At 43.4% G+C, this 71,144-nt stretch overlaps 5 protein-coding genes and 1 non-coding gene across 6 annotated transcripts; 2 read left to right on the plus strand and 4 right to left on the minus strand.

The window, feature by feature from the left end:
* Nucleotides 1–21,079: 21,079 nt before the first annotated feature.
* LOC124662778 lies at nucleotides 21,080–23,164 on the minus strand. The gene is made up of 3 exons (XM_047200574.1): nucleotides 22,424–23,164; nucleotides 21,843–22,011; nucleotides 21,080–21,756 (listed from the first exon to the last, which is right to left on the minus strand). Exons 1-3 carry the CDS (start codon nucleotides 23,162–23,164, stop codon nucleotides 21,290–21,292), a joined length of 1,377 nt encoding a protein of 458 aa, XP_047056530.1. The 3' UTR covers nucleotides 21,080–21,289.
* Nucleotides 23,165–29,862: 6,698 nt separating this feature from the next.
* LOC124661392 (protein ABHD11-like) lies at nucleotides 29,863–32,635 on the minus strand. The gene is made up of 5 exons (XM_047199249.1): nucleotides 32,305–32,635; nucleotides 31,874–32,112; nucleotides 31,316–31,428; nucleotides 30,404–30,544; nucleotides 29,863–30,261 (listed from the first exon to the last, which is right to left on the minus strand). Exons 1-5 carry the CDS (start codon nucleotides 32,582–32,584, stop codon nucleotides 30,003–30,005), a joined length of 1,032 nt encoding a protein of 343 aa, XP_047055205.1. The 5' UTR covers nucleotides 32,585–32,635; the 3' UTR covers nucleotides 29,863–30,002.
* A 69-nt stretch (nucleotides 32,636–32,704) lies between these two features.
* TRNAL-UAG lies at nucleotides 32,705–32,784 on the minus strand. Its single transcript has one exon. It is a non-coding gene; the product is annotated as a tRNA-Leu (tRNA).
* Nucleotides 32,785–32,929: 145 nt separating this feature from the next.
* Nucleotides 32,930–33,950, plus strand: LOC124660487. Its single transcript, XM_047198302.1, has 3 exons — nucleotides 32,930–33,267; nucleotides 33,436–33,489; nucleotides 33,581–33,950. Exons 1-3 carry the CDS (start codon nucleotides 32,992–32,994, stop codon nucleotides 33,812–33,814), a joined length of 564 nt encoding a protein of 187 aa, XP_047054258.1. The 5' UTR covers nucleotides 32,930–32,991; the 3' UTR covers nucleotides 33,815–33,950.
* Nucleotides 33,951–33,957: 7 nt separating this feature from the next.
* LOC124660488 (sorting nexin 1-like) lies at nucleotides 33,958–38,677 on the minus strand. The gene is made up of 11 exons (XM_047198303.1): nucleotides 38,572–38,677; nucleotides 38,321–38,461; nucleotides 37,391–37,526; nucleotides 37,113–37,246; nucleotides 36,201–36,272; nucleotides 35,899–36,058; nucleotides 35,472–35,605; nucleotides 35,299–35,367; nucleotides 35,109–35,188; nucleotides 34,513–34,573; nucleotides 33,958–34,421 (listed from the first exon to the last, which is right to left on the minus strand). The coding sequence occupies exons 1-11, from the start codon at nucleotides 38,581–38,583 to the stop codon at nucleotides 34,212–34,214; spliced, it is 1,209 nt and encodes a 402-aa protein (XP_047054259.1). The 5' UTR covers nucleotides 38,584–38,677; the 3' UTR covers nucleotides 33,958–34,211.
* Nucleotides 38,678–43,161: 4,484 nt separating this feature from the next.
* LOC124660222 (vegetative cell wall protein gp1-like) lies at nucleotides 43,162–44,026 on the plus strand. The gene has a single exon (XM_047198017.1). It carries the CDS (start codon nucleotides 43,274–43,276, stop codon nucleotides 43,892–43,894), a length of 621 nt encoding a protein of 206 aa, XP_047053973.1. The 5' UTR covers nucleotides 43,162–43,273; the 3' UTR covers nucleotides 43,895–44,026.
* Nucleotides 44,027–71,144: the final 27,118 nt, after the last annotated feature.

The following is a 71,144-nucleotide window of genomic DNA, read 5'->3' on the forward strand; positions in this document are numbered from 1 at the left end:
CAACGGGAGTGATATCCTGATCTAGACCAAAGCAAGACAATACCACACCAAGAAGGCATCAACCGTGATGCGTCTCGGACCAGACAGTCAATGTCTGCAAAAAAGAAAGCACATAAGGCCTCACAGGCGTAGCAGATGCAACAGCAGTAGAAGCAGAGGCCTAAAGAAATCTGGATTTGCACATGCCAGACCTGCTACCAACTTGCCTAAAACGACTGCCTCTCTAAATGCAAAATCTCTAAGAACGGGAACCACAGTACATTCTATAGACAGAACAAGTGTGTAAATAACTTTTCAATTAATTCCAAAATGACCAACACCTGATATTAAAATCATATAGCAAGTCAGTGTTGACACAAAGGAAACTTCTTCTAGTTCTGCAAATCCAATTTCAATATAAGATGGTCCCCTTTGTATTATGGAACTGAACCAATCTGAAATGAATGAACTCAAGAAAATATATAAAGTTTTACCCGTTATCGATAAGCCTAAACCATGATGGTCTCAATGAATCTCAATATAGTAGAAACTGGATAGTATTTTGTGATCATTCTGAAGAATCTTAGTAAACCATTAAATCAGGCAGCTTAATCATTCCTATATCGACTAACCGGAGTAAAAATAAGGGAAGATGTACAAAGCATGTACTTCTGCATTTTCACCTCCTTTGATTTTCTAACCATAGGATAAAACAGAGAAACCTACAACCAATAAGGCATTTTAAAAGTCCAGTACAAATAAACTGAAAGTGAGATTAGCAGGGGAAGATATATGTTCACAGCATACACATGCACATGTGAGTTTCAACATTCACTGATCTGACATGCAAGGTAACATAGAGGAAACCTCCAACCATGGAAAGCAAACAGTCGAAAGGAAACATACTTCCTCCTGCAGACAAATGTTAAAAGTCTTTTTCCAGCAAAATCACGGTGAATTCCACCAAAGAGTAGTTGCATTATACATGATGTATTACGTATACCTAGCAATTAGTGCAGGTGCTGAAATATATACAGAACATGATTGTCTCAATGAACCTTTCTCAAGCATGAAACTTCAAAATCTCTAAGTCAACTGTAAGTGTGAATGTATTTCAGTTAGTACATGCAAACAAGTATCTGAACCAAAGTTACAATTGGCATGAAGAATTCAAGGTAAAAAAATTAAATAAAGCAGCTTTATAATTCCTAAAATCTACTAAAAGTGGACCGAAAATTAGATAAATATGAATAAACTATGCACTTCTGTCCCTCTATTTTGCAGTGACCCAAGACAACATAAAAAATTTCAAATTGACAAACCGTGAGAGAGCATCAATAACCACATTCATTGGATTTCAGAAATAAATATCATGTACCAACACTCGATTAAGTATTCCCTTATTCATCTTCATTTCTTATCGGAGTATAATATCTGGCGTACATATTTTACTGTAAAAACTGACGCTTCCATATTTTTTTTGTAACCAGACATTGGAGGATTAGCACCATCTCTGTCGCGATGGGAAGAGGCGTTGCCATTGCCACCCTCCCATTGGGGAGGTGCAGGCAGCCCGCCGGGGGATGAAAAGTAGTCCAGCCTTCAACTCGTTGGTTGTAGTTCTACTTTAAATAGGAGTCTCAAAACTGAATAGATATGAATATCCCAGAACTATGACAACTATAAATATGCAAATTGCTGATTAAACATGCTAGTTCAATTCCTTGTAAAACATGCATGCCCTTCACAACAAACTTCATCAAATCCTTCCATGTTATGATTCACTGAAATATCCTAATGCATAACCGTGCCAAATCCTTAAAATTTACTGAAACATGGGGATGGATACTAACTTGGAAGCAACTCCTAAAACCCATGACAGTGGAATATGAGTGGAAAAATTCATTTGTCTTGTAGATTTACCAGTTAAGCAACTCCTAAAAACAAAACAAAACATGGCAGTAGATTTCCAGATGCATCAATCAACCAACGGAATAGGAGAAAATAATCAACCGCGGATCTTGCAGGTATGACCTTTGATGAGGCTGTGTCCGCCCTCGCGGATGGCGCGGGCCTGCTGTGGGTAGGTCTTGGAGGTGACAGAGTCTACTTTCGATCGAAGTGGTGCTGCTTCCAGCGACAGGCGGACGTCGACCCTGCGCAGCGTCGAACTCGTCGAAATCTAGATGGAGAGGGGGCCTTGGAAAAGAGAGGCGGAGGAGGAGCGGCTGCACCATTTTTCTAGTTTCCCTTGCCGGAGTCCGAGCTCCATGCCTCAGACCAACACAGTCGATGTCGTTTTCCACTGTGGGAGAGCCTTACCTCTCCAGATGGATCTCCTACCGTGCAGCCCCAAATGTTGGAGAGATCGGCACCGATCAGCAGCGGAGGAGGCCATAATCGCAGGCGGCAGAGGGATTTCATGAGCGAGAGAGAGGGGGAGGAGCGACTCGTGTGAGGGAGAGAGAGATGGGAGGAATGGCTGCTCTCTCCACGCCTCCACTGGGATATCGAGGGAACCGCCTTTGTGTGAATTGTCTAGAGACATTGCTCGGTCTGAGCCGCCTAACCGACGTAACCTACATAACCTGCGTACAGCACGACCAAGATATCCACCACGACCATAAGCGGACCAAAGATTATTTTGAAGCCTGGGCAAATAGTGTCAAACGGTGTTAAATAGTGTCAAACACGTATAATATACAGCTTTCGGGCCGGCCGGAAGCCCGGGCAGCCGCCCGGGCAACAGGGAGGGTAGGTCCGCCCCTAACCACGACCCTACTCTAGACCCCGCGAAAGCGACCCACCGATCATCCACAAGAGCTCAGAACATTAGGAGCTTAGAGCTCTTAGAAGATGCTCTTTGCCTGTATAGCTTTGAACTTTGATGTGACTTTTTAGTTAATAAAAACTTGTTTTGTTAGTGTGGTCCATGTTTATTTTTCCGCGGGTTTGTGAATAGTTTTCTAAATTGGAAAGAAGACGACGCAAGAGACTATTCGTGCGCTATTCTACTAGTACTAAATATTCGAAGGGACCTAACCCTGCCCCTCCTCCCCCGACCTAACCCTCCCCCGGGTGGCAGCGCCGCGCCACTCCGAGGAGCCCATCCTCACCGGCCTCCGGCCCCCTCCTGCCCCTCGCCGCCACTACCGGAGGTGTCGCCAAGCAAAGCCCGCGTGGCATGACGGTGGCGGGGGCTTCAGATGGTCGCGATCATGGGGGGTTAGGGGCAGCGCCCATAATCTCCTCTGGTGGTGGTGGTGCGCGGCGTCGGCGGTCGGAAGGCGACGCGGCGGCGGCGGTGGCATGGCCGGATCTTGGCCCTTGGGGCCTGGAGGCGGCTGGCTGCTGCGCCTTCTCCTCCGCGTGACGGGATGCTCCGTCCGCATCACATGGGAGCCGGGGCGGCGGCCCCGGGCATGGCGGCGGTGACCTCCTCCCCGTAGGTGGACAGCCTCGTTGGGATCTGGGGTGGGGGATCTTGGGATCCCACACAGATCTCCGGCGGTGAAGATCCAGTCGACGGCGAGTTTTGGGTGACGGGGCAGCCGGTGAAAACCGTGCTTCGCTCTCAGGCTTGGCGGATGATGGCAGCGTCGCTTGGCATCGTTACCTTGTCGAATGCATCATTTTTGCTTGTCTCATCGCTCCGACCCTGGTCATGGCGGGCGAAGGCGATGTTACGCGTCGTTGCCTTCTTGAAGGCATCGCCATCGCAACCTGCATCTACTCACTCGTGTCGCTCCGGGGGAAACTCTAGATCTGGGTCTCTCAGATCGGACGATGGCGGCGCTACCTGCGTCGTTCTACCTCTTGGGGTATCGTTTTTGGAGCAGCTGCTGAATGTTGGTGGATGTCGGTGGAGTGGTATTCATCTACCACATTGTTGGTGATGTGGGCATTGCCCTTTGGATAACTAGTATTGTAATACCTCTTACGGCCCAGCCAGGGGCCCATGAACACACTCGACGACCAGGTGGGCCGTAGCGTCGGTTCCGAAGAAGGTTTCTTGAAGCACAAGGCAAGAAGATGAAGAATACAAGGAAAGTTTAGATCTAAGGCTCTCTGTAACCTAGTCGTACCCAGACAGACCTCTTGAGACCTGGCCCCCAATATAACGGCCAGGAGAGGGGCTGCCGAGGACACACGCAATCATAGTAATCATAGCCACCGCAAGTCTAGGCCTAGGTCATTACAGAACTTAGTCTCACGACGAGATCATAGCCGAAACCTTCGGCACCCCATTGTAATTCGATATTTTCATAATCAAGATCAGACAGGCAGGACGTAAGGGTTTTACCTCATCGAGGGCCCCGAACCTGGGTAAATCGCTCTCCCCGCTTGTTTGATAACCGATGTCTTGTGTCAGCCTACATGATTCCATCTACCATAAGCCCCATACGGAGGGCGTTGCCGAGGAGTACCCTCGACAATTGACGCCGTCTGTGGGAACCCTGTTGGCACAAGACCCGGCATCGGCAAGTTCGATCATGTCATCAGCAGCTTCGTCAACACCGCCGGCATCTCCGCCAGCTTCTTCGTCTCCAAGCTCAGGGAACTCGATTCGATTCGGGTCCTTTGAGTTCACCCCACATAACGAATCGTCACGCTCTACCTTTTCGGATCTACAAGGAGGCTTAGGCTTGACGTTCGGAAGTGTCCACTATAACATCAATACGGAAGGGATCCTTCGACTGCCTGAGCTGTTCATCTCCAAATCAGCAAGGAAGTTGTCCTCACCAATCGCAGAATCGACCACGTCGTCGTCAATTGATCTATCGGCTGGTCTGACAGCGTCAACAGACTCTTACCCGTCACCCGCCCCTCGGTCGATATCATCTAAGTCGGTCGGATCCGATGACTCTGAGTCATCCGATATGACCTCATACTACTGCTTAAACTGTGATACGAGGCATGGATTGGGATCAAGCGACACCCCGTTCGTCTGCAGTGCCGGATATACGTCAGGAGAAGAAAGCATCGACAGCGCTGTTAGGACAGCCACTTGGAGGATGGCGCACCACCAGATCTATGCTATCCTCAATGCAGGAAGCACGGGGAACGGATGAGGAGAAGAAGGAGATCGCACTCCACACGCCAACAGGCGACACAACTCCGAGAATAGCGCCAGTAACAACGATAGCGATTATACTATCGCGGAGGAAGAGTGGGAAGTAGCTCGAGACGCCATAACCAACAACACGCTACTTCCCGCCGGAACTTCGGTTGGAACTCTTAATGCGTACCGGAGAATCTTGGAGAGGAATCTAGTACGGTTATCAAACGAGCAGGTCAATCTCAATCATCGCATACTCGCAACAGATCAATCTAGTGAGCGTCGAAGGGCCTCGCATGGAAGCGCCTCTCGAAGCAGTTACGGTGTAGGGAGGCATCGTTCAAGGTTATCTAGGCTCTCAGAGGATGATGCGAGGGAAATAACGTCAAACCTATCCAAGTCCTTCATGACCACAGACACTGCGGGTATGCTGAGGCCAAAGACCGTCGAAGGAGTAACGGCCAACCTCGCGGCATATTTAATCAACCAGCATCCAAAGGTCCAATGGCCCAAGCTCATCGGGGTGCCCTAGAAAGCCTCGCGGTCCTTGGAGATAAACTAGTTCCACGGAAAGAAAAATCTACGCTGCAAGCTAGCGGTTCAAAACACCGTTCGAGAGACGCTCGAGATGAAATTACTCAGAGCAGGATCAACTGAGATAGGCGACGGCGAGCAGCAAGGGAAGAATACGACAGTGATGATTCCGAGGAAAGCCAGGAGTATGACGGCGAGATGAAGGGAGCTGATTGTTAAGCTACAAGATTCGCGAGACAATGCCACCCAAAAGGTTCAAACGTACTAATACTGATGCCGCTAAATATGATGGGCAACAGGAGCCGAGGTCTTGGATAGACGATTATCTGCAGACTGTAATCTTACACAAGGGAAACCAAATAGCGGCAATGCAGTGCTTGCAGCTTTACCTGAAGGACTTGGCACGAGCCTGGTTGAGAGGCCTGCCGAAGGGATCCATCAAATCATGGGACGATCTGGTAGACGATTTTGTCAAAAAATTCCAGGCAACATATAAAAGGCCTGTTGGAATCGATGAATTACGTCATTGTCAGCAGAAGCCGAAGGAGTCGATGCGTACATACATCGGGAGGTTTACCAAACTCCTGAACGTTGCCGAAGACGTCTCTGTCGACAGAGCAATCGACGCCTTCAACGATGGTATTCGATGTGAATCTTAAATAGAGGAGCTTGGGCGTAAGAAGCCGAAGACCATAACCAAGTTAATGGAAATCGCCAATAGTTGGGCTGATGGCGAGGATAATGTATGAAAGCCTCGTCCACGCAGTGACGACGAAGACGAAGACCAACCGAGACATGATTCAGGAAGTTTAAGATACCACCGAAAGAGAAGAAATGAGCGCGGATATGTTGATACTAACATGGTAGCCGTAGGATATTCTGATCGCTGAGATGATCGGTACGATGATAGGCGGGATGATCGACATGACAGCAACCGCGGGAACCGTGGCAACTATAAATCACGACCCTCAAGGATCCCAGAACTCCCCTTTGCTGAGCAGCTGAACGCTCCCTGTTACCTACACACATATATCGATTCAAAAGATGACAAGAAGAAGTCGAGCCACCTTCTCAGGGACTGTCGATAGTTTATCGAGATGCAGAAGTTTATTCAACAGCAGCAGCAACCAAGTCAGCCACCACCACCACCACCACCTTAGCACCAAGTTCAGCAAGTGCGGCCTCATAACCCTAACGAGTCCTTCCCTCCACCACGAGGACAGATGAGCATGATCCACAAAACTGGTGTTTCGAGAAGGGAAATGAAGAAGTTGACTCAAGAAATCAACCTGGCGGAAATTACTAATGCAAATGTTCCAGAATATATCGATTGGTCATCTCAGAGTATCTTGTTCAGCAGAGCGGATCACCCGATGACAATCCCAAAGCCAGGGCATCCTGCCTTGGTAGTTGAGGCGCAAGTAGGAGGATACAATATGAGAAAAGTCTTCATGGATGGCGGAAGCGGCTTAAATTTGATATTCGCGAACACAGTCAAGAATATGGGAATTACATTGAGGATGTTGGAAGAATCTGACACATGTTTTCATGGCATCCTCCCCACTTTACCAGCGTACTCTCTTGGCAGAGTTTTCCTAAATGTTGTCTTTGGGAAGTCTGACAATTTCAGGAAGGAAAAGATAGTGTTCGAGGTAGTAGATTGGGAATCGCAGTACCACGCTATACTCAGGAGACCAGCTTATGCCAAGTTCATGGTTGTGCCACATTATGCGTATCTCAAGCTCAAGATACCAGGCAATAATGGAACCAACATCACAGTTTATGGAAGTTTTTCACGCTCAGATAACTGTGACCGTGAGTTTCATAGGATTGCTTCCAAGTTCGGAATAAAGCAAGAAGTTGTAGATTTCCCTTGTAAACAATTAGCACTTAAAGGTAAAGAGGATGAGAGCATCAAGAAATTGAAAAAGAAGCCTGAAAATCTCGGCATTTGGGCCTTCGGCAGCTGATAGCAAGGCCTCTGCCGATGACAGTAAAACTCTTGCGCTTGCTGCAAGCACTTCTGATGGAATCGTCGACGCCACCAAAGCCACCGGCTCTCTAGACAAGATCGAAGATAAGAAGAACCCTCCTCTTGGTTAAAGAAGATGGGCAGCATTATGCATATTTATTTTTCTTTCTTTCAATAAGGCTTTTCAAGCCACTTTGGTTTTAGATTACGATATTGATAAAGACTCAAGTTTTTTTTTATCTGAAGTATTGCAATAATTCGGGGCACCCGAACAAAGTTTATCGACAACCTTTTTTGTATACTACAGCGAACATTGGTTTACTCGAAATTTTACCCAAGATTGTCATCTAAAGCCTGTGAAATTACGAGTGCTACGAGACAAGATCAACGGGACTTTTACCCTCCGCTAGAAAAGCCTCGAAATTACACGTGTGCTGCAGATAGCAAGGGTAAGCACATATATACTTACAAAAAAATACCCATGACCGGTACTTTAAACTACAGAAGTACTTAGGAGCGACAGAGTCATTGGCATGCTTAGTTCCATCGACTCGCTCGGGGGCTGCCGCCAAAACATACATCGTCGGTTGAAAGCAAAGTTGCACTTACATCGGGTTTCGCAAACTCGCAACATGAGTTGATCACTCAAGAAATTTTCTGCCGACAAACATACATATACATCATAATACAGATGTAAAACGAGTAATTAAGATTTACTCTATTCATACTAACCCTTGCCAACGGCATTAGACATAATTACAAAAGGGAGGTACATATATACACCTTCCGACGAATCAGTTTAAATCCAAGCATCCGAACAATCGGATGCAGCAAGCACTTAAGTATTTACTTTATAGCAGGAGCATAAACGTTTCTCAGGACTATTCTTTTGGAGCCTCCACTTCTTCGATTGCCTTTGAATTATCTTCAAGTCTTTCAATTACTATGGTGGCAGGAATCTCTACCTTAGGGAACAGAGGTCCTACATCACCATCGGCGTTGGCAATGGCCATCAAGTTTGCGGAAGGATGTCTCAAAAGAACAAGGGCAAATGCAGCTTTAGCTCCAGCAATAAGTTGTGCATGAATCATGCCTCGGATCTTCTTGGTGTTACTGAACTTTGACATCAAAGTCAGCAAAGTAGGAGGGACCTCGTTCAAAGGAAACATTGTATTCCAGATTACCCTCAACCCAGTATAGCACTTGTCAAAAAATTGGTGCACCTGTTGCACCCGATCTTGAAACTTTGCGACAGTGGCGGCCTTTGATTGGTTTCTCCAAAAAACTTCATCAAAAGATGACAGATGAGTCAAGGCATTTACGCGCTCATGCACACGTTGGTTTTCCTCTGACAAGTTCAAGGCTATGACTACAAGAAATAATGAAAGAGGTGGCATTAGAAGAAAATACTTGGTGCTGCTCGAGAATTTAAGGAATAAGAAGATGCTTACAGTTTAAACTTTTTGTTGCTTTCTGCAACTCAGTAAGAGCATATCGTTCTACGTTGGTGGCTATTTCGCCCTTCTTATTTATAATGGAGGCCATAGCATGAATACCGCGCATATCCTTTTCCATCTGGGCAATTCGAGACTTCATACGTTGGAGGCGATCATTTTCAAAAGAGCCATCTGAAGGACCTTTGGTAAAGGAAGGAACATGAAACACCTGCAAAGATATATCATTGTGAATATGGTGGAATATGTGAGTATAAGTTAGAATCACTCCCATCGGGAGCATGCAATTAAAAATGTCGAAAGCATTACAGCAAGAGGGTATTGGCAACACTGCCAATACAGGATTCATTACAATAAAAAAAGGTCGAGTGCCAAGGAATTGTTTTAAGCAGACACGGTTACAATCCAACATAAAAAGAAGTCAAGGAGCTTGAGTCTGAGTTGACAAGCTTGGACCAGTAACTGATTTGTTCTATGAAACCAATTCAAGAAGCTGACGAGCACACTTGAGCGCTGAAGTTTTATGGACACGTAAGTCAATAAGTCGCCCATCATGTTCCTTTGGCAGCTCCTTCGACATTTTTTCAATATCGGCTTTGAAGCCATGACCCATCATAAGCTGAAAAGCTAGGAGAGCGTCGTAGGTGCGTGAAGTGCGTTTGAATACCTCAATAACTTCCTTCGTGTCGATAGCAAAAGCATCTGTTAGCTGCTCTAGAGTTTTTTTTTGATCGGCCTTGGGAAAAATCATCGAGTGCATCCTCAGCATGACTCATTTATTCTTCTAGAGAAGAGCCTGAATGAGTTTGTGAGATTCAAGGGTCGATGAAAAAGCATCGATAGGGGAGTTATCTTGAAGCTTCTCTAAGGAGTCAGCAGGGATATCGGCAGCTTCTGCAAAGAACGAAAAGGAAAGATTTGTCAGTTATAATCAAGTCAAGAGAGAAAAAATTAAAAAAGAGGTTGAGCTAATAGTAATTACTAAGCAGGGCCAAAATAGATTGGCGAAGAAGATTGTCCTTTTCATTCCTTCGAGCTTTGGCAGTGGCCTTCGAAGCTTCTTCATCCTTCAGTTTCTTCTTCAGCTGCTCAAGCTCTCCCTTCAGAGAATCAGCGTTCTGACGAGCTTTGGCAGCCATTTTGATTGCATTATCAAGCTTAGAGGAAGTTGAATCAATTTCCTCCTGAAGCCGAACCTTGTCAGCTTCGAGTGAGGTGAATTGAGAGGCGAAGGCCTCCAAAGAAGAAATGACTGATCGAATATCCTGGAGAAACGAATAGAAGTAGTTATTAATAGCAATGAGATTCTTCCCAAAGAAATTTATAGAAACTCAGAAGCTTTCAATAGAAGGTGTGTTAATAAGAAAACTTACAGGTTTTTCAGGAAGTGGAGAAGTTGTAACAGCAGTCGAAGGAAGCTCCTTCCCTTTAGAAAGGGAAGAAGCTGTCGAAACTTGAGTTGTAGGAATTGTTGCGGGAGCTGAAGCTTCAGAAGCTGCCAGAGCTGGCTTGCTAGAACTTGACTTGGCCTTCTTTGGAGGAGGCTCTATGAAGCCCTCATCACTGTAAACATATGAACCAGGCAAAATGAGAACATTAATACAAGAGAAAATCTTGAAGACTGGAGCAGTGGGAAACACTCACAGATCAAACAGATCGTCTTCATCGGCGAAACCGCCAGACGACCTCTTTGAAGGCAGCACATTCACCTTCTCCGCATCTGCATCAACAAAGGCAGCACGATCATCATCGTCGTCATGGATCGACCCCGTCGTATCACTTGTATCATCAGCAAGGGGTTTAGGATCTATGGAAAAAGCTTCGGGATTCATCGGATCATTCTCTTCATCTTCTGGATCTATATTTTCTTCAGCACGGGATTCTACAGGAATGGAAGAATTTCTTTCTTCAAGATTGTCATCCGACATATCTTCAAAATGTTTGGGAGCTATCAGGATCTGCCGAAAGAATTAAGTAAGAATAATGAAAAACATAAAGTTTGGAAGCAATAAGTTAACACAAATACAAAGGGGGAATTACCTCGTTCGGTGGATGGTCAGCATCAAAAGGCAATTGAAGAGATAGAAGCAGAATCGAGTCTTCCTGACTAAAATGAGTCAAGCGCCTAACTTCATCAAGCAGTTCTTTCTCGGATAGTTCAGCAACGTTCACTCTGGTCTTGTCCTTGGGGCCTGAATACAACCACATCGGGTGGGCCCTTGACATAATTGGCTGGACTCGATGTTTCAGGAAAACAGCTGACGAGGGATCACCTCGGCAATGCCTACGGATTGTAGACTAGGGTTTCGGGAGAGAGCGACGATGGAGATTCCGGGGACGAGATTAGGCACACGACGTACCCAGCTTCGGGTCCCCTCGGTGGAGGATCCCTACGTGCTGCTAGCAATCCAGTATATGAGCATAATATGTTTACATGGTGCCCTACGTGTTGTCTATATTCTGTCTATCTGTTGTCCTCCCTCTTTCGGGTGCCCTGGCTAGCTTTATATATGCAACCATCCTAGGGTTTTACAAGAGTCCTAGTCGACTACTTCTTCGGGTTGCCTTGTTGGGCCTTCTCCATATTGGGTCTCCTCCATATTGGGCCGAGCCTGGTATACTAATAATGGTTACCCGAAGGGTATGCCCATGTCGATAGCCCCGAGTTTATAAGGAAGTCGAAGACTTGCGTAGAAACTCCAAGCATAACCATCTTCGAAGTCGAAGAAATACAAGGCGAGGTCCATGTCGTAGATCATGTGTAGCGTAGATGATGTCGACGATTCTTGAAATTATCGGGTGCGCGGCAGCGCTCCCGATGGGAGTCTATGGGCAAGTGCTTGCACTTAGGCATAGACTCAAGTTGTACTACTCGATGAAGAACTTAACTATATTTCTGGAAGACTTGATGAAATCCATGTGCTCCCGATGGGAGTAGGCTCCACTCGAGTCGTAGAATCGAGTTGAGTCTACAAACCTTAATTGTCGTAGATGCTGTCGAAGTTATCTTTCTATCGGGTGCGCGACCAGCGCTCCCGATGGGAGTAGCCCCGAGGCTACAGCCAAGTGTTTGCACTTGGGTGTAGGCTCAACTTGCTTTTAATCGACACCACAATTTTTCCTCTTTCTTGTATTTTATCGGGAGAGTGAACAATACTCTCGATAAGAGTAGCCCCCGAGCCTATGAGCAGGTGCTTGCACCTAGGCATAGGCTCAAGTTGTACTACTCGATAAACAACTTGGCGCAGCCCCTCTTTTTATCGACTCCAGGCCGTTGCTATTTTTATTTGACATCCATATCTATATTGTACGGGGATAATGGTAATTGGGGCTAGTTCATCCGACGGATCAGGTACTAGTTAACTCGCTCTAGTGGCAATCCGCAAAAACCTACTTCAAGATCACGTCCCCGGACATGATCCGGGATACTCGGTGTTAACTCGACAGGTGCCGCTTAAGGTCTTACCATCCGTCGAGCCCCGGTCATGTTTTATCGGGTACCTAACGCGTCCGTTAGGATTTTCTTCACATCCGTTGATGTGGAAAAAAGTAGCAGAGCGCAGTCTTTGGCGATGCCACGCCACACAGGACGGACCCGGGGTCTTACCTTCGCAGAGTTTTGCGGCATTCAGAGATTATTCGCGACTTTGGCGCTCTGAGAATATTTTGTCAAGTTCCTTGTTCGGCTGATGCAATGACCCATTTTGTGGGTTCTTCTATATTTTTCTCGGGCGTGATGAGAAAGCCGAATATATTGGGTTCTTCTATATTGTCGTCAGGCACATCGCCGATGCTCTTGCTCGGAACAAATGACGAGTCAATGGACCCGAAGATTTGTCTATCCTCTTCTTTTTTCCCCTTTTTTTTTGGTTCCTCCTTGATGATAATTTCGTCGAGTTCCTCCTTCAGGAAAATTTCTCCGGGTCCTCTTTGAGGACAATTCTTCGGGTCCTCCTTGAAGATAATTCTTCGGGTCCTCCTTGAGGACAATTTCGTCGGCTTCTGTCCTTTGTTGAAGACAATTTCGTCGAGTTCTCCCTGTAGACAATTTCGTCGGGTTCTCTCTTATATACTTTGAAATTTGCTATCTCCTGCACAAATAAACAAACTTTTTCTATCTTTTCCTTGACTCTCTTTTTCGCATGCGGTGTTAGATGCTCGGATTCGATGATATGTAAAGTAAATTTATGCCGCACAGCCCCCGAGTGTCGTGTGCGGAAAAAGTAAATGATAATCAACCTTGTGTGAAATAAAAGAACACTTAGCTTTTTGGGCACGATGGAATCGATGCGCGATGAAGTCTTCGAGTGCAGAGAAGAAGTCTGACCGAAGTAGAAACCACCGAATAACGAAAATAGATGGCGCCAAATTGTTGCCGAAAAAAAAATAACCGAGCCCCCGAGCGCTGCTGGGGTGATGTCATGATTGTTGCTTAGACGCTGTGTTGCAGTCGTGACCCGGGGCAAAGTTGTTGCCGAGCCCCCGAGTGTTAGCCTTGATGTCGAAAGAAGTTGATGGAGTCGCGGCGTCATATTTGGTAAAGCCATTTAGGATGAAGCCATAGACAATAATATACGAAGATGAATCCCAGATGAAGTATTTGAGATGAATCCATATTGAAGATTATGCCATTAAATATAGAGCATATATTGAAGATTAATCCGTCGATATCATAGAGGATGAATCCATTGGCTCGAAGAATCCAGTAATAATCATAGAAGATGAATCCGCTGATATCATAGAAGATGAATCCATTGATCAGAAGAAAATAGTTCTAGTAATAACCATAGAAGATGAATCCATTGACCCGGAAACGCATCGGGTAATATTATATTAGGAGAAACCAATGATAACCCGAAGAAAACCAATCCATTAAGCCGAAGAAAATAAATCCACCGAGCCGAATAAGATAAATCCACTAAGTCAAAATAAATAAATCCACTAAGCCGAAGAAAATAATTCCACTGCGCCGGAGAAGATAATTCCACTGAGCCGGAGAAGATATATTTCGGAGAAGATAATTCCACTAAGCCGAAAAAAAGAAATCCACCAGTAACCGAGCATATTTGTGGTAACGAAGTAATGGCGCAACACCAAGTGTCGGGTGTTTTTGCTGTAATATTGTAACGGCACAGCCCCGAGTATTCGGGTGTGGTGAAAGTAAATGATAATTGACTCTCGAAAGAGGAACACTTAGCTCGGCTGCGACGAGGCCGATGTGGAGGCAGGTCGCATGGTAGACGCACTCGAAGTAGTTGCATGGCCAGAAAATGGGTGATGTAGCCGCGAGACGCCCGCGACTGATGAACACCCGAACATATCTAATCCGTGACAGGCGAGCCCAACAGCACGTGGCGGGTGTGCGACAGCGGGCGCGGTTGACCGAACATAGTAGTCAAAGCTTTGTTTCAATCTGCAATTGTAGAACACAAATTTGCACGCAAATAATAGTACGAGCCAAAAATATTTGGCGGAATAATTTTTACGAGTAATAATAAATTAGAAATATAGCACTTGATATTTTTGTATCGGATGGTAGTCCCTAATTATCTTGTGATATCTGCTCTAAAACCTCATGGTTGCTCGTTTAATATTGTCAGTTAGTTTCATAGAGAGTACAGATTGAAGCAACTCCTATTATGAAATAGTGACGCTAGTGGAGAAATCAAGAGATCCACATGATAATAATTATACGTATGTACGTGAGATAGTAATAAAAGTACTTAGCTTTGCTTTTTGGTTGAAATTGATCCTCAGATTTTGGAAAGTGCTCGTCAAACGTTCCAAGGAAAACCTAGTAGAGCTCACGGTGATTTGATGCACTGTTTTAGTCCTGCCGGCCTTGGACTTCCTAGATGTAGTGGACGTATGTCCTGGCCTCCGTGCCCGATTGGATCATCGAATTCCATGTTCAATCTGATCAGCTGCGTGATCACGTGTAATCGTCGGATACGCTTCTTCTCTGAATCCTTCCTGTAGATGTACGCACGAACACGCTGGTACCCAAACCGAGACGAACATCCTGATCTGCTGTATACCCAATCGCTGACGACAAATTGCACTTGAAGATGATGAAGTCGCCGCTTATCGATGAACTCGAAATTCGAACACCCGATCTCATCAGGCTATTGCTTGATCGATGATGAAACTGACGGATCCCGCCCGGATGACGAAATCCAGTCGTCGCAAATCCCCACAGACGGCGCCAATTGACGAGGGATCACCTCGGCAATGCCTACGGATTGTAGACTAGGGTTTCGGGAGAGAGCGACGATGGAGATTCCGGGGACGAGATTAGGCACACGACGTACCCAGCTTCGGGTCCCCTCGGTGGAGGATCCCTACGTGCTGCTAGCAATCCAGTTATATGAGCATAATATGTTTACATGGTGCCGCCATAGGCGGAGCTATGTTGTCTATATTCTGTCTATCTGTTGTCCTCCCTCTTTCGGGTGCCCTGGCTAGCTTTATATATGCAACCAGCCTAGGGTTTTACAAGAGTCCTAGTCGACTACTTCTTCGGGTTGCCTTGTTGGGCCTTCTCCATATTGGGTCTCCTCCATATTGGGCCGAGCCTGGTATACTAATAATGGGTACCCGAAGGGTATGCCCATGTCAACAGCGGCTATCTCGGTACCTATCATGGTTTGGCCATCGGATTCTTTGATTCGAAGAACTCTCTCAGATAATTTGTCGGCTGTTGGTTTCTCTTTGGGTGATAGAATGTTCTTCCAGGATCTCCTGGGCACGGCCTCGAGGACATCGGCAAATCGTGGTAGTTGCGTGTCGGCTGCTGATGAGTCTTTGATATAGAACCACTTCAACCTCCATCCTTGGACAGATTCCCTCATAGGAAAATTGAAGTAATTAACTTCTTTGCGGACAACGAATCCAACTCCGCCGGTGACGAAGGACCCGTTACTATAGTTGTATCTCTTCACAAAGAAGATCTTTTTCCATAAACCGAAATGAGGTTCGATGCCCAGGAAAGCCTCACATAAGGTGATAAAGATAGCGAGATGGAGGATCGAATTGGGGGTTAATTGCCACAATTGGATCTCATACACACGAAGGAGGTGCCGGAGGAATTCATGAGCAGGAAGGGAAAAACCACGATAAAGGAAAGACAAGAACAACACAGTAAAACCGGCAGGTGGATTGGGGCGTGAAGCCGCACCTGGGAGAATGACGTTTCCCTCGTCAGATGAGATTATGCCGAGCTCCGAGCCCTCTTCTCGTCACGTTTGGTGGTTGTGGAAGCCGGCCAATCACCAGGCGCAGGTCCAGCGATGGAGCTCTCCGGCGCGGGCGGCGCAGGAGCTGGGGCAGAGGTATCCGATGCACCCTTCCTCGGTGCATTTGGCGAAGCTTTAGTGGCGGCACCGCTAGCCGTAGCACTGGCGGCAAGAGTGAGATTCCTCTTCTTCACCATCGTGAGGGAGATCTGAAGGAGATCTAAAGAACGGCGGCGGCGGCGCAGAGGTTGTGAGTAAGAAGGATAAGCGAGGGAGACGGGTTGCGAGAAGAAAGGGTGGAAAGGGTAAAATTTACCCCCTACGGTTATAAACGAAAGGAAGTTTGGGATTAGGCGACCACGTGTCGTTGTTTCTAATTTATTAAAGGATCTTTTTCATCGCTGTGCGCGGAAACCGAGGAGACGACTTGGTAACTGCGCAAACACTGGTCACTCCCCAAACTGAACTGCGCAGAAGTAGGGCGGGCCCGCTAGGTCATGTCTTGTCAGTCAGATCGCAGTAGTGATTACGTCATCAATGATGTCACGAGAAGTATCGACTTCGCATGAAGCATCCGAAGGAAATTAAAAACTATCGAGTGGATCGGTTTGAGTCTACACACGTATGCAAGCATTCATGCCTAGACTCAGGGGGCTACTCCCATCGGGAGCGCTGGACGCGCACCCGATATAATTTGGTCTCGAAGACTTTCTGCACTAGTGATTGCATTAGAGGCATCCGAAGAAAACTGAAATATTTGAGTGGTTTGGACTGAGTCTGTACTCGGTTGCAAGCATCCGCGCCCAGACTCGGGGGCTACTCCCATCGGGAGTGCTGAATGCACACCCGATAAAAGTTATGGACTCGAAGATTTTTTGCGCAGCCTAGAATCATGCATGTGGACTTGATTCTGTGTAGGGTAACGTTATTTTGCCATCGACAGTTAACTGGTAAACCCGGGAACGTTACTCGATATCCTTTACATACTAAATCTTGCTTGAAAGAAATGAAGACCCGATGAAGGGAGATATATCGGATGACCATAATAGTGTGCGGAAAGTTTCGACAGAGGGAGTATTCGAGTAGAACAAGTTGAGTCTACGCACGGTTGCCAGCATCCATGTATAGACTCGGGGGGCTACTCCCATCGGGAGCGCTGGACGCCCACCCGATGAAGAAGATGCTACTATAACAAAAAAAAACCAAGATTTTCCTGGCAAAGACGAAGATTCAAACAGAAGACGCATTTTTAGTCCCTGCCCAAAGTTTCTTCGACCAGTCACTCGGGGGCTACTGATGTGGGCATTACCCTTCGGGTAACTAATATTGTACTACCTCTTACGGCCCAGCCAGGGGCCCATGAAGACACTCGACGACCACGTGGGCCGTAGCGTCGGTTCCGAAGAAGGTTTCTTGAAGCACAGGGCAAGAAGACGAAGAATACAAGGAACGTTTAGATCTAAGGCTCGCTGTAACCTAGTCGTACCCGGACAGACCTCTTGAGACCTGGCCCCCAATATAAGGGCCAGGAGAGGGGCTGCCGAGGGACACACGCAATCATAGTAATCATAGCCACCGCAAGTCTAGGGCTAGGTCATTACAGAACTTAATCTCTCAACGAGATCATATCCGAAACCTTCAGCACCCCATTGTAATTCGATATTTTCATAATCAAGATCACACAGGCAGGACGTAAGGGTTTTACCTCATCGAGGGCCCCAAACCTGGGTAAATCGCTCTCCCCGCTTGTTGATAACCGATGTCTCGTGTCAGTCTACAGAATTCCATCTACCCTAAACCCCATACGGAGGGCATTGCCGAGGAGTACCCTCAACAGTTGGCCCTGAGTCTCGGTGGCATGGTGCTACAGGGTATCGACGACGGATGCGGGATGATGCATGCGTGCAGGATGGTGGAGCCGTCTGACGTCATGGTGGCATCGACGGCAAGTCTTGCAAGGTTAATGCGATGATCTTTCTTGAAGTTGAGTCGAGGAAGACGGCGGTAGCAATTTTTGGGTTGTGTGCATTAGCGTGCGCTGAGCGTCTGCTTGACTGGATGTGCTTCTCACCTGCTATTGGACGGTTTGGGAAAATATTTAATTTTTTAGATGATGTGAGTTGGTGTATTGTCACCCCCTTCATCCAAACTGTAGGTTTAGTGAGGTGGCTTTGAGGCTGATCTTTTGTGAATAATCTAATAAAAAAAATCCGTGTGCATCCTTTGAATGCAGAAACTGAGATGATATTTCCCCGTTTTGAAAAAAAAGAGACTATTCGTGCAGAGCTCATCAGTTTTCTGTATGAGCTGCAGAATCTTTGCACACATGTAGACTGTTTTGTCATCCTTTGCAATATATTATTTCGTGCAGAGTATTAATTGTAACTCAGCAATGCAGACAACACTGAACAAATTGATCGTGTGTAACAATCATCGAATTCAATAAGTTCTCAAGAACTGCTAGATTACATGAACTTCGGATGAAAGGGTAGTACCGTAGTAGTAATGACAAAAAAAACTTACTGGTACCATAACACTCCGTAGATTCGAACTACACTACCGATTCCTACAGGGAAGAATTTTAGTAGTACTAACTAACTGGATATCACACTGATCGGCGAACTTAGAGCAGCATCATAGCCATCACCCCAGCGGCCGACAGTGCTGCAGCAGCCCCGGCGCCGGCGGGCAATACGCCAGCCGTGGCGCTGTAAGGAGTGTCCGTGGCGCTGGATGGAGTGTTGGTGTAAGACGACGTTGAGGCAGGATTGAATATCCATAGCGGGGGAATATAAATAAAATCCTTCTGCGTGATCACCCCACCTTCTCCAGGCCCGGTCGTGCCATCGTCGGACGACGGCGCCTTGGCCGGTATCCACTGCCCTGGGGGCGCCGTGGTAGGCGGTATGGACGGCGGCGGAGCGGATGAGTGTCCCAGGGGCGTCGTCCTGGACATTGACATAGGTGGCGCGGCTAGCAGAGCTACCACGAGAGTCAGGAAAACGAAGAGCCTTCTGTTGGAACCCATGAGACGAGATGCTGCAACCAAAGAGAGCAGAAGTAAAGAACAGATTGGTTATTTGGTTTGCTCTGATCGATGAAAAGATTGGATCACAGGGGCGTCAAATATATAGCAGGGGGCAACCGGCAAGCCTGGAGCGTATGTCCGAGTCGTACAGGGTATCCTGATCCTAACAGTAATAGGTTAGCCGCTCTTGAAATCTACTACAGCTCGTGCAATTTTCACAACTTCTCGCCGCCCAGGTTGTTCCCTTGGTGTAAAATCCGCTTCAAGGTGCCAAACAGCTCCTGCATCTTCTGCTTCATAATATTTGCATGAGCCTAGCAAGTCGTGTGTAAGAGAAATTGGAAGAATTCATAATATTTTGATAATAGTTAGTGATTAATAACTTTCAATATCTAATGCATCCATTGTCAGATTATTACAGAGTAGTGAATAGACTCTACAAGTTGGAAAAAAACAACCATGAAAAAACTGGTAGACAGTCAAACAAAACTCCAGTTTATAATCCAAAAATTTATATAAATGTTCTTACATAATGGTACACTAGAAATCTCCCTATTAAGATATTTGTTAGGACATATTCAATAGATATATCTAGCAAACTATTAAAGATATTTAAATATTAATGTGGATGCAAGAAAAGGTGCATACAATTTTTCAATATAGAGTAGGAATAAAATTGGTTTCTTTTAAAATATATTTGTTTAGCACAAGTAACTGTAATAATTAATGTAAATTGTAATAGAAATTGTAAAATAATATTAGAAACATTTGATATTTTATTAACTATGCTAATCGTGAAATGAGAAAGATATTAACACTGTAGTATAATAAAATAAGTTACACATGGTTATACAAGTGTATAGTAAATTGGTTTATTGAATTTTCCCCAGGTCCAAAATTTATTTGGACCGGCCCAGCAATAACCACATTTATTCCATTCCAAAATAGTTTCTACATTTTTTGTTGAAGGATTTGATGATGTCTTTGTTAACCTTGAGAGCAGTAAGTAGGTAGGTCAGTAAAAGGCCTCGTGGAGTTGATTCAGACTACCATTTTGGTCATCTAAATGAATCTAACTTGGCAGACACAATCATATTGGTTTCTTTGCCTAGGATATGTTGAACAACCACAAGTTTGAGCTGACCCAAGGAAAGGAGACCAAGGTATTTGATGGGAAGTTGATCTTGGAGTCTTGAAAGTCTTGTAAGATAAAGTCAAGGTCGAGGTCATGGCATCTAATGGGGTTATAGCATATTTGACATCTAATGTTGTGCCCGGGATACCAATGAGGAGAATGCCGGACGAGGTAGTGATAAAAAAACGAGCCACACAAGACCTTCAAATGTTCGGTCAACCGAGATGCGGCAAGAGGTCTAGGAGGAAATCCCATTGAATCCCATTGATGTCGAGTTCACTTAATAGTGCCTTAGATTTGTTGTAATGAAGTTTTCTACCGACTAGCGAACAAAGCTAAAGTTATCCTGGATACTTCTCCATTTTAGATGATTTTCTCCCTACATTGTGAACTAGGTTGATTGGTCTAAAGTCTCCAACACAATCGACACCATCTCTATTTGTATTTAAAGCCACATTGACCGAGTTGAGTATGTGGAAGTTATGAGCTTGACCCGAGGCAAAAGCATTTACGAATACCATGAAATTTGCCGAGATGATGTCCCAGCAAGAAGGCTCCCGTGCACGAAGATCGCTACCATATCATATCATGCTCTTTTACCCCCTCAAAATTTCAGACTTAGCTGATCGATGTTTTCTTATGTGAACTATCAATTTGTTAAATACATTACAAATTGCACTTGATTGTGCAACATCTAGCAATATTCATAGATCACCTCCATTGATCCCTTCGTGTAAAATCGGCTTCACCTCGTCAAACAATTCTTGCATCTGCTTCCTGGAATGAAGAGGAGAAGGGTACATGCACATGCCGCAAGCATGTACAGTACTAGTACATCACTAGTTGCACCTGAATGTCGGGGCATCAACGGCGCTCGCAGTACAACTTCATTTTCAAAACTTATCTCCGCCTGCGCTGCTCCCTTGTTGTAAAATCCGCTTCACCGTGTCAAACAGGTCCTGCATCTGCTTCCTGGAATGCAGGGGAGAAGGGTACATGCACGCGCAGTCCAACCGGCCATCCCTGATGGAGTCGAACACCCCGACCGACGGGCCGATGCCGTGCACGGTGGCGATGCAGGCATAGTCGTCAACGCCAGCCTTGCTCTGTAGATAAGAGAGGTCGTAGGTCACTGGCTCCTCGAACACGGAGACGAGCGCCGTGCGGAGCGCGGAGGCCGTTGTCAGCTGCGGGTTCTCGATGGCGCGGCACATGAGGAAGTTGAGGTCAGCAGTGTCGGTGAGGTGCTTGTTGCTGTTCTTGGCGTGGGTGTAGGAATCATGGCACCTCTTGGCTAGCTCCCACAGGCTTTCCTCGCCGTGTATCTTGTGGGTGTTGGTGATAGCAGAGTAGAAGAACCCTGCAACGGTTGAAAAGTGTCAGGCTCGAACTGCAGAATGATAGCAGTACTGACAAGTGCTTCTAGTCCTAGTTGGACTCACTCACCAACGTTGTGATCATCCAAAGGTGGTTCAAGAAACTGGCGGCAATTGATGAGGGTCGCAGTGGAGTAGGTCTCCTGCTGGCCGCTGTCCAGCTTCTTGGATTGCCGCGCAGCGAGCAGCGTCGCGGCAGCCATGGCCGAGCAAAGCTTCACCCCGTTCTCCTTGCACGCCTACATGACAATGTGCAAAGAATCAGTAACCCGTAGGTTCAATTTTAAGATCCAATTCGCCGGCTCAGTTTTTCGGAGATGCTCATAGGGGTAGGGTGTGTGTGCACGTTCATAGGGGTGAGTGTATGCGCGTGTACGTGAGCGTCCGCGTTTTAAAATGAAATGCAGTACCAATGTGCAACTTTGTAAAAGTGGATCGTAGTCAAGTTAGGGTTAGTCACTGTCTTGCTAACTGGGCAAGGACAGAGCGCCAATCTCTTTTATCGTTCGGTTCTGGTCCTCCTGTGTTTCTCCAGGAGCTAGAATTGGAGCGCCTTGTAACCCCTTTTGCTTAATAAAGATCTAGTTTTACTCGCAAAAAAAATGTGCAAAGAACCAGTAATGAAAAATAGCTGTGTGAAGGCAGACTCACATCGAGCAGCCGCGCCGTGTCGTCGCGGCCGAACGCGAGGCGCACCATCTGCGTGGACCTCGCCGTGCCGGTCTCGACGAACGGTAGCGTGGAGGTGCGGAGGCCGTTGATGGAGTAGCCCACCATGTCGACGCCACGCGCCCAGAACGGCTTCCACGCGTCCTTCTTGGGTATCCTGTCCTCCAGCCCCGCCTCGACCGCCGCCGCCTCCGGGTCTCCGGCACACGCCCCGCCCAGATGCGCGAGGAGCTCCCGCAGCAGCGCCGCCGACGCCGCGCGGTCGCACGCGGCCGTGTGGATCCGGACGAACAGCGCCGCGCCGCCCGCGGGCAGGTCGTAGAGCGCGGCGAAGAGCACCGGGGCGCCGTCGGGCTCGGCCGCCGCCCACGGGTTGCGGTTGAGCTCGCGCTCGAGGAGGGGATCGAAGTCGAGGGCGGAGGGCTGGGGCGTGAGCGCGAGCTGCGGCGCGGAGGATGGGGGGAAGGCGAGGGTAGGGCTGGAAGTGGAGGCCGCGCGGAGGTGGGCGCGGAGGACGGGGTGCGCGGTCTGGAGGGAGCGGACCGCCGCCTCGGCCGCGGTGGCGGCGCCGGCGCGGGGCGAGAGGCGCAGCGCGAGGAGCGTGGTGCCCGTGCCGCCTGGCACGGCGCGGCACCAGCTGTACTCCGTGCCGCCGACCGGGCGAGCGCTCCACGCCGCCGCGGCGGGCTCGGCCGTGCCGGCCTGCTCCTTCCCGGGATCCATGTCGACAGAGGGTGTGGCCGCTGCTGATGCAAATAGCGAGTTGGGGTTCGCCGGTTTGGATCGGTTTGATTTGGATCGGAGTCGGAGATGAGCAAATGTGTTGGGTTGGTGATTGGTCGGCGGTGTTGGCGCTTTGTCGTTGGCTGTGTCCGTGGGCAGAACCTGCCGTCCCCGTCTAGCACTGGTCAATGGTAATGACCGCGTGTCGAAGCCAGGGCGTTGTAGCTGCAACGACAGCAGCAGCTTGCCGGCAGGCCGGGTATTTCATCGCCGCGGTCGACAGGTACGAGTTTCTTGCGTTCAAACGCCGCAAGTTGAAGACGACACTGTTCGTCGGAGCACCACGTAACGGCTATGGAGACCAGGTGCCAAGTGCCGATGAAAATAAACCGACTTCTTTCAGGAGAAGATAAATCCGATTTAGTTGCCAAGCTAACAAATCAAATCCTGGCCTTGCCTCTTTTTTCCGATAAAAAGCGATTAAAGCTTACATCCCACATCTACATAGCTAAGATGAACGCGGAGTATTCCCTGTACCAATTATAGATTCAGATTTTGTGCACCTTGGTCACCCTCTTATTATTCCAGGGAAAGATAGAAATGCTACTTATAATTTTGTTCTAGATAAATTTAAATCCAAACTTTCAACTTATAAAGCGGATCAACTCTCTCATGCTGCTAGATTGGACATTAAATCCGTCTTCTCGTCTATCCCTGTCTACTACATGTCTAATATCCTCTTCACAAAAAAATTTATTGCATAACTCACAGGCATTATTAGGAACTTCTGGTCAACAGGTATCAGGCAAGATCCAAACTCGAAAAATTTGTGTCTAAGAGCTTGGAAAGACATATGCACGTCAAAAAAAGAAGGTGGGTTAGGAATTAGGAACTTGCAAGCCATGAAAGCTCTTATAGTGATGGCAGCTTGGAGATTAGCAGAACAACCAAACAACTTTCTCCACCTTGTTTTAAAATCAAAATATTTCCCTGACTCTTCTGTTTGGCGCCCAAATTCAAATGCTCCAAAATCAGCGTTCTGGGCCTCCATTCTCAAAATTCTTCCTATTCTCAAAGCCCATTCATTCTATCAGATCACAAGGGGCCAAATATCTGTCTGGAGCACTCCTTGGTGTGAAAGTTGGGCCCAAATTTATGACAATCTTATAATCCAGGCCGAAAACTACTATTATCCTAGCCAAGTTAAGGACTTATGGATACCTGGAGAGAAAATTTGGAACTCCCAACTTATTGACACTTTGTTTCAGGAACAAATGGCGGAAGAAATCAAAAACACTCATGTTATTACTACTCAGGAGGAAGATTGTCTTTGTTGGAAACTAACCCCTGCAGGTAAATGTAGGCACCAAAAGCGCCTACAAAGCATGTCTTGAGAGACTATATGAACAGGGGGAGCCGAAGCCAAGACAGGTCAGTAATTCTACCAAACAATTAGTTCAATCTATTTGGAAAAATAGCAACATAATACCCAGAATAAAAACCTTCGGTTGGAGAATCATAAGACAAGCCATTTCCTCGGGTGCCAGAGCGGGTAAGTACAGTAAACATATAAGCAAATTTTGTTGCAGATGCCATTTGGAAGAAACAGATCAGCATCTATTTTTCTTGTGTGCTTTTGCTAGAGTAGCTTGGTTTATGAACCCATGGCACTTAAGAGTTGACCAATTTGCTTCACCTTCTGATTCTATATCTCAGATTCTTATCACACTTCTAAATATGAATCATCCAAATGGTTCTATTGATAACATCCTTACTTTTATGTGGAGTCTATGGAAATCCAGAAATGATTGTCTCTTTAACAAAAATGATTCTACTCCTATCCAGATTTATCAAATGACAATAGCTATTAAAAAACCTGGAGCTTTTAGACATTGTGCAGGAATCGGAGAACAGGTTACAGATCAAGCTGAATGCTCAGGGAGATCAAGCCAGATAGGAAAATACAATCAGGACGGATTTACAGGTACAATGAAGCAAGATCTTCATGGATGCGGCATGGAAGAGAAGGAAGACACAAGATACTCAAGGAAACTACAAGACATGAATTTGAGTCTACTTTCAGTTTCCCAGACAAGGTCGAGAAGAAACACTCATGATTCAGGCCTCGAAAAAATACTCTTCTTCGCCATTGATTGCAGAAACTGTTGCACTTCTGTTTGCAACAAAAGTTGCTACCCAGGTCCAAGCACAAGGAGCTACATTTCTTACTGACAATTTAACTCTTGCAAGAGCAGCTTCAGCAATAACAGTTACAAATGATCAGGTACCTTGGGAGCTTAGGCAACAAATAGCTGACTATAAAAGAGCTTCAGAAGAGCTGCAGTCCAAGATCTATCACATAAAGAGAAATCTAAATGGAGTAGCCCATGATTGTGCTCAACGGGCAATTCAACGACCTATGTCTTTGCCTATCTTCACTTGTTTGAATTCAGCTCACAGATATATAGGCCATTGTCCCTTTGCTCTTTCTTTCCAAAACTTTGAATTCCAAGGATATGTACTTCTTGATGTACTTTGCTTATGAGTTGAATGAAAATGTGGCGCCCCCGGCGCCTTGCCTTGTTCAAAAAACTTTACCAAAAAAAGAGGAACACGGAGGAGGCGGGGAAGGCGAGGAGTACATACAAGTTATTTCCATGTTCCTTGTTCATTAGTTCTACTCGGTTAGCAAGAAGGGCATTTTCTTCATCAGAAACCTAGGGCATGTCATCCGTTCGAGACTCATCCATAGTGAAGCTGCCTCCTCCTAAGGCTCCAAACAAACATTTATAATAATTTATAATATATGATTTCGCTAAAGCCTGTAGATCAACAACAACAGATGAAAGTATAAGCTTCTCATTTTTTTATACTTCGGGACATATGGTGTGCCCATCTTCCAAGGTGTTTACGCGTAGCGCTTATTTTGTTATTCCATCTCTGGATGGTGAACTATCCCACAACTAGTTTGTCCCACACCTCTTTAACCATATTGTAAAAATAACCACAATGTAGTCATCAAAGTTCAAACTTGCATTGGAGTTTACTCTATAGTTTAGGCGATCCAGTGGGGAAGAGGAAAGGGGGCATGGTCCGACAAAGCCTCAATATATTAAGGGAATGTATGGTTACCAAAGGAAAATTAGATTCCCGTCAGGTATCCGTTAGTACATGGTCTAGCTTCTAGTATGTCGGCTCTAGAAGGCTATTCGCCGATGTGAATTATCATACAACCACTGAGAATTCTCTTAAATCTAAACTATCGATGTCATCATTGAATAAGAAAGCGCAATGAATGTCGAATCTACCTTTGGTTTTCTTGTGTTGGAATTTTTCCAAATTATGTTACCCACCTATGAGAATAGGATATATGTTACTCTTTGCCTGATTAACCAATTCACAACGACAAGATTCCATGTGAAGTTATCATTCTTGTTAAGGATATAGAGTTTAATGTGATACTCTTCATCCAAACTAGCTAACACATCCATGGAGCCCGTTCTAACAGCGAGTAGTATGCCCCTAGATCTTCCACGTGGTGGACGAGAAAACCAGGAGACGTAAGACCACCAGAGAGGCAGTTAAGAAGAATTACCTAGAATTCTCGTCTTCCAACTTATGAAATAGGCACATAATTCCAATTATGACACCGAACACGATCAACAAAGTGTAAATGTTTGGTCAAGTCCGGAAGACCTCTATTATTTAAAATCATGTCATTCATTGGTAACTAATGGGAGATCTGGATACTTTCGCCTTTTTTGGTGGCTTTTGATTCTTTTTTTTTTTTGTAGAGTAGGCTTTAGATTTTAGGCGAAGTGCTTTATGTTCGTATAAAGAACTAAGCCCTTTCTCATCTAAGGCCACCTCTCACACTTCACCAACTAGATAAGAGACGCTGGCCATCAACTATGGTACGTGCCTCCTCCTCCTCATCTAGTTGTGCGGTATCTGATTTACGCGAGAACTTTGGGCAACCGTTGAACTGTTGACCTCCATATGTATGAGAGTATTTGTTGACACATTAAGTTCATAATCATTGCTTCCGAAACTAATACCAACATTGCATAATTTAGAAGTCATAAGCGGTGTCGCATAACAAAGGAAATATTTGGATGGTGATGGTGTACCTGGACTATCGTGGTTGTGCACTTGCGTGTTGCCTTACGATTCATAGCTTTTGCCAACGAGTCCTCATTGATTGCGGTTGTGCCATCCTCGGCCACATAATGCCTTCCGATGGTCATGCCAGAGTCGCTATTGCCGACAATGATGGAACCGGTGAGACCACCGGAAGGGGGAGGGGGAGGTTGTGCAACAACTCCCTTTCTCCCTTCTAACCTGCCTCGCCGTAGAAAGATGGTGATAGCGGCATGCTCTCTTTCCCTCTCGCTGAGAACTGTTTGCATCCTTGGTGTTTTGAATTGTACTTGATAAATTTTAATTATAAATATGTTATGTGTCTTCCAAGTTAATGTCAAATGTCAAACCACAATGGAATCTTTCTACTTGATCTTTATACATTATGGCGGTACGGTTTCAATATCATGTTCTCATCTTAGTGAAAGAAAAGTATGTCATAGCATTACATGTTTCGGTTTCTCATCTTCTCATCTAATCAGGCTTAGTTTCCAGGTTGGAATTTCTAGCAAACAGATAGATTGCTAATTTTCTTTATCGCCACCCGTAGACAGCAATATTGTCTGGTATTTACCGCTTTTGACATAACTAGCAAGAAGGCTCTAGAAAATGGGAGGGCATCATATTTAGTGGTTTAAAAGTATTTGATAATAAAAAATGTTGTTTAGTGGTTTTTCACATTATTTCCCATAATGTGGTAATTACTGAATCAAAATTCTCTACAGCTATTGCAAATGCTACGGTAAACAAAATATCACATATGAAAGTAACATCTTCAGCAATTTTAATTTTTTGGGCAAAAGATTATTATCACATCTGTCTGAACACCCATGTGTTTGCTTTCAATGTGATAATATTGGATTAGTAAACCAAACATTAGTTTACTTATGATGTTAGATCAGTACGCAAGATTAGTTAACTTTGATAAATAAAATTGTTGGATTAAAAGGAAAATGGTGTCACAATAAATAGTGAAACTAATCTTGTTCTTGTAGTGCCCCAGATATGGTTGCGGATGTGGATATTCGACGGATACGGCAGCAGATATGGTATTGCTAATATCCTACAGATACAGATTATCCGACACTTTTAGCAGACAATCCGATGTTTCCAAAGAGGATAATCCAATAGAATTAGTCCAACACCAAATACCTAGACAATTCGGTTAGTCTATGGGTTCAATTATGCATGTTGTGTGAGCATGCAAGTTGCTTTGTTGTACAAACAAGTGTGCAACTCTGGATAGAGTGTTACACGTTTTCTCCTTACATTTTTACATAAAAGAATTATATTTCAAATTTGATGTGTGTATTTATTGAATATCCGCTTCCGATCAAAGTCCTCTCTGAATGCGCTACATATTTGGAATCCAATATAACCCGCATTCGAACCCGCATCGGATCATTATCTGCTCCGATCCAGATCCGCTAAAAAAATATGATAAAGGATATGAAAATAGCAATATTCAATCTGATCCATTTAAACCCCTATTAAGTATAGTTATGGACACTAGAGACGAGAAGGACTCCACAATCGATGTTGCGGAGGAGCATTTGAGAGTTTTTCTTTTCTGATTGTGTCAGGACAATCCGCTCCTCGTGACGCTACATTATGTATTTTTATGTGGTTGTGTACTTAGAGAAATAATGGAGTGAATAGTTCGATAGTCTTGGCGACGCGCGTGATGATCATCACTTGTGTGCGTTGTTCCCTTCGTGTAAACGCAGGGTAGATTATATGCAATCTGCATCCTTAGCATCGCTTGCAGTGCTCCCTTCGACCAAGATTCGCTTCACCTCGTCAAATATCTCTTGTATCTGCTTCATCGAAGGGCAGTGCAAGAAATTCTCTGGAGGCTCCAACCTCCAGGTTGTATGCGTGACAAATGTCCACTTTCACCTGAAATTTAGACTTCGCTTTGTCACAGCAAAAAATCTCCTGCTTTTGCTTCATTGAAGCAAAAAAATAGTTCGACTAAAAACATAAAAATAGTATAGGGCAGTACTTCAACGTTTTGTATGAAAAACCAGACAGTATAGGACAGTAATATCAAAACCATTCTCTTACCAAGCTCTCGCCAGATATAGAGATTACAGAATAAGAAAGAAAATTAAAGAAGATGGACAATGCCCTTTGCAACGATGCAGCAACTTTCTTATTTTTCGTAATCTCACTCAGAATTCTTGGTTTTGTACCTATTTGGTCAAGCAACTCTGCAAAAATATTGCCCAGCAAACACATGACAACAACAAAAACAATTTGGCAACTACACTTTATGATAATGTTCATGCAAAATGAAAAACAGATCTGGAATTTCAGAAAGCAAGTGGTTCCTAGTGGCCTAGCTTTCGTTGTCATTTTGGCTGCCCGTTGTAAGGGTTTGGACAAAGTATTTTATCCATGGAATTTCAGAAAGGAAGTGGAAATTCATAGCATTTTCATATCAGAAAAACTGTAATTTAGCAATAAATTGCACATGTCATTCTATGTCTAAATACTGTAAAGAATAGTGACATGAAGAATATTAATTTCATAAATAAGAAGAGAGTCTACAATCATAAAATAAAATCACTTTTTATTAACAGATAGCACAAAATGCCCCCAGCCAATCACAAAAAAGAGTGCACAAATCTGTTATCCTTTGTTGGTCAAAAGCAAGAAGAAACTATCATAAAGGCTGCAGTTGATAGTCAACATGTCAATTTTGAACGGTGGAGAGGAAGTTAGGCACCATAATCTCGAGTAACCCCTTGGGGTTGTCAACGTGAACCCAATGGCCGGAGTTGGGGAGAACGTGGAGTGACACTTTCCCAGCATCAGGATTGCCGCCTCTCCTTGACAATGCTTTTAGTCTCTGCACATCATCAGCATGCCATCTATCACTCTGCTCTGCTTGTACAATTGAAATCTCCAGACCCTTTGGTGGGTTCTCCAGCAGTCCCCAGTAGCTTCTTTCTCTGAAAATTAACAATAATTTAAACTCAGTTTGCATACAGAAGAACGTTGATTATTGGATGATACAGGGTTACACAGCATCGAATTCACCAATTGAAGATACCAAGATAGGCAAAGAGGAAGTGAAATAAACTGAACCTTTACCTATATGAAGTAAACATGTCTGTGGCGGCCTGAAGATCAAAACCCCAGGTCACATGCTCATTGTCCTTCTTCAAGTTGCTACCAATCCATTCTGAGAGTGATTTGGAAAATCCAAGGTTGACCATGTGGTCAACAACCCACCTGACAGCAAACATGTATTATCATTAAGGGTCTGAAGAAAAGTGAACCATTAGTAGTTTGCCTTCAAAGGGCCAAATATTTGCTTTCTCAAGGACTCAACACTAAGTTTGCTTGCATGATTGCACTTCTAGTGGAAGGTCATCATTGGACAGGGCAGGCCTCAACCACTCATAGTAAGAGGACTGTGCTTCCTGCTCACCATTGCAGATTTAACAGGAGAGGTTTCAATATCTTGTGTTTGGATATTAAAAATGCAAGGTGCATGTAAGTTTATTTTGGTGCTTTGGGAGCCACATATAATATTCCGAAAATAGCTATACCATAGATCTAGCATCAAAGATTTGCATCGAAGATTTTGCTTCCATGCACACATATTACCATAGATCTAGCAAAATTTTGCATCCATGCAAACCCTTCAGGTGCATGAGTACACACTATAGCCTAGAGTTAACTATGTCCTGGTTTTAGAAGACATATTAACTAGAATCATCACTATAACTGATTATCCTTTACACCTGTTATGTTATTCCATATGCCAATGGTGTTATCAGTCGTCATACACAACACCATTTGCACATGAATCTTCTCTGTGTGATGGGCTGCTACGTATATCTTTGTCCAAGTGATGTACGCACTAAATTTGCTGAAGCCATGGCTCAATGCCCACTAATCCATAAAATGAACAGATTGGATCATACACTTCAAAATTATGTATCAAATGAATTAGGTAGTAGATAAATATATCTCGGCAGGGAACGGACGAGATAGTACTTGCGTGATGGAAGCGATGAAGGAAGACTTGCTAGTGTCTGCAAAACCCGTTCAACTTCACCATCACTGTTATCTGTTTTTACTTCTGCAGGGACAGAATCAAGCACCCAGAGCTGTTCTGCATCAAAGGAAGTCACATAACAGAGTTATACATGTCCTTAATCCCCTTGACCCAGTAATGCGCAGTAAGCAGCAGACATGAAAGATATAAAAAGTCATGAGCTAAAAGGATAGCAAGGAATTAACTACCATGTACTGGAATAAAGAAATTATAATTCTGTCAGGATAAACCGCGATAAATTGTCCGATTTTGCACTGAGATGCTAAATTAGAATCCATAGTACGAAACTCAAAGTGACACATACGCAACTACATGACTGTTTCCACGCCACCCTTTTTTCTCACATCACCTTCTGATTTTTGATGCCTATATAAACAAACATTTGTATGATGAAGATTCTCTCCGGCTATTTTAACTTGCAAAATCAAACCAATCTATGCAGACGAACTTAGCATGTTAAAATCAATCCCATGAAAACTAAATATGACTCACTGCACCTGTTTGGGAAGAGCAGCGGATCCACCGTAGTCCCCACGGGAACAACTCTCCGCAAAATCCAGCGCAACCTTTCCACCCATGGAGTGACCCACGACAACATCCGGCCATGCCCAGCCCCGAGCCTTCACCAAATCGGCGAGATCCTTCGCTGCAGTCGACATAGTATGGGGCGGGGACAACCCTTTGATCCTGGCTGAGTTCCCATGGTTCCTCAGATCCACAAGAACCATCCTCCACTCTGCAAACACACACATACAAGCACCAAATTCAGCTCTCTGAACAACTATGTGCGATGTAAGCAAACGCCGAACTATATCAAATGCGAGCACATTGACGACTCTCCCTTGCCGATCCTGTACCACAACGATTAGTAGCAGTGCTGAATTAAGAGATATGTGCATTTAAATAAGGGGTGTTTTGCGGATGTTACCATCGGAGGGGGAGCGGTCGCGGAGCTGGGAGGCGAGGGAGCGGGAGAAGGTTCGCCAGTTGCGGCCGGAGCCCAGGAGGCCGTGGAGGACGAAGGCGGTGGCGGTGGACGGCTTCTCGGGGGAGAGCTGGATCTCGTCGAAGGCGAGGGTTTCGGTCTGATGGGCGGCATCCGAGTGGACGGAGGAGGAGAGGAGGGAGCGCCAGGGAGACCAGGCGGCGGAGGAGGAGAGGAGGCGCGAGCGGAGCGAGGACGTCGACGCTCGGAGAGACGCCGCCATGGCCGATCGCTCCGCGGAAGTTCTTCCCAAGGCCGCGGGCGATGCCGTGGTAATTGCTGCCGATGATTCTAGAGAGAAAAAGAAGAACTAAAAAGGAGAGAAAAATGAGCAAAAAAAGTATGACAGCTGTGGGATTTGAACCCACGCCCTTTCGGACCAGAGCCTAAATCTGGCGCCTTAGACCACTCGGCCAAACTGTCTTTGTTGTACTCTGTAGATACAGAAATTTATATAGGAAAAGAGTCTCTGCACGGAACGGCGAGAAGAGGCCGACCATCCAAAATTTTGTCTGGGCGGTATCAGCTTGTCCATTCATTTCTCATCCCCACAGGTTGATCGGGTGCACTCATTAACCGTCAGGCCTGAATCTCCATTCTGCCTTACCTTCGACCTGCAGAACCCAAAGAATGGCGGCTGCAGCTGCAAGGCAGCTGTTGGTCCACAGGATCAGTTCAGGGACGCTTCCAAAGCACACGCTCAACAGCCATGGCCTCTCTGCTTCCCAGTGCTGGAACAAGGCCGAGAAGCTCCCCCATTTCAGAGCAAGGCTGGCCATCAAACCACCACACGCCGTGCCGGGGAAGGGCGGCATTGTGCCGGCCGACGACGATGGGATCAGCCTCGGCACGGTGAAGCTGCCTGGCAACATCGACGTCGCTAGGTTCGAGTCCTTGTTGTTTCAGGTTAGTATAAAAGCTTTCCTTGAGTATAATATTCTACCTTCTTTCTTGGTTTATTTGTTTAGGTGAATCTGTTCGTGAATGTAATTATACACACCGAAGTACATAAATACAACATAAACTGATTCGTTAGCTTAACTGATGTCTATTTCGATTCTGTCTGTTTGACAGTGGGGGAACAGCCTCTGCCAGGGCGCAATGTTGCCACTACCGGTGCCTATAAAGGTAAGGCAAACTGACCAGCTGAGAGCTGAGTGCATGGTTTGTTAATGCTTCAAAGGTTTCTTCAGCTGATACATTCATCGTGTGCAAATAGGTGGACAAGGTGGAGGGTGGTATCAGGCTAGGATTCATTGGAATCGACGACGGTGCGACATCGCTCCTGGCCTACATCGATTGCCTGGTGTCTCCGGCGCCTGACGGCTCCGGGTTGGTGTTCCAAGCAATTAGGAACGGTGCTATGAAGAACATGGAACCACCTGGAGAGCCTAGGATCATGAGGAGCCTCCTCCAGGCACTTCAAACGTCTATTCGGCTGTCGCAAGTTTGACAGTGAACAAGGAACATGATGCATCAGCCTTTGCCATTATATGTTGACACGACTTGTAAACCCTTTATCCTAGGTCGTTTCATGTACTCTGCTCAAATGAACATATAAATTCCAATATAGAAAGTAACAGTAAGCAGATCCACTGTCCACAATTTTTCTCTTTATTCACGATACTTCTCGAGGGATTCCAGTAGTTACAATAACTGGTCGAAAATTTTAGTTACAGAGTACACACTCACACAGTATTGAAAGATGTCAATATAACAACTGGAGCATTTTCAACCAACACTTTTAAGTACACAGGAATCACTGTCAATTTGGACTGGAAAAAAAAATCAGCCTAAAACTCACAAGGGCCAACCACTATCTCAGACACAATGAGCTAATGCAGTTTCATTTATGACGTCGAACAAGCTTCTAGCTTTGGGAGGACGCTGCGCCATGCGTCAGCGATATCTTTAGCTAACTTCGCCTGACCTTTGGCGAATTCGTGGAATGCAAGTCCAATATCAGCCGTCTTCTGCTCCTGGAATCGTGCAAGCTCGTCATTCATTACACTAACTATGTGCTCGTACCTCTTCGTAGCCTCCTCACTGGCTGCTTTCAACTGCATTTGTTCACAACAAAACACTGGTCAAAACAATTATTCATACACAATTTCTGCTCCCTTGAAATAGTTCCTTAAAATGAACACTTGCCTCACTGAACTCAACTTCCGATTCGGAGAACTTCTCAGGGTTCATGAACTTCAACTTTTCACTGCAGTAAAAAGAGGATTAGAAACTTTCCAGGTAATAGTATGGAATAAACATGAGATCAACATTACAAGGATCTTAGACCTTGTGTTATGCTAAGAGATCAGGGATTTATTATTTAATCATCGAATCTTGAAACTGAGATACTGCCCCAATTTTATAACTCCGGTCCGATACATAATAAGTGTCGGGGTTTTTGTTCAAATTTGAACTAAAACCCCGACACTTATTATGGATCGGGGGGAGTAGTTATTATCCTGAATGGTTAAGGCACTCCCGAGGACATTTTTCTTAAATTATTACACTTTGTCACTGAGAATGAAATAGGTATATGCAACACATGCAAGTTAAGCTATTTATACTTCCTCTCCTGGCCCAAGTCAAAGTGCTGCCTGACTAATTTGAACTATAACCCTGACACTCAATACGGATCAGAGGGAGTAGTCATTATCATGAATGGTGAAGGCACTCCTAAGGAAATTTTTCTTAAATTATTACACTTTGTCACTGAGCATGAAATAGGTATATGCAACACATACAGGTTAAGCTCTTTATACTTCCTCTCCTGGTCCAAGTCAAAGTGCTGCCTGAAAGCATTGGCTCGATCAAGCATAGTCGCCTGTCATGACCATGACAAAATAAGTCATGAACTCAGTTTAACGTTAACTCTTCAACATTATATGTAATTCTTCATTTACATTTTATGCATGGGAAGTGAAAGAAACTCACCTTTATTGACTGCACAGCGCGCACATAATCTTTCAAAGGTTCTTCAAAGTTAAAGAGAAGGTTGTCTGCCTATAGCAATAGCATATCAACGTCATTAGATAATAGAAGCACTAAAATGGATGGAGATATGGTATTTAATACAAAGTGCTATTGTCATCGCTCTATTTTTTTACCTCTCTTTGAAGCTTTATTGACAACATCTCTGACTTTGAACCAACTTCAGAAAACACCTTTTCCAAGGAATCGCCTTCACAGGCGCCTAAAAGCTTGATCGCCTTCCCAAAGTCCGCCAAAGATTGCCCAAGTTCTAATAAATGAGAATAAGAACGGTGTAACTGGTCTTGCAATCCAGTTAAACGTTTTCATAACAAAGAGCAAGTTCAGATATTCTTAATGGCCCCTGAACGCTGTCTTGTGCTTTATGATATCATGAACCAGGTCAACTAATTACTGTCTTTTTGGCAAGCTAGGATAGGAATGGAGGCTGCCAATTTTACAGGATAACTAATTGTGAACGAACATACAAAATTTACTGTCAATCTACATCAGGCCCGTGACAAAGAAATTGGTCACCATGAAATTTAGGATCAAGAAATTTACCTCTGTGTCTTTTCACAAGGCGATATGCTTGTTTCTGGGCCTCTGCTAGATGATTTTCTAGCTCAAATATGTAATGTTTAAGCTTCTCATATTCAGGAGTAGATTCTTCCACAGGCTTTTCTTTTCCCAAAACAACATCACTGACTTTTGATTGTACATCCTAGAAAAATGATTACCAGTTATTAATCAGAGAATGAAAAAAACAATATTCGTGGGGGTCATGACACTTTACTGTAATCTTATTAAAGGCAGTATCCACATAATATCAAAAATGTCTTACTCAGAAAAGAAGAAACAGTTACCTTAAACATCTGTAAGAAATCTCCTGGCTTTTTAAACATACCAGACTCATAAGACCTTGCTCTATCCATTTTCTGGTTCATGCACATGAAAAATAAAACATATATTAGCTGAAAGAATGCGTCCACAGTAGGGAATAAGAAACTCATTAGTTAACATAACCAATATATATCAGCCATGGAATGATGGACATAGAAAGTTCCAATAGATCATGAAAGGTAAGCCGTGTGATGCACAGATTGCAAAATACACACTTGGCACTCAAAGTAATAGTCTTGACACAAATGATGGGATGCTACACCTGGAATTTCTTGCGGATCTTTTCAATTATACAGTGGAATTACACTTCTTTTATTTCGATCTCATGAAAATTTCCTTGTGCAATTAAACAATGATCACACTGCAAATCACTGATGCAGCATGAAACATGTAAAAGTAAGTTGGCCCAAGCGGTTACTTGACTATTAACAGCTACCCAAAAGAACAATATGATAGAGCTAATCATTCATATGTCACAAAGTATCTTTACATAGATGTGAACACTCAAAAAAAATTAATAACTTATTTAAAATAAAATAAATATACATATTAGACTGCTCATAGTGGGAGTAACATAGCTAGTAAAATCACACATCTCAATGTATTTTGGTGACATGGCATTCTAATAAATGAAGAAAGAGAGTGAGGTGGTAACTAGCTATGTTACCATAACATCACACACCTCAAGGTAAGATGAGTCTACAACATAATAAATGATACAATGCATGACACCACATATAAGTTACTACCCACTATGAAGGTAGTAACCTATACTAGTAACATGTCATATGTTACTAGTCTAAGTTACTCCCCACTATGACCAGCCTTATTAGTTAACAAGGAATGGTAGCACTCTAGTTATGCAAAGCCTTTACCTCTTCGTCTGCCTGCAAAAATGTCCTCAAATCTTCACTTTGCTTAAGTTCAGGGTGTGAAGCTGTTCTGTTGACGAATAGGTCCAGAGCTTGGCGCCTCAATTCAATGAACTCTTTGCTAAACCGGAATTTCTCTAAGGGCAAAGAAAAATAACAATAGCTCAGTACGCAACAGAACAAAATACTGGCACCGCCATTTAGTGATTCAGATGTTTTTTTCTGCTCTATGGGGAATATATGGAATAAGTTGTTCACAGAGCTATAATTTTGCATATTACCAACAGCATTCTTTTCTGGAAGGGGAGGTATAAAGATGCCTTTGAACTTCTCAGCTAGCCGATCATGTAACCACTCAAAGTCACTATAGCGCCGGATAACAATTTTCTCTCCTCCCTCGAATTCAGGTAGATTAGTCTACAGAGATAAATATTACGAAATTAGTAAATCAATAGCAGCAGAACCATCATATAGCCCAAAAAGGAATAAGAATATGACTTCTCAAAGCAGTAAATGTGATACAGCTACTAATAGCACTCCACGACAAAAAAAAAATAGAACGGAAAGTAAGACGAACGTTGGAGGTCAATTCAATAAACTACACAAATTGTACTTAGTCAGGCATAGGTGCGAGCAATATGTGCCAGAGGTGCTTCCTCGTAGAATCATATTTCATCGCGGAAGGGCAGCCTTTCCTTTTTAGGGGAAGAAGAAATTCTCTTGTTCGTAGTGGAATATATACATTCTCAGCAGATCTTAAACTCAACGTATTCTGTGTGATCCAGTGGTCACCATCTTCAAATTGCCCTGATGCTCCACAGCTCCTCTCTACTACTATTTCGCGCCAGCTTTCAAAATAGTTAAATGCTCTGCGGTTTTCTTTCCCCGGCTCGTACTTAGCTCTAATAATCACGGAAATATGTGTTAACAGCTTCCTACTCAAAGGCCATAAGATTTTGCACATCGCTGGGTTCATTTATTACAGAACTGCTACTAATTTAGTGCCGGATCTATGCCAAGAAATCGGAACCCATAAATTGAGTTCCACTGTTCACTGGCACCTAAAATTGCTCTAACATTTGGCATCACCAAACGGACATAAGCACGTAATCAACTCGACCGGTGCCACATTAAGACCTAATGAATCTAGACTAAATCCAAGTAACGGACCGACAGTTTGGGTACTTGGAGCAGAGAACGAGTCAGATGACCTTGGTGATGACGCGGTAGGAGATGTAGGACTGGACGCCGGTGCCCATCTTGACGGGATCCGTGACGGAGATCGACAGGTACGGCGCCCCAGCCGCCGCCGCCGCCGCGGGCGACCGCGGGCTCTGCGACTGGCTCCTCTCCTGCGGGAGAGCGCATAGGTAGATTCAGTGAAAAATTTACCAATTCAGAGCGCGAGTGGTCGGTAGCTCTGCGGGAGAGAAGCGGCGGAGGGGGTGGGCGATGGGATTACCGCGGAGATCATGGCGAGCTTCCCGGCGAGGTCTCGACTACCTGGTGCGGGTGCGGCACGGCGAAGCTACCGGAACAAGAGGAGGGCGACTTGGGAAGAAAACGAAGAGGATTCCTATTTTTTTTTCTTCTTGGTTTTCCCGTGGGCGCTTTTTGTTATTGGATTGTGTGTTAGTTACGGGATTGCAGGTGGCACGTTATTGGATCTGGGCCGTAAGCAAATACGGAGTACGTTTTAACCCAACGTCGGCCGGTTGGCCCAGCTTTACAAGTTTTAAAGTACTTGCTCTACTATATTAAAAAAAAGCGGTAGTTTTTTCTAGTAGGAAAATGCTCCTTGCAACAAATGGAAAAGTCTTACTGGCCACGTCTTTTTTGATCTAGTGTTAAGATGTTATAATGTTCTGATATTTTACCAGCTTATTCTAAATCTATTTTAGTTGAGTTTGATATAATTTTTGGTTATAATAGGTGTCACATCCATGTTAATTCATAATTCATGTAGCTGCAATTGCATACTTTTCCCGGGGCAAAGTTTAGCTTAAGTAATGTGAAATTTTAACTTACCTCTAATATTTACAAAAAAATATTAGTCAATGCTACTTTTCTAAGCTAAATGCCACTTGTTATTATGCTCTCTCCTGCAGTGCCCTAATGCAGTGCATGCAAACTTTGAACACCTCTTTCTGGTTCCATCATCAAACCTTTCTCCATATTATTGAGCGTGCTTATTATTGTCGAGCGCTTAGGAGATCTTAATTTACTAGGGTAATTTTACTCAGATGTCACTTTTCCTTTGCATGTCGATTTTTCAGATATTTTTGTTCTTATTTCATTGGTATCTTGTTGCATTCCCAATACTCTCCATTGTGCAAGTTGCCTAATGTTTAATCTCTAAATCTAAGCTATCTTCTAGAGTCTTAGTGGCTTGTCGAATTTGTTTACATGGGAATGTGACAACCGCAGAAATTGGAAGTCACCCATGTTAAATCAAAAAAAAAAATGTAATGGTTGTTCGGTTGGACCGTAGAGAAAAAAATGATATCCAAGCATTGTATGATACCATAATTGTCAAGTAAAAATAATATCTAGGAGACTGGAGCTATGAAATAATATTTCTAAAGGTGTGTCTAATTCTTATTCGAATAATTCTCGGTATGCCACCAAATGTCACTTGCAGCCCACGTTACAACTCATGACTAGCACAAATCATAAATCAGTATAACGGTTCAATGCATTTCTCCTAGTTATATGACTAGCATGCATCAACCCATTTGTAACTAGTTAAATATCAATTGCAAACTCATGAATCAGGAATCGCTCCTATAATATGGTTGTTCAGTTAGGCCATAGAGAAAAACATGAAAAGTTTATTAAAGTTTCATGTATTTTCTATAGTTTTTACATAAACAAACAAAAATATATGAGATTGGAGTGAAAAATATATTTTATGTGCAATCAAACTAGAATATAAAAACTTCTTCTAAATAATAGACCACCCACTCTTTGAATCAAAAGTTCCAAATATTTTCCCGCAAAACAAAAATTTATCCAAATCTTCGTATCAATACCAAAAATATATATTCACCTTTGTTTCATTTAATATATAAATTGCACTTGCAGCTTGAATTTTCAACTTTATATTTTGGGAAATTGATCTCATAGCCTTCTAAGGCTAAGTTGTTAGTTTTAGGATATTAATTTACGAAAATACCAAGTAGCCAAAATGTAAACCGAAATCATAGTTTTCAAAACTAAACCGGTTCAATGGATCGACCGAAAAAACCTAAACCAACAATATTATTGGTTTTCAAGAGGCAATAGTCCGACAACATAATAAAATTGGGAAAAAAGATATCCCGAGGGGAATCAAACTCGCGACCTCCGGCTAGGGAAAAATAGCACCACATTCTTTTTAACGGGAGCGACCTCGCAGGGCCTGGAAACTTGTATTACTCAAGCGGTCAGTAGATGGGACTTCAAACTTACAACCAGGACCCTAAGTTTTTTCACAAAAACACGATCAGGTCCTAGGTTGCCGTCGTCGATCTGAGACCGCCAGCACCGGGCACCGTCAACGCCGCCGGGGAACATGCCACTTGGGGCGTCACTAGGTAGCCTCCCAGTGTGGGGTCGAAGAAGATCCTCTCGCGGAGGATCCGAGGAAGAACAAAGCTTCCCCGAGTGGAGCGGCTCCGCTAGCCAAAAGTAGCTCCGGCGTTACCTCGCCGACGCTGATTGACTCCACCAAGAGCAGTTTCCTACGCACTCACGCGCACGCTGCCTCCCTGCGAAGCTTCAAAACGAGGAGCCTGGGGTTCGTCAACTTCCTCCTGTCCATCTCCACGACCACGAGGAGGAAGGGTAGAAACCCAAATATCCATGCACTTCCGGGCTCCGCCTTCGAGCTTTATTGGAGAGGGAGCAGAAGAGGCTCCGCTCCTCGCCTTTGGCTTCGACCGCCAAAGCGCCGCAAGCAACATCACCCCCGTCGTCGACCACCAGGAGCAGCTCGCCATCTCCTGCCGACTGAACCCTCGCGGCATAACACCAAACTGGCACATAGGCACAAAACTACTACCACTAGGATAATATACAGAGGGGTGGCCTCCCCTCCCCCACCATCGCTAGTCGGCAGAGCCGCCGGGAAGGGGAAGGAGAGGAGCCGGGGAGAGGAGGATGACTCTCAAGAGAAGGGAGGGGAGAGAAAGAAAAAGGGGAAGAGTGGGAAGGTTGTTTCAGCTGCTAAAGTTGGTTTTAAATAGCACCACATATAATACCCAATATCACTTGAACTTACAATGTTTTGTACTTACATACATAAATATCTTCTATATATACCTTTTGATCATTTTATTCCAAAATTTGCTTAAACTATAATTAAAACTAATGTTTTTTTAGAACCAACCTGAGATTTGGTGGTTAGGAAGATAGTTGTACCACCAGCCCATCATAGTTCAAATCGTAGATTTGACATTGGTATGTCTAATAAAGATGAATTGTTTTTTAGTGGGGGGCGACGTTTCCGTCGATAACGAGTTACATGTGGTGATTTCATCAATTTCAAGATTCAATTCGCCGGCGGAGCCTTTCAAAGATAATTATAGGAATATGGTATACTAGCATAATACCCGTGCGTTGCTACGGGTAGACAAGCATTGAGCCAATATTTTTAAGAAAACAATTACATTTTTTATTATTGAACCAAAATAATCATCAGAAACACGTCTTTTTGTTCTTCCAAATTAAAACATGCTCACGTGAAATTGCTTCATCGGGCTCTTTCATGTTCATGTGTTACTAAAATGTTTGTAATTTGTTGCCTTTTCTCTGCAATCACCATATCTTAATTTTGTACTGCCAACACCTTGAGACGTGACTGAATATTTGGTTCCTTACAAACAGACATGTCCATAGACGGAAGTGACCACGTGAATTTTTCCGATCGAGAGACTATTTGCTAGTTTTCTCCTTTACTGGGAAACAGTCACATCGGTCTTACTTGAACATAAATATTATAACAAATCCTTCTGTACATAAAATAAACTAAAAAGTAGTAATCCGTTCCAATTTTTTTACGTGACCATATACTATATCTAATCCAGTGTACTCATGAGTCGCTCCAATTAACTTTGGCAGAAGGGAGTACATTTTCTTTTGGACAAAGTTGCAACAACTTAGGCAAAAGAATTAGAAATTTTCAACATGAATATTCTGACAAGTTCTTCTATACATGAAATAAACTTGAAAATAGTATTCCAGCTTCCTAAAAAAGCTGCTCAACTTTTTTTATATATAAATGTATGTACACACTAAAACTATATCTAGATATATCTATGTACGAATGTATGTACACAGTAAAACTATGTCTAGATATATATAAATATACTTGAGCGGCTTTTTTTTTGGAACACAGGGTGTATAACAATTTATTTGAACAATTGCATGAGCCATCGTGTTTTTTTCTCTCGTCCTTTTCTTCATTTATCCTTTCCTTTTTTGCATTTTCTTTTTCATGTACAAAGTCACCACGTTCTCGTGTAGAGGTAGCTCAAACCTGAGTCACAGGAGATTCCTTTTACGGGAGTGATGGGAGCAGGCCAAGTTAGAATTGTACTCGGTTTCTTTGGTATCTCCTGGCCCGCAAGGCAGTCTGATCAGCCCAGCGGTAGACCGTACACAGATCGTGTATGACCAACCTCCACGTGCGTTCCTTCCTTCATCGTGTATCTGATTTAATAGTAATAGTAAACAATACGTGGGCCTGACTCTAGAGGTATTAGCGTCTGAGCCTCACTCTGGCTCTAGAGGTATTAGCGATTAGCGACGAGGTCAGCAACGTACGTACCAACGGATTTGGATTTAATAGTAAAGAAGATGTACGTACGGTTATAAAGGTGAGTGTATACAAATGTAGAATATATTTATCGCCATCAATCAGATGAACCGGTGATCCAACCACCAAACCAGTGAACTGATTGCCTCACCGGTTCACTCAGCGGGCCGATTTTTAAACTGTGCCCGGAATCCCTTCCACTGATGTACAGTACAACACCTTTGCCCCTGTTCTTCCCCAAAGGGCAGAGTCCAACAAAGCCGTGGACCCAAGTCCGCATCGGCACGCATCCCTTGTTTACTGCGCTGCCGGATCGCCGCCTCACACCTCACCTCTGACGTCTGCCGTCACCCGCCAATCCGGCGCCATGGACCGTGCGCGCAACAGGAGCTCGCCCAGCTCCGACCGCTTCCTCGGCTCCTTCCTCCCTCCCGCGCCCGCCGGCGACCAGCCCGCCTTCGAGCTCGACGAGGACGACCTCTTCGCCTCGGGGGTCGCGTCCCCCGAGCGGACACAGCCGCCGCCGCCGCGCCGGCCCCTCCTCCTCTCCTCCATCCGCGGCGCAAACCCTAGTCCCCGCCCCCGCCGCCCGCCGGGGGGCATCCTCGAGGCCCTCCCCGAGCGCCTCGCCCCTCTCTCCCCGCCCCCGTCCACCTCCTCGTCCCCCGCGACGGCCCTTCCCCGCATGATCCCCACCGCTCCCCGCCCGGCGCCGACGCCGGCGATGTACATGCCGCAGTCCGCGCCGGTGAACGTGCCGGCGGCGCGGCTGCGGCGACCTCCGGTGGAGGCCTTCGCGAGTGAGCCGGACGAGGACGACGATGACGAGGAGATGCTGCCGCCCCACGAGATGGTGGCGCGCTCGCGGGCGCGGGAGTCGCCCATGACCACGTTCTCGGTTCTGGAGGGCGCCGGACGCACCCTCAAGGGGAGGGACCTCCGCCAGGTACGCAATGCCGTGTGGCGGAAGACTGGCCTGCTCGATTGATCCGTTGTTGCTGCGTTCGGCAACAGCCTTGTGATTGAGTTTGTATACTTGAAATTGTTTTGTACATTATGTGTGATCAGGTGTTTATTTTAGCTACGCCTGTAGAAATGTTTGCTGTATTGCTCATCATCATTATTTATAAACTCCCTATTTGAGCTGCCAAGTAAGTGACATTGAACTATTTGATATGAATTAAGATGATTGTGTTCTTATGGATCCTTACTGATGCGGGTTAACATCAGATTATGTAAACTTTGGGCATTTCTGAGATAATGTGAGTTGGATTACTTTGTACTGCAGCTATGTAGCTGGATCCTTTACTTGAGCTCATTACCTAATGCAGTTTATTCTTTCGGTGAAGAAGATGGTTTGCATTTCTTTTAGCCGGTGTGATTCCGCAAATGTTGATTGCTTTGACCTCATCTTGGGAAATTCTACTTAGATTTAGCAATTGCTGTTAAAACCATTCGGTCATGCTTGGTCTCGTCGCCATATTTAAGCTGGCACATGGGATGTGGCAATAGATCATGGGTGCATAATTGTTCAGGGCATTATTGTTCAAGGGTTCTTAATTTTACTGCAGTTGATTGTGATGTTCAGGGTTTGAGTTAAATATGTTATGCCTGCTGCTCAGCCAATGGCTGATGCTCAGAGTGTTCATTTTGATGTTTACATGTATATTATGTTATTTTGGGAAGTCTATGGCTTATAATCATAAATCTAGAGTACGCAGATACTAGACTTGGGTCAGATACGATCAAGCAGTCGGCTAACTTTAATCTAATCCCAGGTTTTAAAAAATGTTCAGAATATACTTGTTCTGCGTATGCCAGATCGCCATATCTGCAGGTGGAATTCAGATTCCGAATTTCCCAAAAGAAAGCAATGGCTAGCTGTTGAAACTGTTCAATCAATCAGAAACTATACCGTAATGGAGCTCCATGACCTCCTACTTGTTTGAAGAAAAAGGAGGAACACTTGTCGCCCTTTCCAGCTATTTGAGCCAGGGATTGGTTAAGAATATATCTGAATAGAAAACTAATGGTTTTTTTTTTGCGAAACACACTACAATCGAAGATGCTCACACATACGCGCACACACTCACCCCTATGAACGCACATATGCACATTCTACCCCTATGAGCACCTCCAAGAGACTGTGTCGAAGAACTGATTTGACGGGTCTTGAGATTGACGAAGTTACCACAGGCGTATCGCTGTCCACGGGAACGTCACCTCCCACTGAAGAATATTTCAGCTTTATGAGACACCAAACCGTTAAATCTGGGTTTTGAATTCTGGTGGGCTGGGGTGCCACTGCCCTGGTTGGTTCTAAAAAAAAAAACTAACGGCGTTGGGGACCGTCTAACCCCACTGTGTTGACCAACAGGCAAAGTCCCTGATCTCTTGCACCAATCTTTGTTTCAATATTCTGTACTGCATCAGTCATAAGGTTCATAAGTATTCTATATTTCCGTTCCATTGAACTTCAACAAGAAGATAAAAATGTGGCGGGGCTCACCTCTGCGACTCGTGGTGAAATGGGTTCGATTGTGCATACAGTCTGATCATATTGGCTGGGTGCGCGCAGCCAGGGGATGGTTTTCATCGTGAGAACAGATTGATGGTGCTTCAGTGGAGCTTCTGTTCAGTTTTAGAGTCTGAGTGCCCATGCGACGATGATGCTAACGACGATTTCACAAGGATATCCATCGACTGATGTCAGTGCGAGAAAGAAGAAACACACCTACTTACTGTAGTTGTATCTTTGGGCCCTCTCTGTACTGCAGGAATTTTATAGGATTTATTCATATGGTTGTGCTTGAATCAAAGGAACAGTGGTGCTACATTTAATCCCTGTGAATTGGATTCATATGCCTAAATTCTATAGAATTTCAACATCCACTCTGACCTCTTTTTAAGATTCAGGGTTAAAGCATTTTCATTGTTTTTCCTATGTTGCATCCAAACGATTATTCTTGCAGATTTTCTGTATTTTGCAATCATCTAGCATCTTGCACCGGCAAACTTGTATGATTGTTGTGTTTTTCTTATTCCTACGTTTTCTCAATCATGTCATCTAAAGAGGTTCTTACCGGTTGCAAAGAATGCCTCCATCTCCTGTCCCCTCTGAGTAAATCAACTTGATCACAGTGATGAAACGGCCCTTCTCCCCGAACCCATCCCATCAATCTGCCATCTCCCTTTCCCTTTCCCCTCCTTCGTTCTTCCCTATTCTGGCGTACCTTGGTTCCTCGTCTTGTTTTATTTTGTTTTCGTGGTTGCCGTTGTCTCCTCCTCATCGAGGGAGTGGTGGTGCAGGCTAAGCTGCAAGCCATAGGAAGGTGGTGGGTTGCTTGTGTCCCGTATCTCAAACGGTAGTAGTAGCACCGATCTTTGTGGTGCCACAGATTACTTGCCAAAATAGGGAAGGTAGGAGCGCTATGAAACTGGGTTCAGTCAAGAATTTTCTTTGATTGGTGTAAACATTGTTCGGTTGGCATCCTAGTTATCCACAATGTATTTATTTTACTGAACTGAAGTTGTTTACCTTTGTTTTCTTATTTGTGAATACGATTTTTTCAAATATCATTCTTACTTGTGCACTTAAAAAAAGAATTCCTCTGGTTTCATAATATTTTCTGGAGGTTGAACTTGGAAGACTAAAAAAAAAGATACACTACTAATATGCTCCAAAAGAAAAAAGATACACTACTGATACGTGCATTGATAGGATGGGCTGCTAGCTTCCTGGAGAAAGCGATTTTCTGGAACTTAGATAATGCGAAACCCGATTAAACTTAGTCTGGCAGTAAGTTACATAGTTGTCCCGATCCTAAGTTACACTGTGCGGGTGAATTTCCTTTTTTACTATTCATCTGAAACTTGCCATTTTCCTTTAAGATACATACTTTTGAATTTGACTATAAAAAAATGGCATGCACATACATAGGTGTGTCCTCTACATGCAAAAAAACTATTCGGAATTTTTAGAGCACTAGTAATACGAATTTTATTCCGCTGTAGTAACTTGGGTACTCCAGAACCCAGGTGGCACTGCGTATTTTTGGCTTCTTGGATCTATGTTATCTTCCTCTAGAAAAACACTCTCTTGGAAGTGGATTTTGCAGAGGTCCTTAGTGTATTCAAATAACCTCCTCTTTGACTCTTCGAAGCAGGTCCCTCTTCAAAGAAGCGCTTAATGGATTTTGCAGAATTGTAAAAGTCCACTAAGGACATCTTTGAATCGTATACTTTTATATTGATTCTTTGTAGAGTTCTAATGTTTAGTTTTTTTTCCTATGGATTACCTTTGGATCAAATAAATGGTGCCGCCCAAAATTTTATTGATTGGATTCCTATATCTCAATCCCATAGGAATCTGAACATCCACTCCAACCACTTTTGGAGACACAGATTGCATAGGATTGGGACACTTCTCACTAATTTTTCAGGTGTTCTATCCGAACGACTATTATGTGTTTTGCAAATTTTTTTTTTACTTGCAAACCTATCAAATCCCTATGTTTTTTTCCTATTTCTATATTTCTCAACCATGCGGTCCAAAAAATCCTAAAGTAGATGTGGAGCACTGCTCTCACTAACTCTCTCTTAGGAAGGGAAAATAAGGTGAAGATTGTGGCTCGGTCCATGGTTGTGGAGAATCCTCGGTGGAAGTGAAGGCACTGACATCATGGTGGTGTTGTCGCAGCATTTTTGCCATTAGTACCATATGTGGCGAAAGAGAGCATCACACACCTATAGGCAGAAGGAAATCGAGAGACACATTGGTAAATCTCCCATGAGGTGGGGGGGGGGGGGGGCAACAAAGACGTTTCTTTTCCAAAATATACTTGTAGAACTTTTTGACTCTTGGTTATGAAGATATTCTCTTGTTGAAAATGATTGCCAAAAATATTGTTCTATGATTACTCCCTTCAAAAACGATATGCCTTACGCATTTAAATGCGTCCCTAATAACGAAGCCAATGTCGAAGTAGGATGATGTAACCAATGTTATGTGTAAGCATAAATTGTAATTGTGTGTTGATTGCATAATATAATGAATATTACGATGTAGAGTGTGTAAAAAAGAAGGGATCCATCATTTCTAAACGGAAGAAAGACAATACACATAGTTGTGAAATCAGTAAATAAAAATATAGAATTTTTTTTAACTTTTGACAGACAGTACGTAAGAAAGACAATGCGCTTATTTATATTGAACTTTTTTACTTTTTCATAACTCATTATATTCCCTCAACATATGATATGAAATTGTTATTGTACCTACATTAACCACATAATGAAGTTGTTGAATTTGAAGATACAATATTTTAAATTGACTATATAATTATAATGCCCACAAAGATAAATACTTTCACTAAATTTATCCAAATGTCACTTATTTGCTCTTTGACCGGCGGTCCCTTCAAAACCTTTTCGTAAACAAAATTTATCCAAAGTTAAAATCAAAACAAAGCTTTCATGTTTCATGGTATGGTTTTTTTTCAATTTAGATGTATTGTATGTATATATATATGTGTGTGTGTGTGTGTATGTGTATAAGCTAGTGTCCCTAAATATCTTGGTAGAGATATCAGAACAAGATAGTGCAAAAAAATCTTAGTAGAGGCCTAGAAAACACACGGTTGCCTTTTATAGGTGTAAGTAAATAGAACATTCTAGAGTATACAATGGTGTCCATGACTATGAGGGGATTGTCTACAAAATGCTACTCCCTCCAATCCACAATAAGTGTCGTGCTTTTCATTTTTGAACAAGTACCACGACACTTATTATGGATAGGAGGAAGTAGCATTTTTCATTTATCCCTTCATGGTAGAACAATCATTTCGCGTTGCATGCCTAGGTCTTCAAATAGCTTTGGTCCGCTTAAATCACATCCGACGTCTCCAAAAATAATTTGTGATCTTATTTTTAATATGCATAGGTATGCTTGTAATTTTTAAAATATTGTTTATTACGTTACATATATGCAGGAGAATTTATGTTTCAAGTTTTTGTTTGTTTTATCTGTAGCCTCCAAAATAAGGTGCAATCAAATACCAAAAATAATACAGGTTGCAACCCTCGCCATAAATCGCAAAAAATATCAACTTGTGTAATTTCATACATTATCCCTTTGATTTGTTAAAATATCATGTCAATTACCATTTGTCCAAGGAAACTGAAGGTTAATGAGATTGTGCATGATGAGCACTGGAAATAGAAAGCAAGGTTATCATAAGTTGTTAATTTTGTTATAACGATAGGCCAAACATGTACTTAATTAGTTACATCAAGCGACCTAGTGTGTAACAAACCTTTGATGGATGATTTTGACCTTATTGTTGAGTAATAAAGATCTCATCTTTTATTTTTCTTGGGCCTTATTTTTCATCCTAACGGTATGACTTTACTAATTATAAGCAAAGATGTTACACATGAATCAAAGAAACCACAAATAGCTAGGAATGTTATGTTTATCTTGGAATTTTGGAGGAGTGCACCATGTATATAACTTGCCATATATGTGGAATTTGAAGACCCCCCTAGAATTAATGTGTTTATGTGCTTGTTCTCACAAAACAAATTTTTGATTAGATATAATGTAAGGAAAAGAGGAATGCCAAATGTCAAGAATGTGATTCGTGTAAATAATGGAAACAATAAATCATCTATTTTTTACTGCATTGTTGCTAGACTGTTCTGGGATGATGTTTTTGCAGTTTCTGATGTACTCATTACTGGCTTTGAATCTTTAGCCTCTAAGTGGTTATGTAACAAACATTTTAAGCACTTAAATGTTGTTACGGCAATCCCATGGGGTGTGCGGAATAGTAGGAACATCATTTTTTAATAGAGTTTTTAGCTTGGTAGACATAAAGCAGGTGTGTCACCTCATTCTGTACCTAAGTAACCAAAGATACTCATCAAGGATTTAGAGGACGGAAAACTAAGTCAGTTGTTGGAAAGATGATCTAGATGCTCAAACCCTCTCCGCGATGGCAGACCAATGTGTAATTGCTTCGGCTGAAATCACCTCTTGCAAGACAACTGACGAAGGAGCAACTAATGGAGGTAAAAGTGGAACACAAGAAATCTTCTTTTACTTCCATTTAAAAAAAAGGTATTGAAGCCTACTAGGAACCGGCAAAAAATAAGAGGGTGAAAACTAAGATGGTGATATCTTTCGCAGGCCTTGCCGAAGTTATAGTGTGTAAGTAGTTACTGCCTCTCATCGTTAGCTTTCTAAAAAAGGCGTGTTAAATTTGGAAAACTAGAGATCTTGCATGAAAACTGTTGCCAACAAGTTTGAGCACTAATCACCTCACAATAATCCACAGTTGCCAGAAACACAACAGCAGAGCCGGCGTCTTTTTGTAGTTTTAGAGTCAATGGATTCTTGATGCACACATAACTGGCCAGTTCCTAACCACTAATAAAGTGTAATTGAAGACAACTAGCTGACATCCAGATCTGCAGAAGAATGTTGCAGAGTGATTCACACTAAAACTACGGACCCGTTGTTGAAACATGTCCCTACTAACGAAGCTAGAGTCGAGGTAGGATGGTGTATTTGTCCATCGCCACAATCGTTGTTGTCTCCTGATTGCATAATGTGATGACTATTTTTAGGAGATTGCGTCCAAATGAATAGTTAACAGAACCACTACGAAAAATGGATCCATAATTTCTATAAGGAAAGAAAACAATACAGTTCAGAAATCTGTAATAAAAAATTAGAAAATATAATTTATTGCTTATTTATACTGAACTTTTTTACTTTTTCATAACTCATTCCCTAAACATATGATCTTAAATCGTTATTTTATCTGCGTTAACCACATAACATAGTTGTCAGATATGAAGATACAATATTTTTATTAAGTATACAATTATAATGTCCACAAAGGTTATTATACTTGAATTAAATTGAGCCATAATTTGGGAGGAAAATGATTTCACTTGTTTCCTTTTTGACAGACAGTTCCTTCAAAACCATTCGGTAAACAAATTTTCTCCATAATAGAGAATAGTTAAAATCAGATCAAAGCGCTCATGTTTCATTATATGGTTTTTTCCATTTATATGTATTATATGTATGTAAATATCTTGGTAGATAGATCATAACTATATAGTGGGTCAAAAATCTTGGTAGAGGCCTCAAAGTTACATGATTTTATTTTATAGGTGTAAGAAAATAGAAAATTCTAGAGTATACAATGTTGTCCATGAGGGGATTTCCTACAAAATACTAGAATTTCTCATTTTATCCATTGATGGTTCAACAATCAGCTCGCATTGCATGTGTAGGTCTTCAAATAGTTTTGGTCTGCTCAAATCACATCAAACGTGTCCAAAATATATCCTTGGTTTAATTTGTACTCTGCATTGTTATGCTTATACTTTGTAAAATATCATCCCTTATGTTAGATATATAGGAAAATTTCCGCTTCAAGTTTTTGTTCCTTTGATCTGCAGCGTCCAAGAGAATGTGCTATTTAATCCCAAAAATAACATCAGGTTGCAACCCTCTCCATAACCCCCCCCCCCCCCCCCCTAAAAAAATCCAACTAATACAGGTTTATATATTAGCCCTTTGATTTGTGAAGCCATCATGTCAATTACCATTTGTCCAAGGAAATTGAAGTTTAGTGAGATTGTGCAACATGAGCTCAGGAATTAGAACTGGATAGGAGAGAGAGGTTCTCATAAGTTAGCAAATTTTGTTAGAACGACAGGACAAACTGTTGTTTAGTTACATCAAGCCACCCAATGTGTAACTCAATTTTTGATGGCCGATTTTAACCATAATGTTCAGTAATAAAGCACCCACCTTTTGTATTGCTCGGGCCTTATTTTTCAGCCCGTCGGGTTGACTTTGCTAATTATAAGAAAAGATGTTACATGGATCAAATAAACCACACATAGCTATTAATGTTAGGTTTATCGGGGAATTTTAGACGAGTGCATGCAACTTGAACACTTGCCAACTAGAATTAAGGTTTTTTTGTGGTTGTTCCCACAAAACAAAACTATGAGTAGAGATAATTTGAGAAAAATAGGAATGCTAAAAACCTCTAGAATGCGGTTTGTGTAGAGGATTGAAACAATAAATTATCAGCTTTTTACTGCATTGTTGCCCGACTGTTCTGAATGATATAATAGCTCCATCTGGATCACCTATTGGAAGACAACCGCCGAAGGGCGAAGGAGCAACTCGTGGAGGCCGTGTCGCTTTGGCTTATCCGAAGGATGTGAAGAGCACAGAAAATCGTCGTGCATGACAACTGCGGGCGGCATATCAGAGGACTAATCATCCCGGAATAATCAGCAGCTGCCTGCCAGAAACGCAGCTGCGGAGCCGGCTTCGCTCTCTAGTTTCAGAGTCCAAGTGGCCAGCTATGTGAGGTGGACCTATTGCAGAAGAATACGTGCGGAGCGACTCGCACTGAAGCAGTGGATGTGTTGTTTTCATGGAACTCTTCGTGGCTGGCCTGGTTTTCCTGCGATTTTCTCGCGCGACGCTAGTCAGAAACAGAGAACCTCATCGGACAAAGTGCAAATTGATCAAATAGCTGAGAGAGAGAGACGGTGGCGTAGAGACAGTGTCCAGCTGATGCATCGGCACAGTCGAGTCAAGCTCCCACGAATGAACGGGTGCACAAGCCCCGCTGGCGCTGCATATACGCGCGCCGTACGTACGCGTGATGTCGGACCCTTCCTGCGTCTCGATCGTACCTTTCTTGATTCGATTCGATCGGGTGACTTTGGTATCAGAGCTTGCCTGGAAATACGAGCTGATGATTAACCTTCTTAGAGCATCTCCAGGAGCTCATCCAAATTTGGTCCTCTATATCTCTATATAGAGAATCATCTATAAAGATTCCTTTTTATATGTCCCTAGTTTTCAAGCAGATCATCCATAACCAGGACATCTATATTCTCTCTTCTATATTTTAATACTATCCTATAACTACCATTTAACAGATTTCTTGACCTCACCTCCGCCTCCTCCATCGGCACCGGCAGGGCGCCCTCCCTCGCCATCCTCCTCTCACCACGGCCACGCCCCCAACTCTCCTCCGCGGCGGCGCCCCCGACCACAAATCCGTCCGCCCCGCCCCCATGCCCTCCGCCGGCCCCTGCTTCCTCCCAGCACGGCGCCCGACGGCGGCTCCCTCCCATGCCCTCCGGCTCTCTCCTCGTCGCCTGCAGCTTCCGATTCGCGCGGTAGGCGAGCGGAATCGCGCGGGAGGCGCGCGGGCGAGGGAGCAATGATCCTGGCTTGGTCACTGATACGTCTCCGACGTATCGATAATTTCTTATGTTCCATGCCACATTATTGATGATATCTACATGTTTTATGCATACTTTATGTCATATTTATGCGTTTTCGAAACTAACCTATTGACGAGATGCCGAAGTGCCGTTCCGTTTTCTCGCCGTTTTTGGTTTCGTAAATCCTAGTAAGGAAATATTCTCGGAATTGGACGAAATCAACGCCCGAGTCTTATAATTGGACGAAGCTTTCGGAACACCCGAGAACCGCCAGAGGGAAGCCCTGGGGGCCCCACACGCCACCCTCGGCGCGGCCGAGGGGGCCGCGCCCCCTAGTGTGTGGGCCCACCGGGCCCCCTCCGAGGCTGCCCTTCCGCCTACTTAAGGTCTCCGTCGCGAAAACCCTATGACGTTCGACGAAACCAGAGAAAACCTTCCAGAGCCGCCGCCATCGCGAAGCTAAGATCTGGGGGACAGGAGTCTCTGTTTCGGCACGCCTCCGGGACGGGGAAGTGCCCCCGGAAGGCTCCTCCATCGACACCACCACCATCTTCATCAACGCTGATGTCTCTGATGCGTGTAGTTGACACGTCCGTTGGGAACCCCAAGAGGAAGGTGTGATGCGCACAGCGGCAAGTTTCCCTCAGTTAGAAACCAAGGTTTAATCGAACCAGTAGGAGTCAAGAAGCACGTTGAAGGTTGATGGCGGCGGGATGTAGTGCGGCGCAACACCGGAGATTCCGGCGCCAACGTGGAACCTCGCTCAACACAACCAAAGTACTTTGCCCCAACGAAACAGTGAGGTTGTCAATCTCACCGGCTTGCCGTAACAAAGGATTAACCGTATTGTGTGGAAGATGATTGTTTGCGAGAGAAAATAGTAAAACAAGTATTGCAGCAGATTTGTATTTCAGTATTAAAGAATGGACCGGGGTCCACAGCTCACTAGAGGTGTCTCTCCCATAAGATAAAAGCATGTTGGGTGAACAAATTACAGTCGGGCAATTGACAAATAGAGAGGGCATAACAATGCACATACATGACATGATAAGTATAGTGAGATTTAATTGGGCATTACGACAAAGTACATAGACCGCCATCCAACCGCATCTATGCCTAAAAAGTCCACCTTCGAGGTTATCATCCGAACCCCTTCCAGTATTAAGTTGCAAAGCAACAGACAATTGCATTAAGTATGGTGCGTAATGTAATCAACAACTACATCCTCGGACATAGCGCCAATGTTTTATCCCTAGTGGCAACAAGCACAACACAACCTTAGAACTTTTCGTCATCGTCCCGGTGTCAATGCGGGCATGAACCCACTATCGAGCATAAATACTCCCTCTTGGAGTTAAAAGTAAAAACTTGGCCGAGCCTCTACTAGAAACGGAGAGCATGCAAGATCATAAACAACACATATGTAATAACTTGATAATTAACATGACATGGTATTCTCTATCCATCGGATCCCGACAAACACAACATATAGAATTACGGATAGATGATCTTGATCATGTTAGGCAGCTCACAAGATCCAACAATGAAGCACAATGAGGAGAAGACAACCATCTAGCTACTGCTATGGACCCATAGTCCAGGGGTGAACTACTCACTCATCACTCCGGAGGCGACCATGGCGGTGTAGAGTCCTCCGGAGATGAATCCCCTCTCCGGCAGGGTGCCGGAGGAGATCTCCGGGATCCCCCGAGATGGGATCGCGGCGGCGGCGTCTCAGTAAGGTTTTCCGTATCGTGGTTTTTCGCATCAGGGGTTTCGCGACGGAGGCTTTAAGTAGGCGGAAGGGCAGAGTCGGGGGCCAGACGAGGGGGCCAGACCATAGGGCGGCGCGGGGCCCCCTAGGCCGCGCCGCCTTGTGGTGTCGCCACCTCGTGGCCCCACTTCGTATGTTCTTCGGTCTTCTGGAAGCTCCGTGGAAAAATAGGCCCCTGGGTCTTCGTTTCGTCCAATTCCGAGAATATTTCGTTACTAGGATTTCTGAAACCAAAAACAGCAGTAAAACAGGAACCGGCACTTCGGCATCTTGTTAATAGGTTAGTTCCGGAAAATGCACGAATATGACATAAAGTGTGCATAAAACATGTAGGTATCATCAATAATATGGCATAGAACATAAGAAATTATCGATACGTTGGAGACGTATCAAGCATCCCTAAGCTTAGTTCTCGCTCGTCCCGAGCAGTGTAAAACGATAACAAAGATAATTTCGAAATGATATGCCATCATAACCTTGATCATACTATTTGTAAACATATGTAGTGGATGCAGCGATCAAAACAATGGTAATGACATGAGTAAACAAGTGAATCATAAAGCAAAGACTTTTCATGAATAGTACTTCAAGACAAGCATCAATAAGTCTTGCATAAGAGTTAACTCATAAAGCAATAAATCAAAGTAAAGGCATTGAAGCAACACAAAGGAAGATTAAGTTTCAGCGGTTGCTTTCAACTTATAACATGTATATCTCATGGATAATTGTCAACCTAGAGTAATATAACAAGTACAATATGCAAGTATGTAAGAATCAATGCACAGTTCACACAAGTGTTTGCTTCTTGAGGTGGAGAGATATAGGTGAACTGACTCAACATAAAAGTTAAAAGAATGGTCCTTCAAAGAGGAAAGCATCGATTGCTATATTTGTGCTAGAGCTTTTATTTTGAAAACATGAACAATTTTGTCAACGGTTGTAATAAAGCATATGAGTTATGTACATTATATCTTACAAGTTGCAAGTCTCATGCATAGTATACTAATAGTGCCCGCACCTTGTCCTAATTAACTTGGACTACCGGATCTTTGCAATGCACATGTTTTGACCAAGTGTCACAATGGGGTACCTCCATGCCGCTCGTACAAAGGTCTAAGGAGAAAGCTCGCATTTTGGATTTCTCGCTTTTGATTATTCTCAACTTAGACATCCATACCGGGACAACATGGACAACAGATAATGGACTCCTCTTTAATGCATAAGCATGTGGCAACAATTATTATTCTCATATGAGATTGAGGATATATGTCCAAAACTGAAACTTCCACCATGAATCATGGCTTTAGTTAGCGGCCCAAAGTTCTTCTCTAACAATATGCATGATCCAACCATAAAGGTGGTAGATCTCTCTTGCTTCAGACAAGACGGACATGCATAGCAACTCACATGATATTCAACAAAAAATAGTTGATGGCGTCCCCAGAAACATGGTTATCGCACAACAAGCAACTTAATAAGAGATAAAGTGCATAAGTACATATTCAATACCACAATAGTTTTTAAGCTATTTGTCCCATGAGCTATATATTGCAAAGGTGAATGATGAAATTTTAAAGGTAGCACTCAAGCAATTTAATTTGGAATGGCGGATAAATACCATGTAGTAGGTAGGTATGGTGGACACAAATGGCATAGTGGTTGGCTCAAGTATTTTGGATGTATGAGAAGTATTCCCTCTCGATACAAGGTTTAGGCTAGCAAGGTTATTTGAAACAAACACAAGGATGAACGGTACAGCAAAACTCACATAAAAGACATATGGTAAACATTATAAGACTCCATACCGTCTTCCTTGTTGTTCAAAACTCAATACTAGATGTTATCTAGACTCTAGAGAAACCAAATATGCAAACCAAATTAGCAAGGTCTAAGTATTTCTTCATTAAAGGGTGCAAAGTATATGATGCAAGAGCTTAAACATGAGCACGACAATTGCCAAGTATCAAATTATCCAAGACATTTTAGAGTTACTACATGTAGCATTTTCCAATTCCAACCATATAATAATTTAACGAAGATGAAACTTCGCCTTGAATACTATGAGTAGAGCCTAAGGACATATTTGTCCATATGCTACAGCGGAGCGTGTCTCTCTCCCATAAAGTGAATGCTAGGATCCATTTTATTCAAACAAAACAAAAAACAAAAACAAACCGACGCTCCAAGCAAAGTGCATAAGATGTGACGGAATAAAAATATAGTTTCAGGGGAGGAACCTCGATAATGTTGTCGATGAAGAAGGGGATGCCTTGGGCATCCCCAAGCTTAGACGCTTGAGTCTTCTTAGAATATGCAGGGGTGAACCACCGGGGCATCCCCAAGCTTAGAGCTTTCACTCTCCTTGATCATATTGTATCATACTCCTCTCTTGATCCTTGAAAACTTCCTCCACACCAAACTCGAAACAACTCATTAGAGGGTTAGTGCATAATAAAAATTCACATGTTCAGAGGTGACACAATCATTCTTAACACTTCTGGATATTGCATAAAGCTACTGGACATTAATGGATCAAAGAAATTCATCCAACATAGCAAAAGAGGCAATGCGAAATAAAAGACAGAATCTGTCAAAACAGAACAGTCCGTAAAGATGGATTTTATTAGGCCACCAGATTTGCTCAAACGAAAATGCTCAAATTGAATGAAATTTGCGTACATATCTGAGGATCATGCTCGTAAATTGGCTTAATTTTCTGAGCTACCTACGGGGAGATAGACCCAGATTCGTGACAGCAAAGAAATCTGGAACTGCGCAGTAATCCAAATCTAGTACTTACTTTTCTATCAAAGACTTTGCTTGGCACAACAAAACATAAAACTAAGATAAGGAGAGGTTGCTACAGTAGTAAACAACTTCCAAGACACAAATATAAAACAAAAAATACTGTAGTAAAAACATGGGTTGTCTCCCATAAGCGCTTTTCTTTAACGCCTTTCGCCTAGGCGCGTAAAGTGTATCTCAAGTAACATCAAGAGATGAAGCATCAACATCATAATTTGTTCTAATAATAGAATCATAAGGTAACTTCATTCTCTTTCTAGGGAAGTGTTCCATACCTTTCTTGAGAGGAAATTGATATTTAATATTACCTTCCTTCATATCAATAGTAGCACCAACGGTTCGAAGAAAAGGTCTTCCCAATATAATGGGGCAAGATGCATTGCATTCAATATCCAAGACAACAAAATCAACGGGGACAAGGTTATTGTTAACCATAATATGAACATTATCAACTTTCCCCAAAGGTTTCTTTTTAGCATTATCAGTGAGATTAACATCCAAATAACAGTTTTTCAATGGTGGCAAGTCAAGCATATCATAGACTTTTTTAGGCATAACGAAATACTTGCACCAAGATCACATAAAGCATTACAATCAAAATCTTTGACCCTCATTTTAATGATGGGCTCCCAACCATCCTCTAGCTTTCTAGGAATAGAAGTTTCAAGTTTTAGTTTTTCTTCTCTAGCTTTTATGAGAGCATTTGTAATATGTTTTGTGAAAGCCAAATTTATAGCACTAGCATTGGGACTCTTAGCAAGTTTTTGCAAGAACTTTATAACTTCAGAGATGTGGCAATCATCAAAATCTAAATCATTACAATCTAAAGCAATGGGATTATTATCCCCAAGGTTGGAAAAAATTTCAGCAGTTTTATCACAAGCAGTTTCAGCAGTTTTAGCAGTTTCAGGTAATTTCGCGCGCTTTGTACTAGGAGTAGAAGCATTGCTAACACCAATTATTTTACCATTGATAGTAGGAGGTGCAGCAACATATGAATCATTAGCATTGCTAGTGGTGGTAATAGTCCAAACTTTAGCTACATTTTCCTTTTTAGCTAGTTTTTCATTTTCTTCTCTATCCCACCTAGCACGCAGTTCAGCCATTAATCTTATATTCTCATTAATTCTAACTTGGATGGCATTTGCTGTAGTAACAATTTTATTTTCAATATCCATATTAGGCATAACTTTCGATTTCAAAAGATCAACATCGGAGGCAAGACTATCAACTCTAGAAACAAGAATATCAATTTTATTGAGCTTTTCCTCAACAGATTTGTTAAAGGCAGTTTGTGTACTAATAAATTCTTTAAGCATGGCCTCAAGTCCAGGGGGTGTATTCCTATTATTGTTGTAAGAATTCCCATAAGAATTAGCATAACCGTTACCATTATTATAAGGGTATGGCCTATAGTTATTACTAGAATTGTTCCGATAAGCATTGTTGTTGAAATTATTATTTTTAATGAAGTTTACATCAACATGTTCTTCTTGGGAAACCAATGAAGCTAATGGAACATTATTAGGATCAACATTAGTCCTATCATTCGCAAGCATAGACATAATAGCATCAACCTTATCATTCAAGGAAGAGGATTCTTCAACAGAATTTACCTTCTTACCTTGTGGAGCTCTTTCCGTGTGCCATTCAGAGTAATTAACCATCATACTATCAAGAAGCTTTGTTGCTTCACCAAGAGTGATGGACATAAAGGTACCACCAGCAGCTGAATCCAATAAATTCCGCGAAGAAAAATTTAGTCCTGCATAGAAGGTTTGGATGATCATCCAAGTAGTCGATCCATGGGTTGGGCAATTTTTAACCAGAGATTTCATTCTTTCCCAAGCTTGAGCAACATGTTCATTATCTAATTGTTTAAAATTCATTATGCTACTCCTCAAAGATATAATTTTAGCAGGGGGATAATATCTACCAATAAAAGCATCCTTGCATTTAGTCCATGAATCAATACTATTCTTAGGCAGAGATAGCAACCAATCTTTAGCTCTTCCTCTTAATGAGAAAGGAAACAATTTTAATTTTATAATGTCACCATCTACATCTTTATATTTTTGCATTTCACATAGTACAACAAAATTATTGAGATGGGCAGCGAGCATCATCGGAACTAACACCGAGAAAATTGCTCTCTCATGACAAGATTAAGTAAAGCGGGTTTAATTTCAAAGAATTCTGTTGTAGTAGCAGGTGGAGCAATAGGTGTGCATAGGAAATCATTGTTATTTGTGCTAGTGAAGTCACACAACTTAGTATTTTCAGGGTTGGCCATTTTAGCAATAGTAAATAAAGCAAACTAGATAAAGTAAATGCAAGTAAACTAATTTTTTTGTGTTTTTGATATAGAGTGCAAGACAGTAAATAAAGTAAAGCTAGCAACTAATTTTTTTGTGTTTTGATATAATGCAGCAAACAAAGTAGTAAATAAAATAAAGCAAGACAAAAACAAAGTAAAGAGATTGAGAAGCGGAGACTCCCCTTGCAGCGTGTCTTGATCTCCCCGGCAACGGCGCCAGAAATTTTGGCTGGTGCGTAGTTGACGTGGGAGTTAGAAATCTTTGTGGTGTAGCTTTTCTTCGGTTCCCGGCAACGGCGCCGTAAATTTGCTTGATGCGTGTAGTTGACACGTTCGTTGGGAACCCCAAGAGAAAGGTGTGATGCGCACAGCGGCAAGTTTCCCTCGGTTAGAAACCAAGGTTTAATCGAACCAGTAGGAGTCAAGAAGCACGTTGAAGGTTGATGGCGGCGGGATGTAGTGCGGCGCAACACCGGAGATTCCGGCGCCAACGTGGAACCTGCTCAACACAACCAAAGTACTTTGCCCCAACGAAACGAGTGAGGTTGTCAATCTCACCGGCTTGCTCGTAACAAAGGATTAACCGTATTGTGTGGAAGATGATTGTTTGCGAGAGAAAATAGTAAAACAAGTATTGCAAGCAGATTTGTATTTCAAGATTAAAGAATGGACCGGGGTCCACAGTTCACTAGAGGTGTCTCTCCCATAAGATAAAAGCATGTTGGGTGAACAAATTACGGTCGGGCAATTGACAAATAGAGAGGGCATAACAATGCACATACATGACATGATAAGTATAGTGAGATTTAATTGGGCATTACGACAAAGTACATAGACCGCCATCCAAGCTGCATCTATGCCTAAAAAGTCCACCTTCGGGTTATCATCCGAACCCCTTCCAGGTATTAAGTTGCAAAGCAACGGACAATTGCATTAAGTATGGTGCGTAATGTAATCAACAACTACATCCTCGGACATAGCGCCAATGTTTTATCCCTAGTGGCAACATCACAACACAACCTTAGAACTTTTCATCACTCGTCCTGGTGTCAATGCAGGCATGAACCCACTATCGAGCATAAATACTCCCTCTTGGAGTTAAAAGTAAAAACTTGGCCGGAGCCTCTACTAGAAACGGAGAGCATGCAAGATCATAAACAACACATATGTAATAACTTGATAATTAACATGACATGGTATTCTCTATCCATCGGATCCCGACAAACACAACATATAGAATTACGGATAGATGATCTTGATCATGTTAGGCAGCTCACAAGATCCAACAATGAAGCACAATGAGGAGAAGACAACCATCTAGCTACCGCTATGGACCCATAGTCCAGGGGTGAACTACTCACTCATCACTCCGGAGGCGACCATGGCGGTGTAGAGTCCTCCGGGAGATGAATCCCCTCTCCGGCGGGGTGCCGGAGGAGATCTCCGGGATCCCCCGAGATGGGATCGGCGGCGGCGGCGTCTCGGTAAGGTTTTCCGTATCGTGGTTTTTCGCATCGGGGTTTCGCGACGGAGGCTTTAAGTAGGCGGAAGGGCGAGTCGGGGGCCGGACGAGGGGCCACACCATAGGCGGCGCGGGCCCCCTAGGCCGCGCCGCCTTGTGGTGTCGCCACCTCGTGGCCCCACTTCGTATGTTCTTCGGTCTTCTGGAAGCTCCGTGGAAAAATAGGCCCCTGGGTCTTCGTTTCGTCCAATTCCGAGAATATTTCGTTACTAGGATTTCTGAAACCAAAAACAGCAGAAAACAGGAACTGGCACTTCGGCATCTTGTTAATAGGTTAGTTCCGGAAAATGCACGAATATGACATAAAGTGTGCATAAAACATGTAGGTATCATCAATAATATGGCATAGAACATAAGAAATTATCGATACGTCGGAGACGTATCAGTCTCTTCTGTTTTCTAGCTGCAGGCTCATAATTACTGCTCCACCCTTTAGCTAATCTCCTAAACAGTCTAAGTTTTTGTTGCCAGACATCAACTACATTGTTATTATCAACCTCTAAGCTCCAAGCTCTATTTACCAAAACAGCAAAATCAGGGATAGCTAACCACCATTTCTCAAGTTTAAAACCTCCTTTTTTGGAATTCTGCTCTCACCAGAATCCCAAACAAGAGGGGTATGATCACTACCTGATCTAGATAACACTTTAGCACTAGCTAGAGGGAAGCAACTATCAAAGGAAGTGGAACAGAAGATCCTGTCAAGTTTACACATAACAGGATTCTCTTGATTATTCCCCCAAGTATAACTCCTACCAGAGACACCTATCTCCATAAGGGCCCACATCTCTATCCAGGCATTAAATTTATCAGCCCATTTGAAATCTATATTACCATTATTCTTATCTTTAACAAATCTAACTAGGTTAAAATCACCACCTATCAGCACAAGCCCTTCCCAATTAAGAAAGAGTTCATGAAGTTCAGAAATAAACTCCTCTTTCCTCTCCTCATATGCAGAGCCATAGACAGTAGTAATTCTACAAATAAAATCATTCCTCCTATTTTTAACTACAGCACTCACAGAGAAAGTTTTAATCTCCCAGGCTAAAACCTCTAAGAGATCAGCATTAATGCCTACTAAGATACCACCAGTAGAGCCTATTGCAGGTAGTAAATTCCAGATAAAATTTCTATTTGCTAGAAGGTTTTTCATAAAGGAGTTACTAAATTCTCCTTTTTTTTCATGGTTCAACAATCTCCCGCATTGCATGAGTATGTCCTAAGTAGCTCCAGTATGCTCAAATCACGTCAAATACTGAGTGAGTGAATCAGTCAAGAACGTTTTGTATCAATGTGTGTTTAGCAACCAGAATGATCACGCTTCATTACTAGTGCTAGAATATGATAGTAATCATGAAGAGTAATACTCCAGGTTGCTGCAAGAGCAATTGGCTGGTTCAGTTCCTCTCTCTTACTCTGGAAAAACATAAAAACACCCCCGTAAATTATTCACGCTATGTCGCAAAGCTGTGCACCAAACCATTACATCTAGATACATTGTCACAATCAGTCAACAATATTACTCATTTATCCCTTCATGGTTCAACAATCTCCCGCATTGCATGAGTATGTCCTAAGTAGCTCCAGTATGCTCAAATCACGTCAAATATTATTTGTCTGGTTTGTAGTCTGCGTAGGAATGCCTAGGTCCTCTAATATGCATTCAAATTTGTGCATCAACATTTTTTTGTTCGTTTGGTCTAATGTCTACAAAAGAATGTGCAATTTAACCCCCAAAATAACATCAAGCTGCATCCCTCTCCATAACTCCCTAAAAAATAATCTAACTCATGGAGGTATATATATTAGCCCTTTGATTTGGTAAACATCATGTCAGTTTCATATGTTCATGGAAATCAAAGGTTATGTACATTGCACCATACACGCACAGTAAAATAGGCAACAAGAGAGGTTTGCTTATGAGCTAGCAAATTTTGCTAGAACGATAGGTCAAACTGCTACCTTGTTACGTCAAGCACCGTAATGTATAACCCAACTTTTGATGGCTGATTTTAACCTGAATGTTGAGTAATGAAGCTCTCCTCTGCTATATTCCTTGGTTCTGATTCTTTAATATCATGGTTTGACTTTACTAATTAAGCAAAGATGTTACGGATCAAAGAAATCAAATACAACCTCCAAAGAACATCGATAAACTTAAAATTTACATCATCAATTTGTAGTAGTCAGTTGTAGGCCCTCCAATTGCATCTTGATGTTCTTTCATCTACCTAGTGAATAACTGCACAAACTTGACTATCCTCGAAGATTTTGAATAGCCACATGAACCGCTCATTACAAGGGATGATGATCCTAATAGACCGACCACGAACCCGTTGTGGCCTGTGACACAACTCTCACAATGAAAAATTGTGAAACAGTAATGCCTCTGGACCACTAAAATTGAAAAGTATAAACATGATCAAACGAAGCGGGAGAAACCAAAGCAAATTCTGACAAATCTTATAGTGAATAGTGCATATTTCAAGACTATAAAATTTATCAGATTTTGTCAATTTTGTGTAGCCTAGAATACAAATTAGTTTGCATTGAGATTTCGCACCATTGTAGCATACATCATTGGCTACCTCCTTAACTTTGTTTCAGATTATTTTCAAAACTTTGAAGTACAAATTTTAAGTGTTTGCAAATATATAAAGAGCTACATGAAGCTCGGCCTTCAAAATGCCACTCAGTTTCTTTTGGACTAGCTAGTATCTGTCCATGTTTGCTTCTCCTATATCAAGACAAAAGAAAAAAAATCATTTTTGCCTCCTTTCGAAAAAAGAAAGAAGATTATGCATGACAACTGCATCCAGCCAACAAATTAGAGGAGTCATCAGCTCGGAATAATCTGCAGTTTCCACAAACGCAGCAGCAGAACTAGTCTCGTCTCTGTCTAGTTTCGGAATCAAGGGCTTGACGAACATACATGTCACCAGTTGCCGGCCCGCTGACGCATTGAAATGTTTGTAAGTTTGTTATGATAATAGTGTAAATTTGAACTAAAACCGCCAGGGGTTACGAAAGGGAGTGAGCAGCTGACATTGACCTCTGCGGAAGAATAGTGCAGAGCGGCTCGCAGTGAAGCAATGGATGGGTTGTTTTCATGGAATTCTTCTTGCTGGCCTGGTTTTTCCTGTGATTTTCTCGCACGACGCCAGTCAAGAACAGAAAACCTGACCCAAAACAGTGAAGAATTGCAAATGGCGCCAAACTGATCGGGTAAGAAGAAGCGGGAGAGAGACGGTGGCGTCCCGGGTAGTATAGGGTAGGATAAGCAGAAGGTGTCACCCGCGTAGAGACCGTGTATGGTAGGATACGCTGACCGCAGGAGTACGTACGCGTGATGTCGGCATGCAGCTGGAGATTCCCGCGTCTCGATCGGGCCCGTGCCCGTCTTGATTTGCCATTCGGCCATTCGCTAGCTCCGGTGACTTTGGTCGGGTCCGTCCGTAGATCTGGTCGCGCGCGTCGCGGTGCGCTCGACCTTCACGGGGCCAGCCGGTACGTTAACCCCCTTGTCCTTGTTATTAATTTTGAACTTAATTATTTGTCGTGGATGGCCATCAAGCAAGCTTCAAAACATCTCTGGCATTTCCAAGAACTTTCGACCGGTCACCTGGCTCGTCGTATTCACGCCATGTTAGATGGCTTATCTGAAATATACCTTCGTCCCAAAGGTTAAGGTTTGTATTATTTATAGAACAAACTATGTCAAGTTTGATCAAGTTTTTACCCGCAAAAAAAAGTTTGATCAAGTTTTTTACGAAAAATTATTAACATCCAAAATACATAATCAATATCATTAGATAGATAATGAATTATACTTTCATATGGTATCTACAAAATATCATATTTGTTGATAGATTCTTCTAAAAAATTTGGTCAAATTTTATTTGGTTTGACTTTTCAAAAATGTATAAGTTTTAAGCTTTGGGATGGAGGTAGGACGGGACACGCGTAGGTAGGCTGGCTAGGTTTTGGTTGTAGGCGCCAATATCACGCCTTAGGCAAGGTGGGCGCCGGTCAGAGAATGTGTGGCCTGCGTGACGCGTCTATCCTTGCACACTTCATGTCGTCCATCTCTCGCAGCGCCGGCCGCAGGCCTCCCTCTTCTCCTCAGCGCCTCCCTCTTCTAATTGACATCGACCGCCGATCGTCGCCGCGCTGCCACATCCCTCCCCCTCGCGAGCATCCTCGCCGCCTCCCTCTTGCTTCTCCTCGCGCGTCGTCCACTCTGGCGGCCGAGTTCAAGCTGTGATTTTTCCCACTGCGGCGGCTGGATTTGCAGCGGCGTTGCTAGTTCTACAGTGCTTGTGGATAGAGTCGGCTGCTGGCGACGGCTTATGGAACCTTCATATATATCCATGTTTCAAATATATCTAGATGTAATGGTTTGGTGCACAGCTTTGCGACTTAGCGTGAATAATTTACGGGGGAGTTTTTATGTTTTTCCAGAGTAAGAGAGAGGAACTGAACCACCCAATTGCTCTTGCAGCAACCTGGAGTATTACTCTTCATGATTACTATCATATTCTAGCACTAGTAATGAAGCTTGATCATTCTGGTTGCTAAACACACATTGATACAAAACGTTCTTGACTGATTCATTTACTCAGTATTACAATGTGACAATTTCTTGCAAGTAATAAAAATAATGGAAGAAGTAACAGTAGAAGACATTACTTCTCTAGTTAAACTCATGGAGGAGCACAACATCGACCTCCAGGATCTCAACGTCAGATTGCTAAAGCAGCACCAGCTAACTCCACAGGTGAGCAGGGCATAGGCAACACAAGAGCTTGCATGTGCGACACTTCTGTGGCGGCGACACCGGTTCTTGGTCATCGGAAAAGCTCCGGTGAGGAACTCCAACGGCAGCGAGCAGCGGGCCTGGACGACCGGGCAAACCACCAGGCAATCGAGAGGGAAACATGCTCCTGGAGGACCAACTTATCACCCTGAAGCTATTGAATGGCTCGGGGAAGCCCGAGGAGTGGCGACGGCATCTAACTTGAGCGACGGCCTGAGTTGGAGGAGACAGGTCGTTTTTGTTGATCCACAACGTCCCAACAAACAATCGAGAGGGGGAAAAGGCTCCTGGTCTTATCTACGTGACTTCCGTAGAGCTCAAGCTCGTCTCCTCCGTCCAACTCCTGCGCATCACTACCGTGGATCTTGAGGTCGAGCACGTCCTCGAAGGGGAAGACAGAGGACGCAAACGGCGCGGACCTGGAAGAGGACGACAGACGGCGCAGAGGGCGCGCGGGACATGGACAACGCTGATCTCCTAGTCGACCTCCTTCCTCACCCCTGTCTGTGGCGGACGGCGGGGTGAATGGGGAAGATGAAGGCTTGGATCTCGAAATTAGGGTTAAAACTGTAACGTTTTAGATCTATTAGAGGGATTTTCAGAAAAAAACAAATGAACTATGCATCCCCCACCTAAACCGTGACGGAGGAAGTATGTCCGATGAACGAAAAAAGAAAACTTTGAATGGTCCTATCTCTCCCCTATCTCCTTCTCCTCATCCACAACCGGGAGCCAAGTGTCTCAATCTCACCAGCATGGAGATCAATGCACTTGGAATCATATTCGAGCAACCCTTCAGGCACGTTGGCTTTCTGCATGTCTTTTCCTCTCTTGATTTTGAGTTGTAATTCCGAGGCGCTTGAGGGATCTCAATTTCGGCCAATTTTCATTTGAGCGCAGCAATTTCTCGCACCGGTTTTGAAGCGGAGCACCATGCATGGCACCACCGAAGCCATCACCGCAGTCCGACGTGCAGGACACAATGGGAGAAGCTGCGGACCAGAGAAGCGCGATGGTCAACTGGCTCCAATATAGCCAAGCATTGGTAATTAGTACTTACTCCATCCATAAAAGGATGCCCAAAATTTGTCTAAGTTTAAATGTATAGATACATCTAAATTTAGACAAGTTAATGATACACTTTTATGTACAAAGGTAGCTATGATAAGCTACCTTTGACATGACACATGCTTATGGATACAGGATACTAGTGCTCTAGAGGCCAACTATGGTGAAGAGTTGTCAATTTTGCGTGGCGTGTGCCGTGGCCTCCTGTCCTGCGCAAACCAGCTAGGTGTCGTGCCGCGTAGCTTTGCAACGGGGCCCGGATACGCTGTGAAGTGTGAAGGCTGAGCGTGGCGTGGCGTGGCGCATTGACCGCGACCCGAGCGCGCCGAATTAAAAGCGACCGAGTGAGCGCAGACGCAGACGCGGTCTCCGCCTTGATCACCTCCAGCGTCGTGCGTGCATGGCTCCATCCATTAATTGACTCGTGCGCCGGAGAGAGCGCGCGTCGCCGTCGACGTGAGCTGTCGTGGCGCTGCCGTGGGACGGAGGGACAGGACTCGGTCGGTCGGATCTCGGATCTCGGATGACTGGGTCCCGTTGCCAATCTGCCCGCCCGGGCGGGCCAAGCGCAGCAGCGGCGGCCGTACGTGACGGATGAAGATTATGCTCCATGCAACGTACGTACTTCACTAGCTTGGTTGAAGCAGTAACAATGGCCACGTCAAAACGGTGAGTTACCTATAGCCGGATATATCAGGCGCGCTACGTACGTCTAGGACCAGTTCAAAGTGCTCCAGGTAGAGGTCTTTGGCATGCTGGCCTTTGGCTCTCGAGGTCGACTGATCCCTTCCTTTAGAAAATTAATAATCGTATTTACAAGTTTTCAAAATGGTCAATGATTTACCATACAAGCATGCAAAATGGCAACGTGAATTATTATTTGTATATCGTGGGATACCCAAACAAGAATGAAATCTGATTAAATTTGGATGTTCTTCAAACTACTACATGCATAGTTGCATACTGAGATCCATGCTTTTGTTATATTTTTTCTGTGTTGCTCATAATATAAAGTATTTAAAGTTGATACTATACAACTTTATGGGATACATAATTGACAAGATCATGATATCTTTTCATTTTTTTGAAACTATTATTTTCATTTTTAAAGAAAATTACAAGATTACTAGAGCTCGGGAGCCACACAAAAAAAAACCCACACTCACTGATAATATAAGAATAAAATCATTGGTTTGTGAGAATAAACCTGAGTTCGATAACTAGCAGGGTGGTTGTACTGCCCAAAGTCTACCAAGGTTTAAACCGTAGGTTTGATACTTGTTTATATAATGTCATATTCCCATCATATTGTAACTTTTAGCAAGTTGTGAACATTATAAAACAGGTAGATCGCCACAGAAAAACAGAACTAAATCCATATGTCAATAGTCATATTCAAATTCTAGCATGAAAGTACTTTTTCCTGACTATTCAAGACTGCAATTGTGTTTTTTTCCCAATACATAGCGATCAAATATGATATGAAATCCTAGGAATATACTACCGGCGCCTAATGTGCGAACAATAAATATTGATGTGAATTTTCCACAATACTTTTGTTACTCTGTCATGGCTTAAGAGAATGTGGTAGAACTAGATGTTTCGCCGGATTTTTTGAGAACAACAATTTGACTTTATTGATGAAGCAAAGATATTAGATCAGATCAAAGAAACGAAGTAGAAGCGTCTAACACAAAAAAAAAATCAACAAAATCTAAAGGTACATCAAAGAACTCTGGAGTTTCATTATCTCCATCTCCACCAATACCATCTCTATGTTGTTCCATGCACCAAACAATTAACTGGCAGAAGATCATATGTGCACAATCTAACTAATTCCGTAGGTTTTGATTAACCACATAACCATCCACCACAAAGGGGTGACAAACTAATACCGCTGAACACATCCTGTCCGGGACACACCCCTCATAAGACATTTTGTCGAACTACTTCATCACCATAATGAAGACCATGACAATGATAGAACGAATTTGGAGAAGACGAAGCACCACAAACACAAAGGCCACATCTTGGCAGGATAGAGTCGGGAGACTATTATTCCTCATGACGCCACCTCAACCACCAAGAGGTTGTTGCTAAGACACATATAGCAAGCCTGTAATGGTTCAGACAAATTGCTCAAACCTTATTATAGCAGCTACAAGAACAATTCATGACCGTTCTCCGCTGGTGCACTTAATTTCAGAGATTAGATTTTTAGTTAATGGTAGTTGATAAATTTCTTTTGTAAAAGTGGATCATTTGCAAAATAGGGTAAGTCACCGTCTTCAAAATTTTGCAAAAACATAGTTTGAAACTAGGACGTGGGTTGGCTCGGGTTCTCATTGTGTTGCTGAGAAACTGAACCATGACCTCGATGTAATCCTTTCTGCTTAATATATTCCTCTTTTACCCGCAAGAAAAGCTTCAGGAGCATCTCGACCCACCAACCTAGCAAAATTGGAGACCAATCCAACTTACAATAGGCTGGTTTTGGGCTCTCTCTCCCGCCAAAATACTTATAGCCTGTTAGGAGGAGATACCCTCAGCCTTTTTTTTTTTTTGCCTTATAAGTCACTCCATATCTCCTCTTCCACAACCGATGTGCTGCTGCTAGGCACGACACATCTGAACGTACAATGTGTACCCAATTTCAATTTGGGATATGCTTTTTTCCTTTTCTCAAAGAACAAGAAAATGGACAATATAAAGTGCGTCGAACCCACTTTTTTTGGACCTTCGTGCTCGACTTGTCAAAACTATAATAGGAACAGGGAAAGAAAACAGAGTGTGTTTTGAGAGTAACAGCACAGCCTGTGTGAACGCGCTCTAGGTTGGCCTTGAATGAGTTGGAAGACCTCCTGTGCACGTACACGTCGTAGTTCTGGCTACTCGATGACCTGATGACGCCTTTTGCCTTTGAAGAAAGGGAGCTTCGAAGCTTACAAGGATCGAGCTCGTGGCTAGCTGGCACCACTGAAATTTCAGGGAAGAGTTCACGCACCTTGAAGGTTACGGCATCCGCACTGGCACCGGCACCCATTAGCAGTAAGCAGTGACGAAGTGTTAGTGCATGTTTTGCTTTGTGTCTACATTTAGTAATACCTTTTAACCGGCCACCCAAGTTCCGTTTTTTTGTGGAACTTGAAATGATATTCTACTTGCTTGATGGTGCTCCAAACTTTAATCTGATGTCTTATAGTTGAATTAATGAACCATGGAGCTGATTGGAGAAAATATGAGGAGAGAAGTAGATTTAAGGACCAATCCATACCATAGTCACGGGCATTTGGCATGCGAGACCAATACATCGGAGCGAGACTTAACGTAGTCATATATTATGTTGTCAATAGCATGGATCCAGAGGTTGCATCCAAAAAAGGGGCAGGCCCAAAGATAGCATGACTCGTTGAAACGGTGCGAAAACCCGCGCATGAGTTAGTAATTCCGTTGTCCTCTTGTTTTTTTTTAACACAGTGAACTAGATGCTCACACATATACACATACACTCATCTCTATAAACGTATGCACGTATACTTTATCTCTACGAGCACCTTCGAGAGACTAGCATGCATGCTGTCGTGCGGCTTCACATGTCTTTTGAGAGGCATGCTGTCTCATACTAAAAAAGATGGATTGTTTTTTTCTGAAGGTAAAC

Source organism: Lolium rigidum, chromosome 6 (assembly GCF_022539505.1).
Source record: "Lolium rigidum isolate FL_2022 chromosome 6, APGP_CSIRO_Lrig_0.1, whole genome shotgun sequence".
In the NCBI taxonomy this organism is placed as follows: Eukaryota; Viridiplantae; Streptophyta; class Magnoliopsida; order Poales; family Poaceae; genus Lolium; species Lolium rigidum.

What these genes read in the sequence shown, in the direction of transcription:
- LOC124662778 (XM_047200574.1), bottom strand. Translation starts at nt 23,164, where the DNA reads ATGGATCCCGGGAAGGAGCAGGCCGGCACGGCCGAGCCCGCCGCGGCG. An exon ending in ACACGGCGCGGCTGCTCGAT is followed by an intron (nt 22,012 to 22,423) that starts GTGAGTCTGCCT and finishes ATTGTCATGTAG; the next exon opens with GCGTGCAAGGAGAACGGGGT. An exon ending in TTTGGATGATCACAACGTTG is followed by an intron (nt 21,757 to 21,842) that starts GTGAGTGAGTCC and finishes CAACCGTTGCAG; the next exon opens with GGTTCTTCTACTCTGCTATC.
- LOC124661392 (XM_047199249.1), bottom strand. Translation starts at nt 32,584, where the DNA reads ATGGCGGCGTCTCTCCGAGCGTCGACGTCCTCGCTCCGCTCGCGCCTC. An exon ending in CCGCTGCTCTTCCCAAACAG is followed by an intron (nt 31,429 to 31,873) that starts GTGCAGTGAGTC and finishes GATGCAGAACAG; the next exon opens with CTCTGGGTGCTTGATTCTGT. An exon ending in TCATCGCTTCCATCACGCAA is followed by an intron (nt 30,545 to 31,315) that starts GTACTATCTCGT and finishes GTTTGCTGTCAG; the next exon opens with GTGGGTTGTTGACCACATGG.
- LOC124660487 (XM_047198302.1), top strand. Translation starts at nt 32,992, where the DNA reads ATGGCGGCTGCAGCTGCAAGGCAGCTGTTGGTCCACAGGATCAGTTCA. An exon ending in TCGAGTCCTTGTTGTTTCAG is followed by an intron (nt 33,268 to 33,435) that starts GTTAGTATAAAA and finishes TCTGTTTGACAG; the next exon opens with TGGGGGAACAGCCTCTGCCA. An exon ending in CACTACCGGTGCCTATAAAG is followed by an intron (nt 33,490 to 33,580) that starts GTAAGGCAAACT and finishes GTGTGCAAATAG; the next exon opens with GTGGACAAGGTGGAGGGTGG.
- LOC124660488 (XM_047198303.1), bottom strand. An exon ending in CCTTGTGAAAAGACACAGAG is followed by an intron (nt 35,606 to 35,898) that starts GTAAATTTCTTG and finishes CTCATTTATTAG; the next exon opens with AACTTGGGCAATCTTTGGCG. An exon ending in GCGCTGTGCAGTCAATAAAG is followed by an intron (nt 35,189 to 35,298) that starts GTGAGTTTCTTT and finishes TGGTCATGACAG; the next exon opens with GCGACTATGCTTGATCGAGC.
- LOC124660222 (XM_047198017.1), top strand. Translation starts at nt 43,274, where the DNA reads ATGGACCGTGCGCGCAACAGGAGCTCGCCCAGCTCCGACCGCTTCCTC.